This window comes from Brienomyrus brachyistius, chromosome 1 (genome assembly GCF_023856365.1).
Source record: "Brienomyrus brachyistius isolate T26 chromosome 1, BBRACH_0.4, whole genome shotgun sequence".
Lineage (NCBI taxonomy): Eukaryota > Metazoa > Chordata > Actinopteri > Osteoglossiformes > Mormyridae > Brienomyrus > Brienomyrus brachyistius.
The window spans coordinates 18417217-18489305 of record NC_064533.1 but is presented as its reverse complement, the minus strand read 5'-3'; the positions used below and the strand labels follow the sequence as shown (position 1 = coordinate 18489305).

At 42.0% G+C, this 72089-nt stretch overlaps 1 protein-coding gene and 1 long non-coding RNA gene across 5 annotated transcripts; one reads left to right on the top strand and one right to left on the bottom strand.

The window, feature by feature from the left end:
• The first annotated feature begins 25776 nt into the window (after positions 1–25776).
• Positions 25777–47979, top strand: LOC125704326 (uncharacterized). Of its 3 annotated transcripts, XR_007381099.1 has the most exons (5): positions 26013–26267; positions 31896–32311; positions 34057–34193; positions 43761–47175; positions 47617–47979. It is a non-coding gene; the product is annotated as an uncharacterized LOC125704326 (long non-coding RNA). The 3 variants fall into 3 exon arrangements; XR_007381098.1 differs by lacking the exon at positions 26013–26267 and adding an exon at positions 25777–25901 and having other exon boundaries at positions 43761–47979; XR_007381097.1 differs by having other exon boundaries at positions 43761–47979.
• A 9887-nt stretch (positions 47980–57866) lies between these two features.
• dsc2l (desmocollin 2 like) lies at positions 57867–71868 on the bottom strand. 2 transcript variants are annotated; one of them, XM_048976790.1, is made up of 17 exons: positions 71719–71868; positions 70585–70675; positions 69615–69814; positions 69401–69505; positions 68815–68970; positions 68580–68724; positions 67784–67941; positions 67548–67682; positions 66800–66985; positions 66181–66428; positions 65617–65759; positions 65016–65234; positions 64312–64533; positions 62437–62546; positions 61684–61905; positions 60627–60835; positions 57867–58217 (listed from the first exon to the last, which is right to left on the bottom strand). In XM_048976790.1, exons 1-16 carry the CDS (start codon positions 71749–71751, stop codon positions 60638–60640), a joined length of 2571 nt encoding a protein of 856 aa, XP_048832747.1. In that variant the 5' UTR covers positions 71752–71868; the 3' UTR covers positions 57867–58217; positions 60627–60637. The 2 variants fall into 2 exon arrangements, with proteins under 2 accessions (XP_048832747.1, XP_048832662.1); XM_048976705.1 differs by lacking the exon at positions 57867–58217 and adding an exon at positions 58843–60313.
• Between the last annotated feature and the right edge of the window lie 221 nt (positions 71869–72089).

The window sequence follows — 72089 nt, the reverse complement described above, 5'->3', positions numbered from 1 at the left end:
GTTTCAGGCAGTAACGGGAATGATGAGAGCAACTCGAGACTAAAATTTGATTTTATAATGGTGAGAATAATGCATTTAGATGCAGCCCAGTTCTGGGTGCGATGGGGACAGAATCACATCTTCAAATTAATTAAATCGAAAAGAAAAAGTTTGTATCACCCCAGGAAAAGGCTGCCTTCTATCTGATATTCCAGCCTGCACATGAAGTGCCTTAAAGAGATGCAGGATGCATGATATTCCTGTAGGGCAGAGTCGTCAGCCTTGGCAGGAGAGCTTTCACGGCCTACATGAAATCATGTACAGTCATGGCCGAAATTAGCGGCACCCCTGGAATTTTTCCAGAAAACGCACCATTTCTCCCAGAAAATCGTTGCAATTAGAGATGTTTTGGTATACACATGTTTATTTCCTTTATGTGCACTGGATCAACACACAAAAACAGAGAAAAAAAAGCCAAATTTGACATAATTTTATACAGAACTCAAAAAATGTGCCGGACAAAATTATTGGCACCTTTTCAAAATTGTGGGTAAATCGTTTTATTTCAAGCATATGATGCTCGTCTGAACTCGCCTATGGCAAGAAACAGGTGCTGGCAATATAGCAATCACACCTGAAGCCAGTTAAAATTGAGAAAAGTTGACTCAACCTTTTTGTTGTGTGTCTGTGTGCCACACTAAGCATGGAGAACAGAAAGAAGAGCAGAGAATTGTCTGAGGACTTGAGAACAAAAATTCTGGAAAAATATCAGCAATTTCAAGGCCACACGTCCATCTCCAGAGATTGCCATGGTCCTTTGTCCACTGTGCGCTACATAATCAAGAAGTTCCAAACACATGGCACCTTAGCTAATCTCCCTGGACGTCGACGGAAGAGAAAAATTAATAAAAGACTGCAACGAAGGATAGTCCGAATGGTGGATAAACAGCCCCAATCAGCTTCTAAACAAATTCAAGCTGTTCTGCAGACTCAGGGTGCAACAGTGTCAGCTCAAACTATCTGTCCACATCTGAAGGAAATGAAACGCTATGGCAGGAGACCCAGGGGGACCCCACTGCTGACACAGAAACATAAAAAAGCCAGACTGGATTTTGCCAAAATGTACTTGAGGAAGCCAAAATCCTTCTTGGAGAACGTCTTGTGGACAGATGAGACCAAGGTAGAGCTCTGTGGTAAAGCTCATCATTCTCCGGTTTACAGGAAACGGAATGAGGCCTCTGAAGAAAAGAACACGGTACTTACAGTCAAACAGGACGGAGGTTCTAAGATGTTTTGGGGATGTTTTGCTGCTTCTGGCACTGGATGCCTTGACTGTGTGCAAGTCGTCATGAGAACCAAAGACTATCAAAAGATTTTGGGGTGCAATTTAGGACCCAGTGTCAGAAACCTGGGTCTGCGTCAGAGGTGATGGGTGTTCCAGCAGGACAATAATAATAGATACTTCATTGATCCCCATGGGGAAATTGTCTTTATGTCTCCCTGAACTTACTCTATGTGGTGTAAGCTGTCTGTGAAGGGCAGCCACCCACAGCAGCACCCAGGGAGTGGGGGGTTAAGGGCCTTGTTCGAGGACCCACAGACTGCTGAGGCTGGGTTTGAACCAGTGACCTGCTGATTATAGGCACACAGGCTTACCCCACCAAGCCACATGCTGCCCCTGAATGACCCCAAACATACCTCTAAAAGCACCCAGAAATGGTTGAAGACAAAGTGCTGGAGAGTTCTGAAGTGGCCAGCAATGAGTCCGGATCTAAATCGGATTGAACACTTATGGAGAGATCTCAGAATTGCTGTTGGGAGAAGGCACCCTTCAAATCTGAGAGACCTTGAGCAGTTTGCAAAAGAAGAGTGGTCGAAAATTCCAGTTGAGAGGTGTAACAAGTTTGCTGATGGTTATAGGAAGTGATTGATTTCAGTTATGTTTCCAAAGGGCGTGCAACCAAATGTTAAGTTGAGGGTGCCAATAAATTTGTCCGGCCAAGTTTTTGAGTTTTGTGTGAAATTATGTCAAATTAGACTTTTTTTCTCTGTTTTGTTGTGTTGCTCCAATGCACATAAATGAAATAAATGTGGAGTATAACAAAACATCTGTAATTGTAACAATTCTCTGGGAGAAATGGTGCATTTTCTGGAAAAATTCCAGGGGTGCCGATAATTTTGGCCATGACTGTATTCATTAATGGGCTCAACAAACCACAAGCCCAAACAAAAATAAGTAAAAGTCTGACATATTTTCCTCGGAAGTAATAGAAGTTACACGATAGAACTTAATTTTTTTACAGGCAGCTCTTGACTTACGTAAAACCCAAACTTGCGCAAAAAAATCCCCGAGATACATAGTTTACAGAAGCACTACTGGAAAGAGGAACATATGCTTGTAAAAAAGTATCTTTTTATTGCTTGTTCTGTAGTAAATATTACTAGTATGTTTTTGGCTTATATAAAGATATGAATACAAACGTGTGTGTGTGTGTGTGTGTGGGTTTTGCATGCTCTCCCTGTGTCCTCTGGGTACCCCGCTTTCATCCCACTTCCCGCAGCCCAAACATATGCAGTTAGGCTAACTGGCATCTCTAAGATACCTATAAATTATAATTGTGGGTATTTGCATGTATGTGCCTCACTAGTGCTGATCAATCCTATAAGTGACATAGGCATCTGCCTAGGGTGCCATCTTCTGAGGGGGTGCCAACTTAGCAAGCTGATTTCACTTTGTCTCAGACAGGGGGTGCCAGAGGTGAGATTTTCCTTGGGTGCCACTTGGGCTTGAACTGGTTCTGTGCCCCACAACCATCTCGTCGAGCATGTATCCCAGCCAAATGTACTAATGTAGTAATTCACTCTCAAATGCAAAACCGTGGTGCAAGCAACCATTTTGACGAAGCCTTTAAGGTAGGAGTCTCAACCTCACATTACATGGGAGCCTCTAGTTGGGAGGTCTTCTCTCAAGGGGGGCAAAAAGGAAACAAGAGGAATGATCAATGTAATGTCTATACAACAGATTTGGTAATGAATCGAAAATATGTAATGGGCCATCTGGACTGCAGGCCAGTAGACCTCTGCATTAAGGCCTGAACACAAGCCAGAAGGCAATTCGACTCACGCAGAGCACAGTGACACATGCTCAGGGCTGAGAGCTGTGCTACTTGCATGTTTATTTACTTCCTGTTACACCGGGAGTGCCAGCAAACAATAACTGCGAAGCTGATTATTAGAGCCGTGAATCTGTCGGTGCGACCGCCTTTTCGTTACTGGAGGTTTACTGTGCAGCTTATGGTCTGAGCCGCTCCAGATTTGCCCCAGGATCAAGATTCCGGGACACTTCCACTGGAATTCCTTATGGGGGACTGAATTCTCATGAGCATGGAGGCGGATAATGGATTCCACACGAAAACAGAAACGGAGGGTCCAGAAGATGCTTCACATGGCTATATGAGCCCATGTACTGCCATGGTGGCCCACATGGCACCCCGGACCTCTGGTAGCCCATCACGCACGGTACACCCATAGACGTCCCTAAAGCTTGCGCCATTTGGACAAGGGTCATGACAAACGATGAGGTCCCTCTGGAAACAGCAAAGCACATGGCACATGGTTAAAGCTGGAATAAGCGAGTGCCAGGTCAGCGCGGGCGGCTTTCAGTGGGAACTTATCCAGATGAGCACACCTTGGCCAGAAGACCTAAAGCTCAACGAGGATGGGCTGACAGGAGGGCGTGAGCCCGGTGTGGCTCCTGCGGCGACGGCCGAAGCAGAACATTTGGTGTAGCTGAGTCTGCAGCCTGGGCGCCGAGCCCTGTACTGTCCACACTGGCGCATGCTAACGTCAAGGACACCCAAGGTCTGCCAGCCCTTGCTGTCCTGCCCTTGAGAGGAACAACAAAAAAGTAGAGCATGCAGGCTAGCAGCACCAGGATCTGCAGTTTGTTAACCCACTTAGAAGATCTGGCCATAAAATACAAAGACATGCACGGATGCTCTGATGCACCATGTGATCGAATGGGCTGCGTGCAAGTCATTGCATTGAGCGCAGCCAAGGCTGGCTGGAACTGCGATGCACCCGGACCAACTCCGTCGTGACGACACTGTCAGTTAATAAGAATGCGTTCATTCATTACATTTCATTTTGACTTTCCAGGTCTGTGGTCCTGATCCATTTCAGTGGGGACCAGGACCTCTAGAGACCAAGATGAGAACTGTTTGGCCTAACGTAGGCCTAGTTCATACTTCACTTTTCTGCATGCAATTCAGTGTGCTTTTGGGCTGAGGGCAGTTGTCCACATGGTACATTTGGCAGTGGATGCGGATGATTGCAGTCAGTGCATGGATATAGCAGTGATATTCCACCACACCAGGAGAGGGCAGATGAATTACAACAAACACAAATACGAGCAGTGTGGTGAACCGGGTAAACTTCTATGAACAGTTTTAAAGTTGTTAATCACGGTTCAGGCGGAATTATAGTAATAAGGCATATCACAGTATTTTGAAATCTTTACAACAATATTAGCCAGGGCCCCAACACCCTGCTTGGCGAATTTTATTGCCAAGATTCCAAAATGGCAGAATAGTGCTGTGTTTTACAACACAGTACATCTTAGTAAAATGTCTGGACAGTATGAAGATTTATACATGCGGATTTCCAACCCTCCTCATACATCTGACCATCATAACTACTACAACACCAGCTATTCTTCCTCTACTCTTTCGTCATTGACCTCTGATCTATGACCATCCACGCTGCCACCTACTACAAATACCTAATGAATTATCTTGCACATGCACCGTCGATGTGCACAGATATGCCAGGTTTATGTAAATCTGGGATACACGCGCACCGACCGCAGCCGTCTGCAGCCGTCTGCAGCCGTCTGCAGCCAAACCCTGACCGTGAAATTTACGTCACTTCCCCTCATCCACAACCAAAAGCGCATGTGGGAAAATGAAATATGAATTGACTTTAACGCCAGCTACATACAGTAATAACGGTATCCTTTATGATGATAGCATTAGGCCACCTGCCGGGACCATATGAAATAACTTCTTCTTTTTATCTAATCAGTCTCCCAGCATGGGAGTTGGAAACAAGTTTTTTTTTTTCTGATAACAATTGGACAGCTTTGTTTCATGTACTGTAGCTGTCTTCTGTGTGCTTATAGATATGTGGAGGCGGACTGCTGCCCTCAGTGTGTCCTTAATGAATGTGTGTGCGCTTAGGGACAGACGGGCATCCCATCATGCCTTGTGCCTCCTTTGATAGGATCCATGATGCGAATCCTGCACTACAAGGGTTTCTGGGTAAAAAGCATTCATGGTATTAATAGTAACAAAAAATTACTGTGAACACGAAGTTATTTATTTCTGTCTTGTGTTGGGGATGACAGGGAGCTCTGCGGAGAGTTAGTCATTCATAATATTTGGTCAGGAGGGGCTGGGTTACCAAGGCAAGACTGATTAATTCCTTCTAAACTGAGAGTTATTATTAAAATCAGCCATAATAGCTGTGGACCCAGACGGTACACAGGACGAAATGAAACAGCATAGATACCATGGTTTGTTGCCTCCAGGTGACACAGATTTAAACATGCAAATTAATTCAACCTCAGTATTGCCAAGCAGCTTGGTATAATGTGCCCTAATACTATTTTAAGGGTAGTAATTATTGAGCCTGACGTTTTGACAGACCTCCTTGATTTATAGATTATGTTTACATTGTACTGCACCGTGAACATATGTCCATTAGGCACATGTTAGGTACAGGGGTGATTCTAGGATTTTTTTAAGATGGGGGGGGCATAAAAGGGGCCTTAATTCATACAGAGCGGCCAACTTTATCATTAGCCAATGTTATGTTTTGAACTCACGAGTAGGGCTGGACTGGCATTAAAAAAAAAAATCAGCCCTAGACTTTGAGGTTTACCGTGGCCAAGCAGGGGGGTTCCCCACAATTTATTTTGCCAACTGGAGTGGGCCAGCAGGAGGCAGTGTAGTGACACAGGTTTGGGCTGGGGTGAATTCCTGTGTCACCATAATGACTGATTACCTGCTCTGTGTCCACACGTACCTGACATAATGAAGCCCAGCTGACCTCAGACTGATTAACTTGTTAGAGATAAATTGTGTCAGACGGGCAGATGCAGGGGGGTGTCTGTGAGGTGTAAAGCCATGTGCAATAGAGCTGGTGTGTGTGTGGTGCAGGGCCTTTTAGTCAGGCTTTCATGTCTTCGGTAACACTTTACCTGATGAGGCATAAATGCTCAGTAATAACTCAGTTACTACTGAAGCACAAATTATGAACAATCATGAACAAATATAGTTGCTACTTGAGATGAAGGATGCATCATAATTCAGTAATAATTAACAAACATGAAATCAGTATTTCACTTGCATTATTCATTAGATGTAATTTTAAGTAGTTCCTTCAGTAGTTCACAGAGGTTTACAGTAGGCTATTCAAGTCGCGGTCCTCAAGGGCCAAGCCCTGCTGATTTTCCAGCCTTCCCTTACTTGGGAACCAGTTATGAAACCACTGTGGCCAGTCAGAATTAATAATTGTTGAACCTACTGGCTGGGAGAACAGAAAACACTGCCTGGATTTGGGATAGAGGGTCAGATTAGACAAGCACTGGTTTAAAGAATTAACAGATTTAGTAACAAATATAATCACTGCTTGAGATAAAATGTGCATTATTATTCATTGATGATAAATTAACATGAGATCAGTATGTACCTAACACTTAGTGTGTTATTACATAAGTAATAACAAAACACTATATTTATTCGTGCCTCATCAAGTAAAGTATAATCATGTTTTTATGTCTGTTTTTGTACAGCCCTGAAAATTAAAGGACAATAGCAGCAGCTGCCCCAGGAGGTGTCAGAGAACGCTTTTGATTAGTTTTAATTACTCTGGTCATTACTGGTGGGAGAACAGTTCCTTCAGATATATCTGTGGGTGCATAAAAAACAGTTATAAAAACACAATTTTCAGTGGGGGGTCCCCGGAGGATTTTCATGTCTCCATAAAGAGTCGTTTATTGTCAACCTATGACAGCAGTGGCACTCCAGCTGTAAAAACAGGAAGTGGCGTGAGCCTTGAATACCATGTGACTCAGAGTACCATGTGACCCAGAGTACCATGTGACCCAGGCAAAGTCTCAAAGGTGTCAAAGTGCACTGATAATCTGGCCAGTTTTGGGTCCTCCTTTATAAAAGGGTCTTAATAAGTGCTTTGGGATTCTTATCAAACTTTCTCATTTTCCAGATCCACGTCATCACACTCCATTGGTTTCTCCAAGCTGTCTCCATTTCTACCAGCTGTCAATTAGGCTCCCAGTTAAAAAACTTTAAAATGTACCTTATTTTCTCTAGCACCATATTGCAAAGAGGGTTTTTTTTCCGGAGGTAATGAATAAAACAGGATCCATCACCAAAGGAGTTGAATGATTCCCACCCTGTGCCACTTACTTCATTAGTTATGAAAGGTTTCGAATGCATCATGAAGAGGAGTTTACCAGCCACGACACAGGGAGTAACTGACCCACAGCAAATTTACGTATCAAGGGGTAGAGGATGCCACAGCTAAATCCCTGCGTTTTTTTTTTTGTTAGGAACCTGGAGGGCAAGAATATGCATGTAGGCTTATGCTTTCTTGATTTTTCAACAGCTTATAACGCTATGCAGTGCCATATTCTTGCTCATAGGCTTTCTGGAATACTAGCTATTGACACTTGGCACTATATGTTGACAGGGAACCTGCCTTAATGATATTTTGTCTTAGACACTAATGTGTTCTACAGGATCACCCCCAGGAATGTATTTTGTTGTCTGGTATTCATGCTCTACACCAATTACCGTCAGAGCACGGTTGAGTCAAGATGTATAATCAAGTTTACTGACGATTCGGTGATTGTTAGTCTCCAGCAGGAACATGGGTGGTCCATGGTACAGTACTGGACCAATCGGTGTGATGATTCATATTTGCAACTCAGTTTCTTCATTCTAAATCCTCCTGTCACAAGACCAACGTTTATCAGTGGCATAGCTATAGACACAGTTAGCCAGAATAGGTATTTGATCACCATCCTGGATGACAAAAAGCCCTGAGCAAAAAGGCCACAGGGGAAGATGGTGGCGCAAGAGGTAGTGCTCTCATTCGGCAACTGGAGGGTTGCAGGTTCGAGCCCTAGTTCCTCCTGACCCCGTCAAAGTGTCCTTGAGCAAGACTTTGAACCCCAAATTGCTCCTGGTGAGCAGGTTGGCACCTTGCATGGCAGCTTCTTCCACCAGTGTGTGGATGTGAGGCATAAAATGTAAAGTGCTATGAGTACTCGTAGGAGTAGAAAAGCACTATATAAATGCAGTCCATTTACCATTTGTGGGCTTTTAATGTTGATGAGTTGCTCTTGAAAATAATGTACTCATCTTTCATTGAGTCAGTTCTAACTTTTGTGATTTGTTGGTTTGGCAACCTCAGTATAGTTAAGAAAAATTGGCTAGGGAAGATTGTTAAACTTTGCCAGAAGACCATTGGCACTAACTTAAATAATCGTGGCCATGTTTATCACGCTAGTGCCATGCCGAGGGCATCGGCCATTTTGGCGGATTCTCAACACCCTCTTCACGCAGAGATTGGCACCTGCAATCAGACAGGAGGTACACTTTTTCTGGGAGGGCCAAACCAAATAGATACCTGAGATTATTTGTTTTGGTAGTCGTTGTGCTATTAAACAAGCTGTAGGCTGTCTTGCTATCACATACACATTTTGACATGGACTAATCGATTTTAGTTTTGTATATCTTATTGTAACTGTAATATTCTGTTGTATGCTACGTGCTTTTATCTACTGATTGATTGATTGATTGATTGATTGATTGATTGATTTCTTGATTTCTTGATTGATTGATTGATTTTTATTTTATTTATGTATGTTGGTTCTGTTGACTATTGTCTGCAAACCTCATTGCCCCTTTAGGTCAATAAAATTAATCCAGTCCAAAAAAATATGCATATTGATATACTCTGATCCTGTACTGGAGGAAATTCAGTGGTCACACAATATTTCTTGGATATAATGATAAAATAAATTAACAGCGATCACAAATATAACTGAAAAGGGAAACAGGAACCTTTGTTATTGACAGTGATTGTTCAGATAATGCTGAGATTCAGTAGAAAAAGTCTTCTTTCGATTACGTAAGAGCCTCAAGCGAATTCAGCCATGTGCCATCCGTAAATGCTTCAATTTTGCTGGCACATTTTCAGATAATGTGAAACACATGATGGTACTTATTTTAGAGTGACAGTCTATTAGGTAGTACTAGGCATGTTTTCCCTATTCTGCGAAACGGTACCCAAAGTGCATGGCATTACAAACATGGACAGTGTCAGCAAAGCTCTCGATTATGTGATGTTTTTAAAAGAATCTATATTGTTCTATCGTGTGAAATATAATACCCACAAAACAAAAAAAATAATTACTGAATATGTAATGATGCATAAAACAGCAGTTTGAAACAATCCTGGGCAAGGTTCACACGTAGTTTCGTTCAGATACTAATGATGCTGTGTTTTTAAGTCTTCCATCAAGTTCCACTTTCTGGCAGCAATATAAATTTCATTTAGGACCGTAAAAGTCAACGACTTGCAGATCTTACAGCTCATCTGCCCTTTTTATTTGTGAGGGGCCTCTTGGATTAATTCGACACGCTGTCTGGCAAGGGCACAAATTAGTAACCCCCCACGCCCCCACCCCTTTATCTACCACAGAAGGACACCACTCATCACAGGCATGACAGTTAATGGAAACATCCATAGCCTTGTTTTATTTCCTGCTCTTTTGTCCGCCTGTGTGTACGCCAGTCTGCCTCGTTATGATTTATTGATACAACTTCTCCTTTCTTCTTTTCCTTTAGAAATGGACATTTTCTATAATTAAGATCCCTGGGGTCTGTGGAGCGTGGACGAGATGGATCTCTGGTGGCACGTCTCCATCTGTAGTGGACCTGACAGAATCCCTCTTATATCCCAGCTGTGAAAGTGGTCAGTCCCACAGAAGTACTAGGAGCTCTGCAGGATTTGAAGGAGCCTGTGTGTGAGACATGGGGAGAGTGTACTTATATACACTCTGAGTGTCGTAATCGTACTAAGGAGCTGACATAAATTTTGTGGAAGATCATTGTTATTGTGCTAAAGGATCTGGGTTGAAGCCCGTATCACATTCTGTTGGAGGTGGCTTGGAGCGTTAGGATGCCAGGCTTATGATAGGAACATTTCCTCTTCAACGCCCAGGTTTGGTAGAGTGATGTCACCATTGGGCCCCTGAGGAAGACCCTTAACCCACAGTTGCAGGCTGCACTGTACATCACTTCAGATAAAAGTGTTTGCTAAAAAAATAAAAATGTAACTAATCATACTTTAATATCGACCCACTACAGGACATCCATGCTTGTTTGGGGATGTCACTGGGTGGGTTTTCTAAGATGATCCTAATACACTTAAAGTCTTAATCACATCCATCTACCGACACCCAGGATTTTAATGCATTTCTTTTATGGGTAAACAAAGTTGTTGCAGTGAGCAGTAACACGCTATTCGTTTAATAATAGAGTGTTAAAAACAAGTAGCTTAATTTCTTTAATTTTTTTTTGGTGTTTCTCCCCGGTGTTTCTCTTGATGTTCATATAAATTGCTTCCTCTCACTGAATTTTTTTACCCTCTGTGTGGAGAGCTATAAAAGAATAAATTGGTCTTTTTTCAAATTGTAAGAACGTACTCTTTCTCACCAACTGTTTTCTTGTTTTATGCATAACCGCTTGGCGTGTCTTTAAAATTCAAAGCCCACACAGATAATCGTGCCATATTGCTCCTCTGTCTAACAGTTTGCTTTTTATGTTTTTTTCTTACTGTTTTCTTGTGAAATTCTGAAGTTTTTATTTGCATGAAACTACCAGTTGAATATACTATCTATGTGCTCTTCCTGGGTCAATTGAACAGTTAAATGTTTTATTTCTGAATTTTAACTCTTTGAGTGATAGTACTTCTCTATGTCGTGTCTACCAGTAATCCAGTGTGCAGTTTCTCAGAGCCAGTCAACATCTACAAAAAGGGTCATTTACATTTTACTGATTTAGCAGAGGGTAGCACAATGGTTATCAGTGTCACCTCCCACCTCTGGGTCCCGGGTGTGGAGTTTGCATGTTCTCCCCGTGTCATCGTGGGGTTTTGTCTGGGCTTTCTGGGTTTCCATTCCGCAGTCCAAAAACATACTGAGACTGATTGCAGTTACCAAATTGTCCATAAGTGTGTTTGTGTGAGTGTGCCCTGTGACGGGCTGGCGCCCCCTCCTGGGTTGTTCCCTGCCTTGCACCCATAGCCTCTGGGATAGGCTCTGTACCCCGCTGTGACCCTGAATAGGACAAACAGTTATATAAAATGGATGGATGATTTAGCACATGCTCTCATCCAAAGCAACATACATTTTTAAGAAGGCAAGGTCAGTCAGTCCCTGGAACAATTTGGGGTTAAGGGTCTTGCACAGGAACCCAGTAATGAAGTCATGCAGCCGCCTGGGGAATTTGAACCATTGACCTTCTGCTGTCAGAGCATAGCAACCTAACCCAATGAGCCACACATTAGCCCCTTCTGATGCTTTGATAGCTTTGTGACATGACCAGGTAGACATAAACGTAATGTCATTTTGTGAGAATATCAAACATCACCTTCATTTCCTTACTTGGCATTAACTGCCCCACTGTGTGACATGATTATTTCATGCCTTATTGTGTTGGATTATGTCATGGAATTGCATCACACTGAATGTGGGATCGGTGTTTTCGCTTCCGATCGATTTGCGGCTGGTGCTGTACCACCTGACCTCGGTCTCCTTAGGAAGATCAAACTACGGAAGAGCAAATGAGCCATTGAGAGAGACACTTTTCCTGCCCGCCCAATACACAAGAACGGATCGTACGACAAACCACATTTAAATGTGATGACCGTGCTCCATTTTTACCTTCTGACTAAACAGCACCTCGATTTAACACTCAGAAAGGTAATGATCCACAGGATGAACCATAGGTTTCACACTCTGCCATGAATCACGGGCAGTGTTTCCTAATCCACATTGTTAAGGTTACAGCGCAGTGATGCCTGCCCCCCACTTTGAGACACTAATGTTAAAATTGTGACAGTGTGAACTGGGACTTCGTCATCTTGCTCATTTGACGTCCTCTGCCGGCCCCTGGAGGATGGGCTCCCCCTTTGAGTCTGGTTCCTCCCAAGGTTGCTTCCTTCTGGGGAGTTTTTCCTTGCCAATGTCACCGCTGACTTGCTCATTGGGGGCTTTGGGCAGGGAAGCTGTAAAGCACTTTGGGACAATGTAATGTTGTGAAAACACGCTATACAAATTGAATTGAATTGAATTGAACTGAATTGAATTTAATGGAATTGAAGTTAAAAATCATCGCACCCGAATCTAACATGGAAAAGTTTAGACAGTAACTTCCAAAAGATAACACTATGGTATGCAGTAATAGTCTATACTTAGCCGGAGATTGATCAGTGAACTATGTTCACATCTCCTCCTGGGCTGGTTTGCTGTAGGCTTCATACTGTATGATAATATTTTAAGTTTCAGAGAATTCAGTAAGAAAAGAAAAAAAAAAAACTGTGTCGTTTACCATTTTCATGCGAAGGTAGAAAAAGGCTAATCCAATGCTTCACGCTTCTTAAGAATCACTGAAATGATTATGCAGATTTCTGAGTCTTGGAACCTCTGTCTTCCCCACATGCAAATCATAGGTAACTATGGCGACAGATAACTAAAGGGGTAGGTTCCCTTACTGCTCATACTAGTCCCTGGTTGATATGTTTCAGTATAACATCATTTGCACCTATTCCTTCAGCTGTGACAGGTGACGCTGAAAGGGTCCCACCACCCAGCCGCTGACTGCTGGGAATTTTCTGAGCCAAAAGTATTTTGGGTGAAGGTGTTTTTCTCCAGACTTTAGTCTCTTTCCCGAGCAATTATTTATAGGGGAGTGAGGATACGTTTAAGAAAGCTGGAGTGACAGCGTTGTATCCTGGGCAATCATAGCAAAGCCGGGCACCTGGTGACATAGGAGGCTGCCCAGGGTGCCCGCTTCTGAGGGGGCGTCGACTTAGCCATCTTATCTGTGGCATGGGTCAGAGCCCAGTGCTTTGGCATGAAAATATCACTCCGCTGAATTGCCAGCATATGCCAGATACGTAGCACACAAACAATTTCATCCCATCCATCCATTCATTTTCCAAATCGCTTATCCTACTGCGTCGTGGGGGGGCCGGAGCCTATCCCGGAAGCGATGGGGATGAGGCAGGGAACAACCCAGAATGGGGGGCCAGCCCATCGCAGAGCATGCCACTAGTGCTAACCACTGCACCACCATGCCGGCCATCCCATTAATAATAAATTATTAATAGCATTTCATGGGGGGGGGGGGGGGCGAATAATACCCAGTGCCTTCATATCTGGATTTAGCTTTAGTGACAAAGAAAATATCAGTCAATCAAACCGGATCATGATTGGGGCAGATGACCTTATCTGAGGGTCCTATTCTATCATCTGGATGGGCACTCAAATTCAACTAACAGACTTTTTTCCGAGGTGGGGCTATAGCCCTAAGCTGCACCTTATGCATTAGTCTGCCCCTGAGCATGATATTACCATGGCATTTGTTTTACAGACTGAGGTGTACCTTCCATTAAGTGCCAAGACGCCTGCACCCTAAGTGCTGCGTTAGTTAGAACAAAACCGGGTATGTACTGTATAAAGGAAGACGATTCAGTAGCTGGACAGCAGCCTACAGTTACTCAGGGAGATAAGAGTACAGTCAGGTTCCTTTGATCTGCGATTCGGTGTCAGTCAGAGGGGCTCCATTCATCAATGGCAGTATTTGTTAGTCACTCTGTGAACTTTACTCCTGACTTTACAGCTGTAGGCCACACATTTCAGCCTGAAATGATACATATAATGTATGGCTTTATTGTGGGATGTTTTGCCGTTTTACACTCAAAATTACAGTTACGACACTATTATGTTAGAATCATGTGACACGTGAATGTAATTTAAATTTCCTTTTATGAGAAGTGAATGACATAAAACGCTATCTTTTTAAAGATTTTTTGAAGTCATGATTTAACTTATTACTTTTGGTTTGGTTTGTAGTTATCAATTTGCGATAACTCCAAATTAGAATGGGCACAAACAGTGAATTAAGACTGGACTTATAAGACTAGAATATACAGTACGTTTGATGTTCAGTTGGTTGTATTTATTAAGATGTTTTTTGGAAACAGCAACATTCTTTTTTCAAATACTTTAATCTTTGTCTTGTAAGCAAGAATATTTTGCATAAATTCATTATTGAATAGCAGAGAAGGACAAAGAATGGCAGGTAAATCATCATGATTTGTTGTCAAAATTTCTCCAAGTTAGGTTTCACTAAGAAAGGAAACTTAGGATACGTATTTTTATTTAATTCCTTTGTCTCGGTCCAGTGTGCAGTGGCAGATCCATCCATCCATCCATCCATTTTCCAAACCGCTTATCCTATTGGGTCGCGGGGGATCTGGAGCCTATCCCGGAAGCAATGGGCACGAGGCAGGGAACAACCCAGGATGGGGGGCCAGCCCATCACAGGGCACACTCACACACCATCCACTCACACATGCACACCTATGGGCAATTTTAGCAACTCCAATTAGCCTCAGCATGTCTTTGGACCGTGGGGGGAAACCGGAGTACCCGGAGGAAACCCCACGACGACATGGGGAGAACATGCAAACTCCACACACATGTGACCCAGGCGGAGACTTGAACCCGGGTCCCAGAGGTGTGAGGCGACAGTGCTAACCACTGCACCACCATGCCGCCCCCCAGTGGCAGATCATTTTGCATAATTTCCCAAAAGGCACTTCACATTCTCTTTGTCAAAAGTTTTAAAGATATTGTTTTAAATCAGATGAAATCATATGAATATGGAGCAACTCAGTGGCCAACATTAAAATAAAAAACAACAAAAAAACGTAAAAGGCATAAATCATGTGCTCAGTATTTTTTATGGCCAACAGTCATTCAGGCACCTTCACTTACTTGACACTTATGCTATGCTACCTTACTAGAGACTGTGTGTGTCTACGGAACAGGACTCCTAGTTTGCCACATTAAGGTGCAGTATAGTGTAAGACAGGTAAAGGACCCCTGCGTCCTCTTCTGAACAAGCTATCTGATTGGTCGATTGGGCACAGGTGCGTGTGGTCTGATTGGTTTATTAAGCACAGGTGTGTTTGTTGTGCATATTGATGACACTGATTGGTGGCCGATTGTTTAAAAAGTGTGATTTTGCATTTAGTTTATTTTCTTTTCGAAGCAGTTATGGGTGGGGATAGAGAGTGTTGAGGGTTAGCAATATATTTTTTATATCAAATGTATTTGTTACGTATTCAATATACGTGCTTTATATAGCTTTTGAGGCGTTCCTCATATTGTGCCGGAATGAGCTTCGAGTTTTCAGTCCTTTGTTTCAAAAATATGGAGACACTAGTGGATTTCGGCAATACTTTGAGCAATTAGAGAATGACGTCTCTGTATTTGCATTGAATAAATAATGTTGCTGGTATGACTGCAGAGTGTGATCACAGTATGCTAAATATAATCTTTAAAAAAATTGTTTCAGTTTATTTAAATGCATTTTCAGTTATTATGTATTTGCTATAAAATATTCTGATGGATCTGGAATGGACTTTTTGTTCGATGGTTGCCAGTTAGGTGCTGTAATATGTTTTCACTTGTTGGGGTTTAGAGGGGAGTGTTTGCTGGGGAGATAAGAATGAGGTAATGACACCTTGGGGTGTAGCTTGACAGTTTTCTCAGGGCCAATGAAAATATTTAGCACATTGAGGATGTGTTATTGCTGCATGACTTGTTTAGAGCAATGCAAACCCGGCCAGTACAATAATAAATAATATGAATATAATTTGCATTTATTCATTTGGAAGATGCTTTTATTCAATGCGATTTACAAGAAGGGGAAAGAAAACCAGCCTTATGTGTGGCAGGTGAGAATTGGCCCAATGATACATTTTAATACATTTTGCCTTATCAATATTTATTCACTTTATTGGGAGAGATCAACTCAAACAATTTCCAAACATCTGAGGATCACTTTTCTAGAGCCACTTTTCATAAGGAATCAAAAGGTGTTGTATGTAATACAAACTGTATGGCAATCAGTCTCTCGAGCCGCAAAAAACAAACCCACAATGCCCAAAGGTTTTCATGAAAGGTTTTCGAAAAGCCAGACGTGATATTGCTTAAAGGAAGCAAGCGCCGACTCTCAGCTTCTAGTCGCTGGACAAGAGGAGCCTCAAAGTGTCTGTATCACCTGCTTCCATCAATAATTCATTGTATGTTATCATATTATTCTTATTTTAGGAATTTATAGATATTGTAGAACTCAAATTTATTTATCGGGAGCTAGTAAATCTCCTGAAACCAAGGCCTGCTGTAGTCCATACCTTTCCCTGGGCAGTGGGATTAGCAGCATTGGAACGGCTGCAGTTCCAGCAGCTCCTTTAGCTCTAGTTCGGCACTTAACTGGAATTTCTCCAGGGCAACTTTCACACTGTGAACATGGTTAAAAACCAGAGTAATGGCCTCTGGTTGCCATAGCAAATCATTGCCAGCCTTGGGACTGTGTTGACCAGTTGGCCCATGTTAGCTATCTCGTTAGTGAAGGTTAGCTAGGCAGCCTTGGAGGAAGGATGGGGAGGAAATCCAGAACAGTGAGTGCTGGCTTTGCAGGTTTGCTTTTCTTAAAGGGGCCCTTTCCCCATTCACTGTTGATTTTTTATTTAATTAATCCTCTCTCTCCCGTTCTGTGGCAGCCCATGATGACCTAACCTGTCACAGTGTCTACAATCTCTCTCTCTCTCTCTTTGGAGAATGCTAACAAGCACCATCCCACTCCTTGCCCGTCCAAATTTCAAGTGCGCCCTTCCCTCCAAAACACATTTTAATGGTTAATTATTGTGCAAAGAAATGTTAGGAGGACTATCTCCCTTTTTAGGACACATCTGTGAAAATTAAATGCCTTTAATCTTCATTATGATATGAATTTGCCAGTCATCTTTCGTTGATTAAATCAGGACGGCTTTGAAATATTAACAGAATTTTCAGAGATGGTGTTAAGTGTCCAGAAATAGAATTCTTCACCTAATGTCTTTCCTTTTAAACATTACCCGGGAGACCCAAGGGCTCAGGCTTATAGATTAAAGGTATTTTTCTAAATAGAACACAAGTCCATCGTTAAAAACAAGAAGATTTATGTTGTGGCAGCATTGATTAAAAGAATAAATGCTTCTTAAAGTGTTCCCCTTAAATATTAATGAACCTGTGTGAAATATCAAGTAATATACTTTTTTGTTCTGTTTTCTACTTAGTAGCTTAAGTTAAAAAATACATATATATATATATATATATATATATATATATATATATATATATATATATATATATATATATTCTCATACAGTCTTCAGTCATGATAACATTTGATTAAAAAAATATTTAATCTGACAAAATACTTTTTCCTGGGTCCACCACTATAGGTGAGGGTATGTAGTTGAACAAATGTGTGCATTTCATTTAGTTATTTGCTTATTTAATTCTTCTCACACCATAAAGTTTTCTAAACCGGCTGTGTTGAGCAACTCTCTCTGTATCCCTGTTGTCCATCCTTTCATTTATTTAAATCCATTTGACTAAACACAGTTACCAGGCAGCATAATAAATACACGAGTGATAGAACAAATTCCCTATATGTCAATTCGTTTGTGTGCTCCGAAACGAATGTGTGTTGTTTTGATCCCAAACTCTTCATTTCGACCCTTCCGGGATGTCAAACTAAAGACTGAGCTTAGTGCTGCTTGGGTCATTGATCACAGCATGTGTGAAGTGGAATATTGACACCAAACAGTAGATATGTTTGTTTGGCAAACACAATTCTTTAGGTAACCGTCTAGGAGATAGAATAACTGTCGTTCGGCATATTGAGGAGCTCGCCTCATTTCCTAGCCTTTGAAGTACCTGTGCTGAAGCCGTCGCCATTGGTGTTTGCTCAGCGAATACCAGCGATGCGAGTTGATATGTCAGGTGGGGGCTTTGAAACCAACATCAGTATCGAGCTCATGTAGCCATCTATATTCATTTTCATTTTCATCCCAGTCTTTTTTTTATTCTGTAGCTGTTTCTTAATATAATATATTGAAGAACTGCTAGCGAAGAAAATGAACAGTGTGTTATGTTTGCTTATTAAAATGTGTATAGAATTTTTAAATGAGCAAAACTTATTGTTGGCTGCGACTTCAATTTGTGTTGAGTGGGGGCCTGATTTCCGTGAGAATTTAGTGATATATATATATATATATATATATATATATATATATATATATATATATATATATATATATATATACAGTATAGTATAGTATATATACATATATAGCAGCTAGTGAAGAGCTGCTTTTAACAAGGTTTTGCAAATCCTGTGCATTAGTAACAGCTGAGTTGCTGCCAGTTTCAAGCCCAAACAACACCTTTTCTCACACATATGGTGATGAGCTGGAAGAGGCTACTGTGAGCAGGCTTAGACTCTGCTTAGAACTTCGAAGGTACCACCAAAGACATACAGACAGCCATGTTTAATTTGCTGTGGGGCTATTAGATTTATGTCAAGGTTTTGGGTTAGTTATGTAAGTTGACATGCCCGATTTGCATGAAACAGATGGTGATACTGCGAGAGAGTCTACTAACAGTCAGCTGTCATGCAAAGCTTCCAGACACAGCCCAGAGCAGCCTCACGTTCAACAAAAATGGCATTTTTACGCCAAGAAGGCATTTTTAGCAAAAACCAGAATGATTTGACTTAACGATGAATGATTCCTGCATTCAAATCCAGTGATTACAAAAGTGTGTGTGTGTGTGTGGGGGGGGGGGGGGGCAGACCAGCAGATGTAATTATAATGCAATGTGCCTTGCAGGGAAACTTTGAAAGATTATCATATTTAAAAAGCCAGCATAATGAAGGGAAATCTTTTACTGCGTGACTACATTCCCATTTCTGTGGCATTACAGCAGGGAGAATTTTCCAGAATTGTGTGGATTTTTATCATATTTAATTTGATCACATTGTATTGTGCTACAAAATTCAGGTTATGAAACTGGCCCAATATGGCACCAAAAGACAGCCGTGTTGATTAAAACTGATGAAATGGTTTTCTATTTTCACTTTACCTGTTTCTGTTCCTCCAGATAATGTTTCAGCAGAACGTTGCAAATTAGCATAATAACATTTTTCATTCTGAGAGATTCAGAATAAAAGAATTAACCTTCTCCTAGCACAGAAAGCATGCTTTGAAATACTTTTAAAAGCCTTCAAACGTTTAACCACAGCTCCTTATATGAATCTTACTCCTGAGCATACATGAATACAGAATACATGAATATTTCAGAAATAACAGTGTATATTGACCTTTTAATTCTTAAAGTGTAAGGCTCTCATGAAACTGAAATCTGGAAAAAAAACTGATATTAGCAACTGAAATTTCTCTATTATATTAATCATATCGAGGTCTGAAGTTAACTTCGGAGATATTTCAATGGCCATACCATGTCTTTCACACTTCGGTCCCTTAGTCCCAAACATTTAAGCCCACGACTCCCAGATTAACACTGCCAGTGATTCGCGACCCTCATTTTGCCGACTGGAGGGGGAGGTCCCGCATAGTAGATTTTGACGAACGGCATATCCCCCTTGGTAAATTATTTTGACTTCACCCCTCGGTAAATTTTGCCGATCAAGGGGGTATGATTTATCGTAGTAGAGAAATATAATCTGGACGGGGAAAGTCATTGGCGGCAGAGAAGGTAATTAGACGGATTCGTAATTGCAGCCCATAAAGATGATTCTGAACTCTTGGCTACTTCAGGTAGCGGGTGATGATGGCGTTTTATTGTCATTGAGTATATAAATTCCACCCAGTGTCCATAGACAGTTTACATAATTTACATATACACTTCAGTTCCTGATGGGACCTATGACTGCTTAATATGGCTTACTCCTAATTATACCACACTCTCAACGAGACGGGTGCCTTTTCGAGACAAGGGAGAAACAGCGAGCTCCAGGCTTAAAGAGTTCCTCTGGTGGACTCTGAAGAGTTTGACTCTGCCTGATCAGGTGTGATATTTGGGGTAATGTGCACAGTTTACGACCCTAGAGCAATTTTATTTCTTATGCAGGAGGCAAGTGATAGCTCCACAGAAGGCCAAGAGTCCAGAGGTGTTCGGAATAAAGAATTCACGGTACTAGCAGGAAGGGGCATTTTCAGGAAAATGTTTAATGTAACCACAGTGACACGCCAAATGAAAGGCTCTGGTTTGTGCTTAATAAAACCAATAAAAGCTGAGAATCAAGACTAATATCAAGTAAACAATTTTATTAACATATATTAAATATGTATAATTTAAAGTATTTCATAATAAATTCAAATTGCAATCAACACAAAGCACATGACTCATTATTATACAATTACTGACTAATTTTAGGGTTGTGAAAATGTTTAGCCAGGCTGTGTGCGTGTGTGTGTGTGTGTGTGTGTGTGTGTGTGTGTGTGTGTGTGTGTGTGTAACAGTAACAGTGCAAAGAACAACAAGCTGACAGACTCAGTTTAACAGATCCACATAAAACTTAATTAAATTATTTATTCGTCCTTGCAAATATTTCCCATGGAAGGTATAATCATAAGTTGTTATAAGTATTACAAGTAGTGCTGGGCGGTATACCGGTTCATACCGAAAAAGGTTTTTTTTATTATTGTCACGATAGTAATTTTTATACCGCAATACTGGTTTAAATAGCCTACACAACGTTCAGAAAGTGGCGCAGCTGGAAACTGTTTAATTAAGGGGGGACTGTGGAGTTAATTTTGTGCCAAAAGTATCAATCAAAATTTTGAAAACTGCAAGCAAATCATTAATTTGTTTTGCTTCTGGAATGTTTTTCTTTGATTTTGAATTTCAACAAACACGTTAACCGTCTGTTATCATTAAGGTAGGGCATAGGTGCAATACTGTAGCTAATAATAAAATATAGTTCATGTGGGAACAATGCAAAAACGTAAAAGAAAAATGTGTCCTCTAAAATGTGGTAAATGCCCAGGCATACTTCAAGAAAAAATATACAGGCATATACCGTGAAACCGATATAACTTGGAAAAATACCGTGATATAAATCTTTGGTCATACCACCCAGCTCTAATTGCAAGATTTTATGTAGGGTAATCTATTTGGTTTTGGGGGAATATATATGCAGTATATGTGATTATGGGTGATTTATTTGTAAGAATTCAGCTGCACCCATGCTATGCTAACTAATTATGTCCTTGTGCGATAGAGTGGATCTTGTCAAACAGGTTGAGCTAGCTGACCAGTCCGAATGGTGGCATCGTTACCAGCCTGTCTGCTGGCGCCATGCATTTAACTAGCAGTGCCTACCTTGTACACCCAAGTGTGAACAAGTAGCTTTCCTGAGACATATTTGTTGACTTCCAGCTATTTTGTCTTACCATTATTCCTTTCTGCTAACATCAAATTTTAATCTTTCCCCCACAAATGATTTAATGATGATTCACCTGCGATTACCTCAGTAACATAATCATTAAAGATGCGCTTTGAAATAGAGGCCTTGTTATTGGTAAACAGCCAAAATATAAGAAATCATTCTGCGTGTATTTTCAAGGCTCTCCATTTGGACAGGACAGCCTTTCTGAGGATGTATCCATCCAAGCACGTTTACATGCATTAACCTGCATTTTAGTGGCAATTTCAGTCATTTTCCTTCCTATCCACTGAGACTCAGAGGCCTGTATAGCACAGGATATGCACTGAAGTTTATCATGAATAAACCACACTTACACAACCCTTGATAATAAACCATCATATTCTCCTCCCCCAAACCTATCCAGAGTCCATGTGTACATTTAGCCATCCCATTAATTATAGACAGAATATTATTATAAACCACTCTGAATAAAAAGTCTTGAACCTTACAGATTAACTTCTGCTACATTATAATATATTAATTTAAATGTCTATTTTACAAAACATTGGTCGGATTATTTAAGCTCTTCCCTTGCAGCACTGGGCCATTAAACTTAGGAGTTGTCACCTTTTCTGGAAGGAAATCCCTGACCCACTTATTCACCCATAAACACAGAAAATATTTACCGGTCAGCCATAACATTAAAACCACCTGCCTAATATTGTGTAGGTCCCCCTTTTTAACTAAAACAGCTCTGCCCCGTCAAGGCATGGACTTCAAAAGACCGCTAAACGTGTCCTGTGGTATCTGGACCCAGGATGTTAGTAGTAGATCCTTACAGTACTGTACTTTTGGTACTTTTCCACTGATTTCTGCTTGAGTACCAGTACAAGTGTCAATCCAGCTGAGGTACTTCTTTGGTACTTTGAGGTGGGACTTGAAATGCTTTCTTTGTCGATTGGTTATGCAAATAGCCGGCTGCTGGAACACAGTGCAAACACTGCCTTGAAAAGTTAGAAATTCAGAAAACCATGATAAATGAAGTATTAAAAAAAATTCAATCTGGTCGGAAGAACAGATATAACAAAAAGATCAGAACTGCACGAGAAGAAATTAAAAAAGTATTTTGTATAATATACTAAACATTAATAAAGTTCCAAAAGTACAGTACCCAGTGCTGTGGAAAATGACCCCAAGTTGCAAGGAGGGGCCTCCATGGATCAGACTTGTTCGTCCAACACATCCCAAAGATGCTCAATCAGATTGAGATGTGGGGAATTTGGAGGCCAAGTCAACATCTTGAACTGTTTTTCATGTTCTACAAACCATTTCTGAACAATGCTTGCAGTGTGGCAGGGTGCATTATCCTGCTGAAAGATGCCACTGCCATCCGGAAATACTGTTGCCATGAAGGGGTGTACTTGGGCTGCAACAATGTTTAGGGAAGTAACGTCCATAAGAATGCCTGGACCCAAGGTTTCCCAGCAGAGCATTGCCCAGAGCATCACACTGTCTCTGCTGACTTGCCTTCCCCTAGTGCACCCTGGTACCATCTCTTCCCCAGACAAATGACACACACAGCCCCAGCCGTCCACATTATGTAACAGTAAACATGACTCATCAGACCAGGCCATCTTCTTCAATTGCTCCATGGCCCAGTTGTGACGCTCACATGCCCATTGTGGGCAATTTCAGTGGTGGTCAGTGGTCAGCATGAGCACTCTGACCTGTCAGCAGCTATGTAGCCCCATACGCAGGAAGCTGCAGTGCACTGTGAGTTCCGACACCTGTCTATCACAGCCAGCAGTAACCTTTTCAGCAATTTGTGCTACAGTCGTTCTCCTGTGGAATCGGACCAGATGGGCTAACCTTTGCTCCCCACACACATTAATGAGCTTTGCGCACTCATGAGTCATAATGTCGCTGGTTCACCGGTTGACTTTCCTTGGACCACGTTTGGTAGGTACTGACCACTACATACTGGGAACACCTCACAAGACCTGCCGTTTTGGAGAGGCTCTCACCCAGTCGTCTAGCCATCACAATTTCACCCTTGTTTACGTCACTCAGATCCTTACGCTTGGCCATTTTTCCTGCTTCCAACACATGAAAATCAAACTAACTGCTCACTTGCCTAATAAATAATGACACCTGAGAAATCAGTGTTATTTACTTCACCTGTGTGTGGCTTCATGTTATGGCTGATTTGTGTGCATGTGTGTGTGTGTGTGTGTGTGTGTGTGTGCGCGTGTGTTTGCGGGTATACCTTACCTTATGGGGACACAATGTCCCCACAACGTGATGTTGTTTCCTGGTCTCCATAAGGGAAAACTCAATTTAATAAAAATCTGTGACTGCAATGAAAAAACTAAAAATGAAAAATGCAACAACTCTTGTAATTTGCTTGGCTACTTATGGTTATGGTTAGGGCTGGTTAGGTGTTAAGGTTGTCATAGTGAGCATTAGCATTTTTCCCATAGAAATGAATGAATATCCCCATAAAGATATGTTTGTCCGACATGTGTGTGTGTAAGATTATTTTTCATTTGCCTTTCCTTATGTCCATAAGGTCACATTCCAGTCCAATTTGGCTGATATCCTGACTTCTTCCATTTGACACGTAATCTATTGTCTCTTATGACCGCATTTGATTGGTTTTGATTATAAAAGCAATAACGAGAGCCAATAAGATGCAGCTGTCACCAAGAGCTAGGCAGGCACGACAGGTGGACATTCGTCATCCATCAAACTAATGTGTTTTAAAATAACCAGGTTTGGATGTGAAGTTTATACTCCAGTTACATGTTAAGGCAAATCAGGGGGATTGCTTATTCATAAATGCCTCCCCGTCCTCTCACCGTTTCAGACGTGTTCTTATAAAGCTGGCTGGCTGATTCTGAAAAGCTACGGTTCGCAAGCCACAGTATAGCTTACAGCGCTAAGCGGGAGCATGCCGCAGTCGCTCCTTCTATCGATCCTCCTTCTGAGACTGTATTTACACTTCAGTTAATCTCTATCAGGGGAGAACAAGCCACAATCGCCTTCGCGATCAAAACACGGACCGCTAGCGAAACTGTGAAAGGACTCCATCTTGAAACTGTGGTTTTAAAGTTGAGCACTGTTAAGAAAGTCATACTTTCAATCGAGAGAAGGTATTCATTTTCATTAGCGTAACTGTGTAGCGATGTGTGTGAAAGGGATGTGTAAACCATTGCTTAGATTTAATCATCGTGTTATTTCCTAGAACAAGCTACAGTACATCGTCTGCATATGATGTTATAATTACTTAGGGTTCCAAGTACTATAAGAGTTATTTTTAATCCTGATTTTTCATTATTCTGTTCAATCCCATGAGAAAGTCAACCTGAGATTGGTGCTATGGAAAAATAATCTTAATTCCGAAAAGGTAATAACTCTTAAACCTTGTCCTTTTCTTTCTGGGAAAAAAATGAATTTTCCCCCAGCGCCCATAAATCCCAACATAACATTTTCGAGAGAAAAAATACTCATCCAAAAAGATGTCTCCAAGATCGATGGCTCTGAATGACATTCATCCTGTGGGTTTCATGTCTTTAAAATATCTGTAAGGAAAGTCAGTTGGCTGAGTAGTCTGGCTGAAGGGAGCAGTAAAATCACAGTAAACACTCACTGGGGAAAACAGTGCTGCTGACATTAAGGAACTGCTCAGCTGCCAGATTTTGCAAACTTTTGTTTACTTTTTAAAATTTGATATGTCAAATATGTACATCTCTACTAACAAACCATTTGCATTCTGTGAGGGTCTTTGTGTTTATTTTTACATCAAAGAGACTTGAAAGTCTGCAACCGCTATGCTATCACCCATACTGGAACAAGCTTTCCGGAATAAAAAAAAATTACTGAAGACTTATCGACAAACTCCGAACTCTGAGGCAGCCGCAGAGATACAGCTGGGGTTTTGTGTGAAAGCAGTTGGGAAACATTGCAATACACGGCGTCAGGTTAGTTTGAAACTTAGACTGGCAGAGGGATATGAGCACAGCCATAAATTATGAGGTAGGAATTCTAATCGAGCCCAGAACTGGATATTGGCCCGATTTGGCCTTCCTCACACCGAACGGCCAGAAATGCTATTTTGAACTGCAGAATCAATGAGGTCCATTCCTGTGTTGCTTGCTTAGTTTGACTGACACGAAGACCACAGATAGTGATGTGGATGGTTGTTTCGGCCTGGGGGAAAAAATGATGATAGTCAAATTCAAATGTTAAAAAAGCAAACAGGTAAGTTGTACATAAACTATGGATATGAACTTTGAGCGTGACGCAAGAAGTGTGCAACCTGCTACCTCTCGGAAAATTCCCCCCGAATGCTAATCCCAGGCCTCCCCCACTGCCAGGGCTTCTCCTCTCCGCTCTCCACTTCACTCTGACATCTTGTTCTACAGTTTTTTTTCCTTGCGTTGCTCGGGAGACGATGCCTTTAAGCACTTTCGGATAAAAACACGCACAAACGAGGTCATTAGCCTTGGCCGGAGCCCCTGACAGGCTTACGGCTTAAAGCGTACACTCGCGGTAACAGCAATCACCCTGACATTTTACTTAATCTGGATTTATGGGGACAAAGTGCTCCTTTCAGCTACAATGCAGGTAAGTCTGCCCCCCTCCCCCCACCTGCTCAGTATGTTGTTTTTTAATCTTTGTGGTTTTTTCTTTCTTACTTTGGAGAACACTTTGCTAATGGGTCTCTGATTGTCAGTTTCACAAAGAAATAGCTGCATATGAGTGCTGTGTTCCCCTCCTTATACAGTGTTACTCCCATGGTTTATGGGTTCATACATGGATCATTGTCCACATATTTTAGTGTAAGAACATAACTGACTATTTCAACCTTAGTTAAACCCATTGTATTTTACACTGAGGGCCTGCTGAGTGATATTGCTGCCTCTCGCCCCCGGGGGGTTCGAATCGCACCCCTGTTTTTTGGTGAGGGGAGTTTGCATGTTCATGTTGCATGTTGTATGGGTTTCCCCAGGCTCACCTGTAGTGCAAAAACACGCAGTTATTTGAACTGGTGTCACTAAATGACCCATAGTGTGTGAGTGTGTGTGTCTGTGTGTGTGTGTGTGTGTGTGTGTGTGTGTGTGTGTGTACTCAGCATTGACTGGGATCCAGTCCATGGTGGTCTTAACTTGTGCCTTATGCTGCCTGGGATAGGCTCCAGGCCCCACTTGATGCTGTACTGATTAAGCATTTGGAAGATGGATGGATGGATGGATGGATATTTCACCAATATTTCTTAAAATGAGAATGAAACGCCACAGTATTAGTAAATCTTAAAGCCATCTGTAAAATCTTAGAGACAAACGCCCAACTGAAGTCACAGAGCACTCATAGATACTGTCCAAAGGGTTCACACATAAAGACATGACTGAATCATTGGTACATGACTAAGAAATATTCCCATTTCCTTAAAACATAGAAATATCGGAAAGTAATAGAAAGTACATAGTGTAGAGTGTTGGCTCCATGATGACCCCACTTGTGGGTATCTGTAGAATGGATAGGGAATGAAACAAGCTGTAGTTTAGGTGGTTTGAATCAGTATTGGGTTGTAATTTATGCAGAGGTAAAAATTCACAAATGTGAAAGCAAAGGTAGGTGAGGAACAATAGGGAGTTTGGCAGGAGGCTGCACTCTAAGAGGTCACATGGGTCTGGGAAAACCACACCACGTTCAGGACCTTGAAGCTCAAAGCTTCTCTGACTCCCAGTCCAGAGGGTCAAGCTTTGAGGCAGAGTTAAAGAACATCTTAATGCCAGTTAGACCATCAAGGCCACAGAGTTCACCTGAAATAAAATGTCAGAGAATTTCAAAAACCCTTTCACATTCTTGCTTCCTTGGCTATTCCGAGTTGCAATCCACAGAACAGGAAATGCATGCATCTACAGGAACATAACACTGTTTGGTACCCTGCCATTCCTCCTGGTAATTAGCTGTGACTTGATGTATTTTCCCATCAGTTATTGAGTGACCTGGTGAAGACCTGAACTGACTCAAGATCTCTGCTGTCCAGAGTGTGGAAAATGTGATATATTTTATAGTATTATAAACCGCAGGCTTTGATAAGGGAACCACATTAGGCATGCTCATTTTACTACATTTCCGTATTTTAAAACATTTATTAATGCATGCATTAAAGGTGAAAGTAGAAAAGGCGGATGATGATAATTACCAGTAAAATGTGTTTTTACATGTTATTCATCTGGGAATGTTCTGGATTGAGGAGAGCTGCAGAATTCTTTATCCTGAGGACAAACCATTTGTATATTTCTAATGACAGTCTTACAAATTACATACGTGACACTGGAAGCATTTACAGTACCAGTCAAGTTCTGGACACACCTAATGAAAATAACTTGTTTTTCAACTAAAAAACAACCCTAAGCAAACCTTGAGGTTGTGTAAGTTCTATACTGAACAAGGAATGCGACGGTGCTAGAACACGTTACCTGGCCCCCATAATCACCCAACTTAAACCCTATAGAGCTGCTTTGGGATGACGATTAAGAGCACAAGGTAGACAACCTGTGCTCAGGACTTGTGGAAACTCCTTCAGGACTGTTAGAGAAGCATCCCAGGTGGCTGCAAATGGAAGCTGATGGAAAGAACAACAGTCTGCAATGCTGTCATCGAAGCCCAAGGAGGCTGTTTTAAACAATCTAAAATTTGAGAAAATTCTGAGATGTTGAACACTTTTCTAGTTCGTAGCCATATTTGATACGTATTACTTCAATCTCTTGAGACCTTTTACTGTCAGGTGAATAATGTAGCTAAAATATAGACAAATGCGTTAAAAGCAGGTGCGTGCAGATGTCTGACTGGTAATGTACGTTTATTTTCTTACCTGACTCTCAGTCATAGTTAACACGAAAAAGGTAACTTATCTACGCCTGATTAGCCGTTTTCTGTTTCTTGGCAGCGTTTGCGTTGGGATGCCTGTGCCGCGGCCGAGGCCATGGCAAGTTCACCCTGGTTCACCGCCTGCGTCTGACAGCCATCGTGGGTTTTCTGAGTGCAGATAGAAGGCCAGTCTTGGCCTGTTAGCCCCAAGTGAGAGCAGCTAAATCAGATGGACACCTGGGCTAAAAACTAAAGAAATATCTGGGTCACATCTCTGGCTGGGCTGCGGCAGCCTATATAGTCAGGAGGGAGAACCTGAAGAGCATAAAGGAATTACAGAGCCAGGAGAGGACCACCCGGCTTCATTACCTCACATTCCACTGAGCCGGTTTACACAGGGGCCCCCAACCCCCAGACATCCAATCAGATATCTGACCTTTGTTCAGAAGTCATGCATATATATCACACTATTTGTGATGTTAAATCCCAAGTACAGACATGGAAGGACATGACAGAAGCTCGACGGTGCATCACGATGATTGATATCCACAGATGTCATAATTTACATCATATTACAGGGAGGAAAATGTCACTAAAAAATCATTTTCCAGTTGCCCTCCATGACATTTCAGTACGATCAGGGCACATCGGAAAAATAAGATACGATGACAAACCAGGCATGTAGCCATGTAGTAATAATGGGTTTCATGGCAGTTACTAAAATTACAAGACCCCCCTTAAAATTTGCTTGGTTGTCAAAATCAGCTGAGGGGGACTCATCCCCCCCCAGCCCTGAAACTTATTTCTGGTTATGGGACTACAGGCCTGTGTCACACATCAAGGCTGCCGTCTAACCGACAGTCAGTAATTATAAAATGTAATAGCACTGAGCACACGGAGAGGTGAAGAATCGCGATTGTGCTGCTTGACACCATCAGCTCCTCCAAAGGTACCATTTGGTGGGTGGAGCTGGGTGCCACGGTAACGGATCCGAAATTGCCTTGGCTCTCTGTCCACTCACATAGCCCAGACGGTCTGTCTCAGGGGCAGCCTTGCCTTCTGCTTCTCGCCGCGGCACAGTCAACTGATCTGTAAAGACCGTCAGATCAGAATCGGCAAAGATCCCACTGCCGGCAAGACAAGGCCCGCGGTTCTGACATGCCTGTGACACATGGGCCGAGGGACCCCCAGGGTGAAAGTCTTCTCCTGAAGACTGGATGCTGCGGAGGAGGGCATGTATTGATTCTCTGGGCAGGAAGTCCTTGTTCTAATCAACTCGACATTAATATCGTCTTGTGACCTTTTCTCTTAATAGCAAATTTATGCACTGCTTAATTCCTCTTCTCTCTGCACAGACTCTGTAATCCTGGGCTGCTGATTGCATTAATTATCACAGAATTTCTAGACTTAATTTGGAGCAATTAAATTTGGTATCAGAAGTACTCCCATTATACAGGAACTGTATTACATCTTGGTCAAAATGTGGCTGCGAAAAGCAGACAAAGGAAATTGTTGTTTGTTTTGCTGGGATTTATTGTACATCCCTCCCCCCACCAAAAAAAAAAAAAAAAAAAAAACATTGATCGGCCAAATAGATGAAGGATGTTTTAATATCTGTTTGTCTGGGGAGCTAATTAAAGAATGTTATTTTTCCACATGTTTAAAATCTGTACCTGGAGGTTGACTGAAAAAATCTTTAATAAGTACTAATATTATAACATGGCCTAATTAGCAAGTTGTACTCTAACAGAATACAATTATTTCCAGGCTTGTATTCAGTTGCAGTCACATGATGATTTATTGTACATAAGAAAAAGGGAATACTTATGTTATGTTATGTTATGTTATGTTATGTTATGTTATGTTATATGTTATTTTATGTTATGTTATGTTTTGTTATGTTATATGTTATTTTATGTTATATTATATGTTATTTTATGTTATGTTACATTGTGTTATGTGTTATGTTATATGTTATATTATATGTTATATTATATGTTATGTTATGTGTTATGTTATATGTTATGTTATATTATATGTTATGTTATATGTTATATTATATGTTATGTTATATGTTATGTGTTATGTGTTATGTTATATTATATGTTATGTTATGTGTTGTTATATGTTATATTTTATGTTATGTTATGTTATATGTTGTATTATATGTTATTTTATGTTATGTTATATGTTATATGTTATGTTATGTTATATGTTATATGTTATATGTTATGTTATGTTATATGTTATATTATGTTATATGTTATGTTATGTTATGTTATGTGTTATGTTATGTTATATGTTATATGTTATGTGTTATATGTTATATGTTATGTTATGTTATGTTATGTTATGTTATGTTATGTTTATATAATTTAAGCCAGTGTACATATTGGAATCAGATATATAACTGATATTTAATTTTTGAATATTTAATTAAATAGTGTTATACTTTTATGCCGTGCTAATTATGAAAACAACCATTAGTGAGTTTTCCCACCTTTTTCGTCATGCCTTATTTCAGTGAGTTTATTGGTATTTTGTACTTTTGTTTCTGAGAAATATATTTGTATTTGTTACCATGGTTACCAAACTCTTTTCACGTAATGGTCTGTTGCGAATGGGAGAGGACACATCTTTGGGGTTATACTTATTTTATAGCTTTTTTCTCTCTTTGTTGAGTCCAGTAGAATTTTGAGTGTAGAAAAAATGCTGTCATTCCTTGCATGTAAATCTACCATTTGCACAATCCTCATGCCAAAAATGAAGAGTAACGTGGGATTAAAATGTCGATTTACATGCAGAGATGTGCCTCCTTCCAGTGAAATGCAATTCAGTAAATTCTCCCAGCCTTTGCTATTATGAAAGCTTCCATGTGCTTAGTCTCTTCAAGATGAATAAAATATCAATATAAACACATAGAGAGTAATAAGATGCTTTTATATAGTGCAGCTTGTGATGGAATTCAGACGTTTAGATGAGGCCCTTAGAAATCTGCTTGAAGGTCAAGTAACGGCTTTGAATGTGCAAGTTTGAATTAGGCAAATCAGGCCGTTCAGGCTGATTAAAGGTTGTTAGGGCCAGTAGCTGCTACTGTCCTGAAAGGAAAGCAGAGTTAAGGTGATATTTACAGTAGATAAGGAAGCCAAAATCATGGACTGAAATAGCATAGAAACAAATTTTAAATCAGTGCGGAGCGGTTCGGTCGTCCGTTTGTTCTTAATAAATTTTGGGGTGCTTGAGATGTCTCCGTGCTTGTAATGAATCGTGGGTTATGGTAATGGAGACCGATGGGCCTCCTGGGATGTTTAAACACCGATTAATTTGAAGCAGACTCGCTTTGCCACTTTCTTCCTTTTTATCCCTGATTTTTAGCCACTCCAAATTTGACAAGCTCTTCGTCACCTGACCTCCTGAGGCTGAAGGCAGAGAGCCTAGAATGCTGCTGGCCCTTTTCTCCCTGGATCAATCAGCTAATGCCGTCCATGATGTCTGGATGCCGATTGGTGGAGTGATGTCACCCTGGAAGAAAATCGGAGGCATGACGTCATCCCAGATGCTGAATAGAGAAATGATGTTTGGGTTATGAATGTGTGGCTTAGCAGGCTAAGCCTCTGTGCTTGTGATCAGAGGGTTGCTGGTATGAACCCATCTTCAGCAGAATAGTCACATGTCTCTGGACCCCTGAACAAAGCCCTTAACGCCCAACTCCATGGGTGTCTCCGCAGGAGGCTGCCCTTCATTGCTAAGCTTGCTCTCACCTGCATGTGCGTCATGGAGAGCTAGATGGGGTAGGTAAAAAGAGAATTTCCCCACAGGGATCAAGAAAATGTCATAATTATTATTATTATAAACCCACAGCCTTGATCAAAGCATCCCCTGCTGCTTCCGATGCAATAAAGCCTGACCTTAAGGGGACACCAGTCCATGCTGAGCTTTTGGACTGTATGGATTATGTCATACATTTTACCGTTGATAGGCAAATTGAGATTTGTTTCCTCATGAGGCAGATGATGAGGACATTGTGGCAGGAGAGAGGGATGTTGTCTTCGGCTTTAGCGTGGCAGCCAGCAGGCAGGCACACATCCTCAATTCAGCGGTGTGAAATGCGTTTGGGTTTCTTTTTTTGCCTTAAATGCCATGTTCGCATCCCTTCCAATCAGCTGACATTATCCTCACCGCCAAAGGTCACGTTGGTTTTCATTTTCCTCCTTACTGTGTGTTACTTCTACTCTGTTCCCCGATCCCCTGCGTTATCTTCTTCCCCCTGCTGATTTTTGTCTTGTGATGCATCTATTGTTCTACTTGAAGTAGAATTACACCCACAAAAATCTGATCTTGTTTATCATGCATTGCTACTTTTAGTACATTTTTAATACGTCAGAATTGTTCCAGAATTTGTTGCCAGCTACACTCCCCCAATACATTCAGTAAATCTGTCTTGTTGCAGCTTCCTGAATGTCATATTGATCTCTTTACATGTATATGCAATGTCTCTCAGTCTCACACATGCCTCATTGCCTCACGGTTAGAAGGAAGGTTAACTTATTAGAACCTCACAGATATTGATTTGTTGATAATTCTGTGTGCATGCTGCTTGGCGTCACCCTGATGATCATATGTCCTCCTCATATGTCCAACTGTGAGGAGGGTACATACCTCTACCTGTAGGGGGTGCTGGAGCTTCCAGTAAGAGTCATAAGCTGTAGTTAACACCCCTCCCCCCCCCCCCCCCAATCAGAACAACAAGCCATCTGCAGTGGACAGTTGGGAGTAGGTGGCTGCAGGAATTGAAAAGACAAGCATGTCATGAAAGTATGAGAGTATATAAGCATTTCACAGAATGACGATTGGCTGAGCTAAATCTGCCCCTTGAAAACAGACTATAGCTGATGTCATGTATGTTTATCTGTAGCTTGAGAAGCTACACAGAATGCCAGGAAATTCATTCAAGATGGAGTTGTGCATCATAACAACTAAGGCAATCGGAAAACTCATCCAGTATCAACACACACATGCAAATACGGCAAGTCTGCAAGACTGATTAGAGCGACTTAAGAAGACGTCCTTCAGGGAGCCCAATTTGGGACCCCCACTGACAGGTAGCAATTAGGCATCTAATTGGACAGAATAGTTCAGCAATTTGAAAAAAATGCACTTCAGAATTTAACAGCCTCACAAAGACTTAATTTAGATCAGGCTGAAATCAGGCCTGGTTTGAGCCATGTCCTTCCAAGCGCCCCATTCTTTGAGTTAACATTTCACGATGTCTTTTTGAGATTTAAAAATGCAGTGTGAATAAAATTGTAAGTCATAAAATGCTCTCACTGAACCCTTATACCTTTTTTCATGACCTCCTACTCACCGTTCCTGAAACCCCCCTCATCACCCCCGAAAGCATACAAATACGGTGCAGTGGGTAATCACTGCCCCCCTGAGGCCAGGGCGCAGTAAATCCAGAGGAGCAAATCTGGAGGTTGGCTCCCTCACTGTGACGACACTAAAACAGCCTCACACCCGTTCGTTTGCTCTGCAGGTGGCTCTTACGGCTTGACCCCGTGACTCACTCACCAGCTTCACCAGTTCTGCCTTCGCCTGCTACAGACGAGTGGCGGCTCGGATCCACAGGAAGCCCCCGGCTTTGCTCCCAAAGCTCACCGTTGCCCTCTACAGGTAACTCAGCCTCAATGAGTCTCTCCAACAGTCTTCTATCCTTTTTGTCATCTTCCTGGTATTTCACATAGCTTACATATTTCTTTGCACATATATATATATATATATATATATATATATATATATGTGTGTGTGTGTGTGTGTGTGTGTGTGTGTGTGTGTGTGTGTGTGCGTGTGTGTGTGTGTGTGTGTGTGTGTTTTACAGATATTTACCTGACATTTCCATCAGAAATGTTTAGTGATCTTAGCGGAATCAAGTTATATGCCTCGGCTCATGGTCCTTCAAATGGGCTCTTCAGGGGACTCGAACCCTGGGCCCTGAGTTTTCATCCACATCCTTAGCCACTCACCACCGTATGCCTTTCGGAGAGAGATACCTACTGCTGTGCAGTGGATTGGAGGCCCGCCTACCTTGGATGATGGCCATGCTAGCCAGGAAACCTCCTGTTTAGAAACGAGGCCACATCATGAGCTTTAGGTTGTCACGGCTGTCACAGAGTATCACAGACAAAGCAGCTGACAATTGGGAACAATAAGATGTGAATGTGAAAATAATACCCAGGAAAGTGAATTTAGCTGAATTGTTTTGCATTCAATTTACATCTGGGATGAGGGTTGATGGTATTGGCCCATAAGTAAGGGAGTATCCTACAATGAGGAGCGGGTAGCTATCTAGCAAGAAGCTAAACTAAAGAGGCCGTGGCAGCTGCAGGTCCTTGGGTTGGCCACCAGGGGGAAGTTGTTATGATGGCCCTTCTTCACTGACCACAGAGAGGCCAGTGCAAGGACAGATCAAATGGGGGGCAAGAGGGAGCAGCTGCTCTCTCTACTGTATGTGTTTCCCACCCCCCCCCCCCACCCAGCTGCCCCACCCAAACTTTTCAGTTGCTAAAACTGTAATCATAACAATGCAATCGCCCCTACTTCCATAAGCTGCTCAAATCACTGAAATAGGACATGGAAAGAAATCTAACTGTAATTGCAAACTTAGCTACAGCACTGCGCTAAAAGGCGCACTGCGCAGACAGCTGACTGCGCGAGCCTGTGGTGCGGAGGAGAGGAGCCACGGAGCTGCGTTGCGTCATAAAAGGAAGGAAAGTAAAAGGAAGTCCGAGTTTCACCTCTTTAAGTTTAAGCAAACACACGAAATTAAGTCAAAGTTATGTTAAATTAGCAATGTATGGCTTGTATGCTAATGGATTCCACGATTACAGTCAGTTACTGTAATGTTAGCCAAAGTTAGGTTAAAGTCGCTCGCTAAACAAAAACACGATTTCTGGGAGCATTTTAGATTTAATGAGCTTGCTTTCGTTTTAGTAAACACAAAAAGAGCTGCAAAACCCTGGTATTTTGAATCCATAATGTTTAAGCAGTGGGTTGCCAGTGGGGACTGTAGGGTGTGAGTGCAGTTTTTCAGCTTGGAAACTTGTATGACATCACCTGCACCATACAACCATGGCATTGAGAACCGGCGTGCAAAAGCACTTAGCACAGATATGTTTGTGAAAGGTTCTGCTGCGCAGCCCAACAACCATCTCCGTAAGCTTTCTTTAGAAAAAATGTGGTCAGACATGACCAGATGGGTCGGGCAGAGCCAGTGAGAGCTGCAGTTTTTTGCACGAACACTGATCTGTTGTTCCTGTTGTCGTTTAGTAAATACAGTTTTTCTTGACTGCTTTGGCACATTTCATGAAGCATACGTAACGTTCACAAGACTGTGAGAGCATTTCTCAAAACAATTCATGGATAGAGCAAAGCACTATGGTTTAGCTGCAGGAGCCTTACCCAGCTTACCCACAACAATTAACTCATGTCTGAAAAGCAAATAATTCCACCAATGAATTAGTCAGCAGCACCAAAACGAAAAACACAATAAGTACTCTATCATTTTAACCATGAGAGTCAAAATGCTTAGATATATTGTCATTTCGTCAGTGTAGGTCTGCTCCTCAGCTCCACAATACTGAATGTGTCGGTTCCCCCTTTCTCATTGTCACTGACCAGTCGTTTTTCTTTAGTGAACAAACACTATAGATTTTCTTGATTGCTTTGGAGCAATTCTCAAATAACATTTAACATTTGCAAAATCAGTGTAATCCCAACTCGATAATGTCATCATTTCTCATTGCTTCACACAAATTTCCAAATGTTTTAGTTCATAAATAATGCAAATAGTTTTACAATTGTCATCATTCGGCATAATTTTCATTTGCTTTCATTTACTTGGTTCATATAGATTAGATAGTAGTTGTGATAATTTTACACCCAAAACTATAAACGTGTGTGATCATCATGTGAGCTGCCACATGCAAAACAGTTAACCAAGAAAATGTTTTCATTTTGTTGTTCTTGTGTTACACAGTGCTGTATAAATTTTTTGTTTACTATTGTACTGTGTCTTGAGATTTGAAGAAGTTACATATGCATACAGTGAACATGTTGAAACTGGTCTCTTTGATTTAAATCAGTAACACTTTGCTAAAGAAACATGATCAGTCAGTGACAATGAGAAAATGATAACTAACTATCATTCAGAATTGTGGAGCTCAGGAGCATGATTACACTGACATACTGACCACATGTGTATGTAACTTCCTCAGATCTCAAAACACAGTACAATACAAACCAAAACATCACATAGTAAAAAACAATAAAATCTAAGCATTTTGACTCCTATTGTTAAAACAATGCTGATTGCACATTTTGGTGGCACTACCTAATTAACTGGTGGAATTATTTGCTTTTCAGACACGAGTTAATTGTTTTGGGTAAAGTTACAGGCTTTTGCAGCTAAACCATGGTGTTGTGCTATATGCATGAACCATTTTGGGAAATGCTTTTATAGTCTTGAGAATGTTAAGTATGTTTTATGAAGAAAGCAACCAAGAAAATCTTTATTCATGTCAAAAACAGGAGTTTCATTGCAAGGTTCCTCACTACAGTATGTAAAGCTCACTGGCAAGAGAAAGCTCTCACATGTGTGTGTAACTTCTTCAGATCTCAAAACACGGTGCGATAGCAAACCAAAACATCACATGTAAAAAAACAATAAAATGGCAATGCAGGAACAACAAAATTACAACAAAACATGTACTGTGGGAACCATACATACAACAAGGGTGATCACTGCAATTTATAGAATACATTTTTAAATCATTTTGAAAGCTTGGTTAACTGTTTTGAGTGGCTAACACGATGATTATATGCTGATATTGTTTTGGGTGTAAAATTATTACAATGGGAAACTACATAATCTATATTGACCAAGTAGACTACAGCAACTGAGAATTGTACCAAATGATGAAAATTGTACCAAACCATTGGCATGTACGTACTAAAATATTTGGATATTTCTGTAAAGCAATGAGAAATGATGTTCTGCTGTGCAGGTGTGGGGATTACACTTACACATTTTTGCAAATACTACTGTAATTGCCATGTGAGAAATGCTCCAAAGCAATCGAGAAAAACTGTAACATTATGTCAATATAAGTATTGAAAAAATGTATTTGTGGATCATTTTTCGAGTACATTTGCCTATAGAAGTACATTTGTATTTCTGTATGTGTTTTCCCACATGCTGCCCTCCATGCCACCCTGCCAACACCTCTTGCCACCTTTTTGCTTTCCAATGTAAAGTTTTATAGATCTGCCATTGGGCCAGTGACTAGATTATGGTGCCGTCTGCATTACAGTAGTTATGTTGGAGTTGGGGGGGGGGGGCAGCTTTGGCTATACTCCACCCCACCTGTGGCTAGGTGCCACCCATTACTGTGTGTCAGTGGTGTTACTGAGGATCCAATTATTAGAAGAATCTTAAGAGCAAAACATAGAAACCCACAAAAATAACAAATTCACTTTTCAGCATTTAGCGAAACATCATGAGCCAAAACACACTTTTCCCCCAACCTGTCATAGACACGAGACAACTCATCCCTAGTGTCACGATGCATTAAAGCCCCTTATTGGGAACGCCCCCGCCATGTGCCCAGATCATCTCTCGGTCTGCCCCTCGTTCTCCAAGAGCAGTGCATTCTGGGAGCGGGGTGTTTGTTAATGAAGGCTCAGTTACAGACAGCTAATCTGCTCCCAGGGAAGAAGAGGTAACCTTGTGTGAAACAGACATGGTAACGATGGGAGGGAAGTGCTTTCCTTATCGTCATCTTAAATTTTAAACGAGCGGCCTTGCCTCACTCATCTCCTTATCATAACATTTCACTTCAGATGTTCCTCTTGCCATAAATTAGACTTCAAATACATGGCTAATCCCCTGCCTTATCTCGCCCGCCATTTATCGGGGTCTGTCTAATAATATGCCCGCAGTATAGCCAGGTCTGCGATATATATATACGCACACATGTGAGATATATTTAGAGCTCAGCCCCGTCCGCCCGCTGACTTGCGGCACGGGGGCAAATTAGCGAGCGGTTCTGCAGGTGACATGCGCGCGGGTGACAGGTAGCTAAGTGATTGGACGCCACGGTACAGCAGGCACTAGGCTAATGAAAAACCCGTAGGCGCTTTGGCTAAACCCCAGAGGTGGAAGGATCGCCTATTAATTCGGCATAATGTCACGGCATAATGAACGAACCCCATACGCCCCATGACACCTGAGAAATGTGGGTGTGCCTTACACCCCCCCCCCTCCCCCCCGAATACCTTCCTTTCCTCACTGGTGTTTCTCCCTTCTCTGCTCATTAAATGGCCCGTGCCTCTCCATGTCTCCGGAATCCGAAAAAACAACAAAAGTTTGTACCCCCCCCCAGCACCCCAATCCCATGACAGGACACATATGGACACGGTGCATTAACTGGCGAAAGGCAGGCCAGGATCGAGGAATCCTATGGGATGCCTCACTATGTAATTTTGAAATAAGATCTGTAAGAGTGGCACGCTTTTACACTCAAGGGCTGGAAGCCATGATGCCAGATTTATATCTAAACCCATGAAATGCTTCCTTGTTAGTTTTTTTTTTTTTTCCAAAACCCCCACACTAATACTGTGCCCTGATGCATCATGGGTAGTTGTGGGAGCTGCGATATGGACACAGGTTTTCACTAGTGGCAGATTTTGTGGTGGAGATCTGCCACATGGGCAGAACAGAGGAGCGCGACAGGACAGACTCCGTTAAGAAAAACGGGAAAAGAGCAAATGGGGTGATGATCCCCTTGAAAGTCAAGCTAGTTTACAGCCTCAGCTAGCAAAAAAAAAACACCCTAAACATAAAGCAATGCAGAGAACTAAAATAGAAACAACAACAAGATGAAGTGCACTGCATCCTACTAGCAGAGATACATCTTAGATGCCTCAGAATCCACCCAGCTGGTCCTCTTTACTCTTAACAGGTTTATAACTCTCATTAGAGCCAGCTGGTGATCATTAACCAAGGTGTCCCTGGACAGGGACTGGTGACACATTGCCATGGAGACATGCCATCTCCCTACCTCTAGTCGACTCATACGGTGTAATAACCTGGAATAGAAATTGAGGAATTGAGCCAAGGAGGAAGAGCAGATTACTTGGAGGCTGCCATGTTTTTGTTGAAGGGGCCCATCAAATTCCTTATTGCTGCGAGGGTAGGATGTACGATTCGGAGAAGCGTTGCGGAGAGAGCTGCCCATGTGATGAATTCACCTTTACCAGAGCCGGTTTACCAGGACAAAATGGTTTTGGAGTGGAAAAAAAAAAACGTGGGCCATGCAGAATGTGACACGGATCATTTTCTGTGAGGTGTGTATAGCATCTGATTAGCGATAGCGACGCTCCGTATCTGCGTTTTTCAGACCTGAGTATGGGTACGGGAACATCCACAGAAACAGGTCCAAAAACGATGAAGCCCAATAAGCCTCACCCATCACAATCCATTTGGATGCTTCCTTTTATAACTCATGTAAACATGAACAAATTTACAGATTTTTAACCCTCTGCTGAAAACCAAAGAATATAAACACATGGGGGAAAAAATGAGGCAGGAATGTTTCTTAAGAAAAAGCAGATTAGCATTAGCATATGTCTGGAGTGCAAAGAGAGGTTTTATCAAGGAGTCAGATTGGCTTTCAGAAGCGCTCTTTAGACGCTCAGCTGCAAAGTGCCATGTTGAGGAAGAGCATGAATATGCACTTATCGAACTGGATACGGGATTCAGATCAAAACCCATCCATATTCATGTTCTATTGATAGTCCTGGGCTCCTGATTCTGAACCAGAGCTAGGGAGGCATATTTATGAGGCTGGAAAATGAGTACAGACACACAACAGTTGCTGAAATGACAGATGTTGCGTTCTTGAGTGTAGTGACCCCTGTGTTTGAAATAGGTACTGCAACTGTACTTTCATTTAGATTTGGAGAAATATTGGCATGGTTTGTTAATATGTTTATTTCCTGGGCCTTGCTCATTGACTTGTCTAAGCATTTTCATGGATACAGTTGCTGAGGTAGCTGGATCTGTGTTTATTATCCATCCGTTGTGATTACACCAGTTTGAGGGTCGCTCTCCTTCATTGTGTGCAATTCTGAGACAAGTCTGGCTCAGTCTCTGGAGGGACCATGTGGTGACAGGAGCTGTTTGCATCCACTCACTCCATCCATCCCTTGTTAAGCTGTAAACGCCAGCACAACCTGACACCTGTCCTGAGCGTTTATCTCTTCTCCCAACACACATCTTCACACTGTTTCTCTGTCTCTCTGCTTCTTGTCCCAATGTGCTGGTCCAGCCATGTAAATTCCAAAATGGATTCCCAGATCCTGCTACACTGTGCTCCATCCCTGTGTCACATGATCCTGTTTGATTCTTTACTCTCACAGGACATTTGAAAAGGCTTTGATGGTCGATAGCTCGGATTGTTGTGCCCCACAGACGTCCACCACTCGAGCCATACATTTGCATGAGGACCCTGAAGGGACCACGTCACTGCACTGGGGGAGTGGAGGGCCCCAAAGTGACGTTTGGAGGGTTCACAATGCCACCCCTGCCCTGGGGAACCTCAAACCATCGGAGGTTCCCATTCCACCGCAAAACTCCATATTGCAAAGGTGTCGGAATGTGAGATGTCGTTTCATTGGTTCAGTGGGACAAACCTGGAGCAGAAACCCATCCGGTACAGTCAGGGTGTGTTAACACCATACCTATCAGTAATTAACACATGCAAGAGGTGTGTTTCATTAAAAGGAAAGTTTTCTTTCAAATATCTACAGCACCATATTGATTACTGGCCTGCCTTGCTTACCCATCCACCCACCTACTCAGAATTTCTGACACTACATTCATCACCCAGGCTATTTTTAGATTTTTAATTATCCCAATGCTAAAACCACCATAATTGGGTTTTATTTTCAGCAAACAGAATGTGCAGCCAGTGCTGGCAATCAGTGAGAGGAAACGAAGGGCAGGGTAAGGCAAATGTCACGTTTTTTTTATTATTATTATTCGGGGGGACACTGAGGTTTGGATTTTCTTCCCCTCGTGGTGTCTGACAACCCCCACCAAACAACCCACCCTCTGCTTCAATGGCCAGTGGACAGACTATTTAAAATAGCAGCACTTATGTACATTGCATATTGCTGTGAACAGAAGTTATAACGTGTTTACTGTAGTGTTACTCAGGGTCACCAGGGGAATCTAGACCTGAAAAATGCCTACCAGGCTGCTTTATATTAGACATCAAATGAGCAGACGAAACTGCAATGTAAACTGAATTAAATATCTGTTTTTAAGTTGTTGTGTTGTTTTGGGGATGATATGCGTTTGGCTTTATTTGCAAAAGCCAAAAGTGTATCAAGACCGGAGCCTATATGGGTCTTAGGGGGCAACAGTCCTTCAGGGTGACATATGAGACTGTTAGCTCCTCCCCACACTGACATTCAAAGGCTCATCAGCGATGTAGATCTCCTGGAGTCTGCCTACCTGCCGTATGTGGGATAACCTTTATTTGCACCCGTTAAAATTACACCTGAAATACATTGCTGCTATTTTCCATCTAATGAGGACCAGCAAATCACGGCTCTCTCCACATTCGCCGACAGAGATCAGAGAGAAACATCAAGGATTCGTGAGATCTGTGCAAGGACAAATCCGGCAATGACTTCCACAGCGAGCTCCAAGACTGTCTTCCAGTTTTTGTTGTTGCTGTTGACAGAATTCATTTCAATAACTTGCTATATAGTTCTGATGCCTTTCACGTGAGGCAGTCCCCTTGAATGTATGGTGGATTGTCAGTAAACATTTGGGGCAAATTTGTCCAGTAGTCACCATCCACCAGGTCCTGGCTGGCCTCCAGTAACCTGTCTGCACAATGTTTTAAACTGCTGTGGCCACAAAGAGTGCAAAAAATTTTCACGCTTGAAAATTATCTGAGCCGGGGCATTCATTATTATTTTTAGATTTCCTGCTGGCTTGGTTTTGTTGCATGGTTGGATAATTCAGTGCACATTCAAAAATACATGCCATTTAAAACTGTCGGTCAGGTACTCATATCGTTGCTTTTATCATTGGTACTGTAAGATTTGTGGGTGTGGCCATCCTGGGGCGGGGCTAATTCATGTGACTCTTCTCCTCACCCTCCTCTTCCCTTCTCCATGATCATTTAAAATGTGTAGTGATGTTATTTTGCTATTTTCTTGTGTTCTGCCCAACAAATGCAAAAAGTGTACATATCTATGCAAGTTATTTTCTGTTTCTCTACCTCCTCAAATGACCGATTTCACATAGTTTTTAATTGTGCCTTTTTATATCTGCTGGCTGGGCTTTAATAATGCAAAATGTGTTAACAGATACTAGACACCTTCAACAGTTAAAATATGGAGAAGGAGAACTGTTAATTACTCTTAACATTTGATCTGTAGCATTCGCTCTTTAAATGAGAATAATCTAATTGTGCTGAAGTAATGAAGTAACAGTTCAAAAAGCCTGATTCACTAATGTGACGGACGATATTACTTTGTGCTCTGCTGTTGTTGGCAGTTTTGGGCAGTTAGCATTGAACCCTTCTGGTATCAAAATCCTGCCTACCTGGAATTTATATAATGTCAGCTATCTGGCATTGCGTAAATAATTGCGGAGCAGGATGATTCTAGCATCACAAAATATCCCAAAACATAATTCATTTGTTGTCGGAGCCACTCCCCCTTTCAGAATGGAATGTGGTGCTTGTTATGGCCACACTGTGCCCAAGAAACTTATGTAACCGCCTGTAACACATTTCATGTGCCTGGAGAACAAGAACAAGAGGAGAACAATTCACAAACTCTGAGAACAACCAAACATCACTTTCAAGTCATCCAGTGGCAGGTTGTGTATAATTCTGTTTGTTTTTATGGCTGTTTAAATATTTACAAAAGGCCGGTCGGGATGGAACTTTCCAGAACAGTTCCTTTCCGTTGACCACAACTCTTTGGGGACTGCTCAGTTTAAATGCCTATGTATATAACACTTATCTTTGGCGGTAATTTATTTTGATATATATAATATTTCTCGACTCGGTTGACACCGGAAGGAAATGGGTGAAATACGTTTTTCGTTTTTCCTTTTATTTTCCAGTCAGTATTAAATGTAGCTGTGTTCCAATTCAGGAGCTGCATCCTTCGAAGGGCAAACCGGGACACACCTACTTCACCTCAGCGCAATGAATCCTGGGATAGATTCAGCCATGAAGGATCCATCGGGTGCATCCTTCACGGGGCAGGAAAGGATTTCAAGACGTCTTCAAAATGGGATATTCTGGTTGTGCCACTGTGGTGTATTTGGCCTTCGATGTGTATGTTTGGTTAATGACAGGTTTCCGTCTCTGTCCTGTCTCTGTCTAGGGTAGAATAGGTCACAGGAAGTTAATAACAATATATATCAGTCAGCTGTCATTATAGAATATTAATAATTTGTGTTGCTGTCAATATGCCTCAAGTCCAGCCCCCAAACACCTGCAACGTGTCCTGATGTTAAATCATTCTGCATCTCTGTTCTGCTTCTCTGTTTCACACATTTAACTCACCTTCAGAGAGGAGGAAGCTGGAAAGAAGATAGATGGAGGAAACAAAAAAAATCCGGTGGTTGGTTCACCTAGAAATGTCCGAGATGGAGAATACCGGAGGAATGGGTTTTCAGCTGACGTGAAAAGAAACTTATTTTGTTCGAAGTTGCTGTCGATGATACGCATAACGCGTAAAGGCAATCATTAGATTTTCCCGTGATCAGAGGCATCCAAGCGGTGTCCTGCTTTCGCAGATCGCCGCATGACTTTAAGGGTTTACAGCCTGTGATGCGCGCAGCGGCGCCGGGCGGCATTAAGGGAATCCTTTGAAGGGCATTACATTAGCGCTGAACCCGAGAAACGCGCTTCTCTGATTAATACCTATGTAACCGTAGCCGTTTCGTTAATTGGCAGGGTAAGGATCTCCGATAGACTAAGTAGAAAGCCTGGACATCTCCATAAAAAAGTTTCAGGCTTAATTAAGAAAGCTGAAGGTATCCATTTAATAGACTTAATTAACCGTTGTCTCCAGCTATATCTGCAAGGAGAGAAAAAAAGGCACGGCTAAAAGGGAAGATCAAATGAGTTATTAAAATGATATAACGGCTGAGTAAATTAGGGAAGTAATATGAGGGCAGGATAACGAGATAATTTCATTTGAGGTGGAAATGAAGAGGTAGTTTAAGAGCTTATAGATGATACGGAGATATTGAGCAATATTCATAATAATAAACAAAATCAATATTTCCAAAGTAAGCCATATTATGTGACTGGTGCAACGTCGAGTAATTGTGGTAATTTTGTTCATTATAATGAACAAATGTATGTTTTTGATCTGATACGTGATCCTATTAAGATTAAGGTTGTATAAAGAATGTTACAGTATAGCTACGGACGGATAACAGATTTCTTGATAAGAAAATATTCTAGACGGCATGTCAGACTTCACTGGAACTGGAGGCTGAAAAGGCAAAAAATGTGTTGGGGTTAAGTGGGAAAAGGCTCCTGGATGTATGAGACACAATGAAACTGTGAGATTTATTTTACAGTATATAGATACTTCTGATCCTTATTCTGCTGCATGCCTATAGGCTTACTTCCTGTTCAGAGAGCTTTACCGTAGAAGCGGATCGTTCTCTGCATCGCGTCCAACTCTTTGTTTTGAAGTTCCCAGTCTTACTGGAGCCACTGGACGTAAAACCAGCAAGGGACTTACAGCCAATAGCGGGGCGACAGGAAAGCAATAATCAATAAAATTCATTACCCTCCCATCAGCGCCGGGGGGTTTAAAATGTCATTTTGAGTACAAAGAACATGTGGATCGAGAATGAGAATTATAAGTGTTTAATAATTCATATGCGTAAGTAAGACTCACTAGCTGAGCTTTGAAAGCTCTCTTTGTCTTCTCTATTGATTTTTTTCTTTTTTAACTAACTTGGGGATTTATTTGTTTCGCTATGACTGTGTGCAGAAAAGGGGACATTCACAGCACACGCCTTTATGTTTGGTTTGTGTTGTGCCGTTTTTGCACCTGTGTATGACTACATATGTGCATGTATACAGTACATGCATGTGAGTGTGTGTGCGTGTATGTTTAGTGGCGGAGCTAGAAATTATAGGTCCCCCGACAAATTATTACCTAGGAATCCCCACTTGGAGGGGAAGGGGGTCCCCCTTCATAGGGGGCAGGTTTGTTATTGTGTGCTGTGCCAGGATCTTCTCAATAGAAAAAACATTTATTTAATATATAGTGCAGTAACTGTTTGTTGCCAGCAGGGGGCATGCAAATGTGTAGCTTACATGGCGGTACACGGCAGTTTTGTGTGTTTATATGTGGCCGTCTATCCTCACCCCCCCCCCCCCCCCCCATCCATGTTTCCTTAGGGAAGCTCCCGACACACGTACACCAGGTCAAACAACTGTCCACTTCACGATAAGTCCAGGCCCACTGTGTGAAACGAGTCAGCTCTTTCAAACAGGAAAACTGAGCCCAGGACTTTGCAGTCTCTCTGCATCTGTGCTCAGAGGGGTTCAGACTGTAAACAATCCAGCGTAAATAATTCACACCTGTCTCTCCATCCCTGACAAATCATCACAAATACTTTAAAGAAGGGAGCGCCATTTAATTTGTATTTATATGGTACGTTCATGCTGACACAAGGTAAGGTTTCCCCTGAATATTAATCCCTGAGATTTTATAACCAGTGATTATTTTATCCTTTTAGTTTTACAAAGACATCTGCGGTGAAATGATGTGCAAGTGAGCATTGGACATGTTTCCCGCTTTGTTAAAACATAACTGTTATTAAGACCGTAGCCCTTTTCTTGTGATATAGGTTGCACATTGTATTGATTTTCAGGCACTTGAAAGCCACTGTGCTGTGGGGTGCATATAAAGGCATATTCCTCTTAAAGACATGCAGCCGCTCCTACAGCCAATTGATCATACTGAAGACGATATAAGATATTTTTATGTAGTAAGGAATATAACACATAGATCTTCTGCTGGATCTTTCATTACTGTTGTGACTATCACCCTAAAAGTAAGTGTGCACTCCTTCACTTCCCTTAAGTGCACACTTCGTGTAGTGCATTCTTTACGTTTCTTCAGAGCGTGAAACCTCTTGCTTCTATTATCTGCTTCAGGTCAGTGATAACAGATTTCTGCAGTATGCTAGTATATACCTCCTCCTGTGTGTATACCTGTGTAAATTTCATGTTGCAAGCTCACCATGCAGTTCACTTCCTTCTCAAGAGTGCATTGCCATGTGCCTTCATGTAGTGAGCCTTTACTACTGCTAGGGCACTCCTACTGTATTACACCTTACTGTATTTATTTAGTGTGCATTCAGTTCAGATAACATTTCGTTGCAGTTGTGTGCCCTGCAAACAGCATAAGCTTAAAAAATGTCTCTATACACAGGATGGAACTCTTCATTATCCATCCATCCATTTTCCAAACCGCTTATCCTACTGGGTCACGGAGGTCTGGAGCCTATCCTGGAAGCAATGGGCACGAGGTAGGGAACAACCCAGGATGGGGGGCCAGCCCATCGCAGGGCACACTCACACACCATTCACTCACACATGCACATCTATGGGCAAATTAGCAACTCCAATTAGCCTCAGCATGTTTTTGGACTGAGGGGGGAAACCGGAGTACCCGGAGGAAACCCCACGACGACATGGGGAGAACATGCAAACTCCACACACATGTGACCCACGCGGAGACTCGAACCTGGGTCCCAAAGGTGTGAGGTAACAGTGCTAACCACTGCACCACCATGCCACCCCCCTCTTCATTATTAAATATTAAATAATTCACTATTATGACTCTTGAAAATTGCAGGGTTCGGTTGCTATATAAATAAAGCAATGTCTTTCCTGTCTCTCAACAACAAACAAAACATATAACTTCATTTGTTTTCTAAAGAATATGATCTCTCCTCTCTATTTTTTAGGCCTCTCCTCTGTGAATCAAAACAATAATGCTGTGGACAGAACACCTAATTATCATCAAGTAATACAGGCTTTTCGGAGCTCCAATTGAGCTGCAGGTGCAGGGGGCAGAATATTCAAGAACATCTGTGCACATTCATCACATAAAATGACATAGGGAGGTAAAGCTGCTCCGTAATCCTGACACTGCCCGTAACTCCTTTCATTATTGATAGAGTCTTCGCAGAAACACCAGCAATTCTCCGTGATCCTACATTTAAAAGGTTCCATGAGAGTAGGAGCCGGAGATGTAACTTTCAAACAGACAACTTTAATTAGTTTCCACTGAGCACAGAGGACCGGGCGGATTGTGATGAAACAGTGTAGGGGGACGGGGGGGGGGTGGGGGGAGCACTTAGTTCAGGCACCATGAGCGACTTGAAAGACGCCATTAAAAGGGCTTTGTTGAGAATCCGCGTAATGCCACGGGGCCGCCTGATCGGTTCGAGGGCTCCTGGAGGCCACCGAACCTAAAGCTGCAGTGTGATCTCCTTGCACTCTCAGCCTGGGGCTGCCGTGCCTCTCTGCTCCATTTTCTGTCTGTTGACAAAAATATAAAGAAGCCATCTGAAGAGGCAGACAAAACCGCCAGCTAATGGCCCCAAGCCGGCTGGCGCCCCCCGAGACAGTCTCTGAGGCCACCATGTCGGGCGCAAGCGAAGAGTGGAATCTGCTTTTCACTCCACCAGCTTAACCTTGCGACTCTGCTGCCTTTTCAGTGTGGAGAGTGCCTTGGTTTTCACACAGGTTTTTCAAACCAGTTCTCTACACTCTGGATATCTCACATTATTACCTTTTATTAGGGACTCTGCAGGCTTATTAAAAGCCATCTACGTTCTTTTCAGCTTGTGTACCAATAAGAGCACGGAGAACACCATGCTGTCAGGCTTCTCTACTTCTGGATTCTTTGTAGCAGTTTTTTTTACTATTATTATTTTTAAAGCTCTATAGAGTTTGTGCTGGATTATCGCTTTCCCTGCCTTGTGCTCTGTGTTCCCTGACTTGAGGCTAAGCATGACCTTGTACTGGATAAACATTTTATCCATTTGTTTTAAGTATATTATCTTAAATCTGGATATTATCTACTGTTAGACCTCAGGTCAGTTATATTTCATCTAAAAAACGCTGCAGTGAAGCAAAGGATCCCGACCTCCAGAACCCCCCAGAACCCCCAGGCCCGAGATGAACACATCCAGCACCTGCTCACTTCCGATCCTGGTGGCCACCAACGCTTCTGCTTCGATTCGAACCCCCTTCAGAGCCCGTGGTCCTTCTCCTCCTCTGTGTTCCAGGAGTAGATTTTTTTGAACGTGCCTCAAATAGTTTGACAACCCATACTCTTGCCTGTAATAACATGAGAATCCAAGAAGGAGAAAAAGGAAGAATGTGCTTCTCTCCCTCTCATCTCTCTCTCATTAGCGTTTTGTGGGTTTGTTCCAGGACACGCCTTGCTTTTTAGTACAACTAATGACAGGTGCAGGTTAAACAGGGACAGCAAAAAGTCAGACAACTTCAGAAAGAGAGAAGAACTTGAAATGAAGGAATGTCCAGGCAGCGTCAGCCTGTTTTTACCGTCATGTTCATCGCCACCTTAGGCCTCTAACTTGAAATCTTGCATTTAAATATTTTGCATGTAGTAGGTTCAGAGTAGAGAAATTAATTTTCTCCTAAATTGCTCAGTGTAAGTTTAATGTTCCTTGTATAGATGGACATCACAAGGCATTTTAAAAGCCCTCTACACTTAAAATTCAAGCAGCACAAATTCAGTAATCTCCAAAAGAAAGACGGATCATTTAAAATCCACATACTGTGTACGGACAGCGATTGAATTAATAGAATGGTTTATATGAGGTCGGGGTAATAACTCACCAGAACATGTGGTGTCAGTTGCCATGTCCATGTTGATCCCCGTTCACCCAGTGTAGTAAATAATTTAATCAGGGAGACACATATCAATGGTAGTAGATCCTTATTGTGTATAATGGGCCCACCCAATGACTCCAGGTCATATATTTTCAACCACCTAGTGACCTTCTGACTCAAAGGCACCAGCTATGGTAATGAACTGCAAGTGTGCTTTATAATATATATTTTATATAATGTCCTCCACAAAGAAGCTCATTACTCCATGACAAGAACTGATTGATTTGGAGGCGTGTAGAAGGTCTTAATATACTGCGGCATATATTAGAAAACCTGTGATATATGTATAACTCAAAGTTCAAGGCACAGATTGCAAACAAAAAGGTTTTCAGAAAGAGTGGAAAATTCTAGAAAAGGAAATTCATCTCATCCCAGAGTCAGCCATTGATGAAAGGAATCCAAAGCTGTGTACAGGGGATATCCTTATCATATATACCAAAATGACACGTTGAGAAGTTTGATGAGCATCTGTAAGTTAGACAGCTCTAGTCCCTTGGTAGCTGGCTACGGAGGCAGAAATGTCCGGAACCTCCAGTTGCCTAAGCTGGTAGCCGGTCGAGGAAGATCCCCCCCCCCCCCCCCCCCCCCCCATCTGCCATGTGTGAACAATTCAGCAGGTCGAGGACAAGATTCACAGCGGCATTCTGGTTGAGTTGAAGTGGCATTGATATCTGAAATAGATGAACCAGTAGGGAATGGGAAGCGGCACTGAGGCAGAAAGCTGATGATGGTCTCGATGTGTGAGGTAGGGGCATCGCCTCTGGACTGTAGGATCTGTTGTCATGCAGTTGTCATGGTTTGATGCCAGGGTGCTTTTTGATGACATTGCAGCTGTGCTGTCCAGAGATGTGATGTGTTCTTTGAGCACTGGGGCACATGCAGAGATGAGGACCATCTCTTATCCAGACATGCTGATAGACAAAAAATTCACTTCTGCTTTCTTGCCACGTTGGCTGCATGTTTTTTTGTCCACAGAAGAAGATAACATGGAGAATGAATCTCCTAATTTATTGACTGTCAGCTGGTAAAATTGCAGGATTCATAACCGCCATTACACATGTAATATTTTAACGCTAGGACTGTTACAACATGCTCTAAAAAATTATTTCCTTACTTTCAAGCTATTAATACAATTTTTAACAAAGATCAATTAAATATTGATGCCATTTGATTCTCCCCTGTGATTCATAAGAAGACTGAAGTTGTAACTTCTCTCTTTTATATGCATAGATGGCAGTGAATTTAAAGTTTTTACTTGTAAGTGTCACCTTCTGGCTAAAGCTCACCCTTGTCGCCCATTTTGCCTCATCAAAACTCAAATGCAAAGAGGCTGTTAAGCCACTGCAGACAAACAGCAAGGCGAAGCAATGGCTGCCTGCTTTAAATTTCACTTTAAATTTCATCCAGTAGCTTTCAGTTTAAATGATTCATCCGGGATGAGCTATGGAAAGTGTGTTATGCACGGTACTGTACATGTGCCATTCTTTCAATAAAGGTAATAATATCATCCACTTAAAGCTAATGGCCTTTATTTTCTTGTGGAAATGTGAATTTTTGCTTTCCAATGTGTCTGAATTCAGCTCCAAACAGAGGTACAGAGGTGCAATTTTTTTGCCTGTTTTTCAAGGCTGTGTAATTCAAAAGACACTTTCGCCTCAACAGTCGCTCTTAATGGGTGATGGCATGTTGAACATTTATGGGTTCAATCAAGCACAGCAAATTGGTTTTTTTTTAAAGAGCAGTATGATGCATAAAGATGAAGATGTATTTGTTTAGTCTGTCACCACTGGAGTTTAAATGAATCCTGGGAAGGTTCCTGAGCTGCTTCGTACAAAGTTCTGTCTCCATTTAATACTGACCATGAAACTGGGAGGAGTTTCGTTCAGTCAGCACGGGTTTGACTTTGACTTTATCCCCGCGCTCCTTCATCCTGGCCGAGATGCGTGTTTCACATTTTCATGCTCCTCTGGGTTTTTTCCCCCCTTCAGCCTTGCATCTGAAGATTGGCCCGGGGGGGGGGGGCTTCTCAAAGCCATGGCCGTGATTGATCATGAATCGCGGACAGTGCAAGTGTTAATTAAACTAACCCTGCAAAGAGATCTTGTAAGCATCTTGTAAGCGTTCAAACTGCTTCTTTTAGTTTTTCTTGCACGTTATCCTTGATGCGTCGACGCCAAGTTGGAATGCTCATGTGGATCAGTGCTGATATATGTATCCTGCGGTGATAACTACAGGTATATCTGTACGAAAGGTGGGGGCGTCACGGAGTCAGGTTGGCCCAGTCAGCACATTCAGACCTTGCCTTCCAATCCCAGTCGATTCCCTTCCCAAGACCCAACACCTGCCTGATCTCCCTCTGTTTATCTTTGCCATGCACCCAAAATGTCTGTCTTGTGTTTCCGTTTCTCTCTATCATTTTTGCTGAACCTTCACCCAAATAATCTCCCCATCCTGTCCTTCCATTCCCTCGTCCCGGAATCTTGTTTGCTTCCCGACTGGGGCGTGTCTTACACGGTTGGTTATCCCAAAAAGGCACGTGTGGCACTCTAGATAAGAAGTCACACCTCCACCCAGAGCAGGATGCCGCCCGTTGCACTATTGTCGCCACCTACTGGACCGCGTCGACACACGCACACAGGAGTCGATCTCCCAGGGCCTTTTTTGCAAATTGATTTTGCTAATTTACCCTCCATTATATGTCAAATAAAAAAAAAAAAGATTAGGGTGGATGAGGCACATTAGGGCCTATAACAAGGAACGAAATGCCATTTGCATCAGCGTTATCGTGGCTACATAATGGCTTAAGCAAAACATTAAGGGGGGGAGAAATATTGCCTTGCTTAATTCATTTGCGAACTGAATTGCTATATTAAGGGAATGGCTTTGCTATCCCTAATGCCAACTGCGGCATCGCAGATAAGACATTTTCATTCTGGTTTCTTGTTTACCACACATCTAATTTCGGAGGCCATTGTTATACATGCGGCAGCATAGGGTAAAACAGGGACAAAGTCACTGCCATGAAAACATATATTTTAAATACAGTCAAGCTCAACTGAGCATTTTACTGATGGTGCACTATTTCTTAAGTAGTATATTGCAGTGCTGGCTAAGCAGACGATCACTGCCGTGTTGAGTCATGCAGCTATAACCTGTATGCTGCATCTCCACGATGAACCACCACATTCCACCTCACATACCATCTTCTTCCCAATTCCCAGCAGTGATTCCGCAATTTTTTTTTAAGTTGGGGGAATCCATCCATCCATCTTCTGAAACCGCTGAATCCTAAACTAGGGTCGCAGGGAGGGCCTGGAGCCTATCCCAGGTACCATGGGCACAGGCGGGAACCAACCCTGGGCAGTCACCAACACACCACAGGGCGCACACACACACTCACTCACACGCACACAATTACAGGGTCAATTTAGACTCACCAATCAACCTATTCTGCACGCTTTTGGACCGTGGGAGGAAACCGGAGCCCCCAGCGAAAACGGGGAGAGCATGCAAACTCCACATAGAAAGGACTCAGGACCAGACCCAGGACCAAACCCAGGACCTTCTTGTTAGCGCTGTTGCCACTGTGCCACTGCGCCACCCAGGTGGGGGGATAAGAGGGGCCATGATTCATATAGAGGGGCCAACCCTATCATTAGCCAGTGATATGTTCTGAATCAATGAGTGACAGGGGAGGGGCACTCGGGGGGGGGGGGGGGCAATCAGCTTTCAGTTGGGGCTAGCGACCCTGCCGTCCCACCCCTTTGCTGAGGAGTCCGGTCCTCCTGTCAGAGCAAGGCATTTAAATTTACTTCCTGACCAGTGGGAATTCAATCTACTGTAGACTACGCATAATTTATGCTGCGAATAGGGTGAAATATATCAGCCATGCTTCTTTCGACACCAGTGGTAATACCAGGCTGTAAATTCCCAATCCCACCTAGGCTAATGGCTTTCACTTCCTTCAGGCAGTTCTGCATTTAATTACTCGGTACCCCCAGACGATGGGTTGTGTAGCAGGTGCCTCTCTGAACCTTCTTGAAGTTGCCAGCCGGAAAACCGAGCCTTAACCCCCAGCCCCAGTACTCCCAGAATATTGTTCAGTCCCCGGCTGATGTTCACCAGAGCTGCTGCAGTTAAATAACCTGAAGAGAGATAAATGCGTCTGTGATATTTTTTGGTAATTACGGCTAAGGAGTAAGGAGGCTCTTCCACAAACGCCACACATCTGGCTGACACAAAACCCGAACCCAGCCCAGCGTTCTAGATGGTGCTGGAGTTCGGAAGCCAGGTGTCTCCCTGCTGGGCAACATTCCCAAGCCAATTTCTGGAGAAAACACCGACAGCTCAGGCAACGAGTCGGCAATAGTGGGGGAGTTGTGCTTCTTCGGATATTATATAACTCCTCCCCCCCTCCATGTGTTTTCTCTTCATAAGACAGGTGAATTCATCATCTCAAGCCCAGAATCATGATCCGTTTCAGGCAGTCTGACATCTGGCTGTGTCTGCTGTTTTAACAAAGCCTTGGTTATGTGCCTTCAATGCAACAGTGTGGTCTATTCTTGTCATCACCTCAGACAGGTTTGTTTATGTGTACATAAAAGTCGGCAAAAGACTGACAGTTCAACGAGACCATCCTTTATTTGCCTTCTTCAACATACACAAACCTCCCCATCTCTTATAAAAATCTCTACTGTTTGCCTTCAAAATGATTTTAATTCTTTCCACCCAACGCCTTCCTCCGTGAAATCAGCTCTGAAGTGGCTGCGCGGGCTGCCGGTCAGAAGTGAAAAGAGTGACATCCAGTGGACTGGAGGGGTTTGTGCACAAATAAATGAACAGATAGGAAAGTTATACTGAAGTTCAGTCTCATAAGGGCCACAGACTGGCCTTTAGTGGAGTTCTGGAAATTTAGTGGAAATCCTGGGGTGAATGTTTCAGGGAGCGTACATGTGGACAGCAGCACTGCAACATGTGGGAGGATATATTTTATATTCGGGGACCCAGGGTAAACCCTGTGTCCAGGGCCCCTCCTCTCTGAGAGTTCAAGTGGTGTTTTTTGAATAAACAGCACTGACAATATTATCATCAACTTAACATACATATAAAATGTACAGCCATGTTGATGTTCACTCATAACCAAAGCGTTAATGCCATTGAATATTAACAGGAGCAGCATTATATCTCCAAGTGAACTAGTCATTTAAAATGGACTTCTTCATAGTGGCAAACCTGACCATACATTATTGTAATTATAGAAGCAGACGTCAAAGCCAAAATTAGGCTAAAAGTAACAATGTGACGTGTTAAAAGAATTCTGCAGGTTATTGTTAATAACAGTCTGCCTATCATCATAGCCGATAGTCTCAAACATTTCGATTTAGTGTATGGAAAGAGAGGTTTCCGGTTAGAAACCGGAAAACGCAAGTTTTTTAGGTTGCGTAAATATGCCACATACTGGTCACATTTCAGTTCTAGTGTCACTGCTGTAGGGTTGCTGACAGAAGCGCACATGAATATATCGCTGGTATTATGCATGAAACACGGAGACATTCAGACTGTCTGATGGTGTTGCCTCTGGCCCCAGGTTCGAGTCACGGGTTAGCGACCCTGGCCAATAACAATAAATAACTAGGAATTAATTTATCCTGGTTGTTCTTTATATCCGTATGGAAATAATTGGCTCACAGCAACAGTGAAGTCGCACCATGATAAGACTCGCGGCCAGCGGTTTAATTTATATACCAATCACATCGTTGTGCTGGAGGTTACGATGTTCTTCAGCGCAGGAACTCAGTTAGCCTCTTTCATGACCCGCATAGTCATTTCCTACTATGGCGCCAGTTGGTCTACGTCCTACCCTCGCATCATTTTGTTCGGCACTCAGGGCGAAAAATTAAATGCTCGTTATTATCCTGTCAGAAATGCCCTCGGTCGCACCGGGCATCACGGGTTAATCCTCCCTGACATTTCTCCTCTCGCTTAAAAAGCTTCCTCAAATGGCTTCACCCCTGTCCTTCACATCGCGAACTCCTCTTACAAAACTCACCTTCGTCACTGATATTGCCGAAGGCAGCTCTCTGCGAGTTATATCGTCCCTGCAATCATTCATTTTCCTACACTGTTAGATGTTAAACAAAAAATTAAAGTCTCCCTCATCAAAACTTCGCAATGTCAGGCACCGTTTTACTTGTCTTTTTGCTTCACTGTCAACTTGCTAAAACTGTAATGAATTCTGCGATGACGTTCAGTCATTTGATTAAGGCGTATTTTCGGGTAGATCTGGAAAATGAAACTGGCACAAAGACTTGCAGCTTCCCTGTCAAAGACATGGCTAGCCCATCCATCACATTAAGAAGGATGCGCACCTAAATTTGTACAACTGCTGAGGGGCGGCGCACGAACCGATCGAGGTTTTCACGACTTAACCTGCGCATTTGCGTCGGGCCCTCGAGGTTTGAGGCTACCTGTTAACCACAAACGGTCACTTTACTAAATGTTACGTAAACGCCTTCTTTATTTACGAAATGCTAAAGCGGCATATTCTGCGAGAGGGATAACTATTACAATCTTGTGACTATACTCACTATCTATTTATTTAAGTTTGGGGGGGGGGGGGGAGATTGTTTGAGTGGACCCCTAAAATCAACCAACCTGTCCCTTCACACAAGCACCAAGGAAGAAAGTTTGTATATCTGTAGATTTGTTTTGTAATTATGATTTATCGTCATTGGGTAAATAGGTACACTGTGTGCGTGTGTGTCTGTGTGTGTCTGTGTTTGTCTGTGTGTCTGTGTGTCTGTGTTATAGGCAGAGCCAGCCCTGTGTGTTTTAGTGCCCTAGGCTAAATTCTGCTCAGTGCCCCCCCCACACACCCCACACCTCAGAGCAGCAGAAAACAGAATAATTTTTGTCAATTAACTCATATTAAAAAACATTTCAGTGACAAAGGGTATCTGGCTACTAACTATAGTCCCTGTTTCACAAGAAAAATAGTGAAATTTTAAATCTAGTGTAAATGACCGTAGTGTTCACTCGATCTTTTGCGCCTCTTAATCAAATGGCTGCATAGGCGATCCCCAATGTTGCCTATATGGTGGGCGTCCCTTATTATAGGCTTATATACTTAGAAACACGATTTTATCTATATAATAGCAATGTACGGGATTTATGTACAACTGTAGTGAAACTTATATTCAAGCCTGTGCCACTACAGAAACTTTAAAGTATATGTGACATAAATTGCAATTGGATAATGTGCAAACATGTGGTGGGAATAGACGTTTGAAATGAAACGTGATGACCAGAAAATATATTTTGTGTATTTTAAAAAGTACTTCAGAATCTTTAAGGATTGTAATTGGGCCCTATGGGAATTTAAATATAACTATCATTAAAGTGACTGCTCTCTGCCTTCTGTCTGGGAGTTTAGTGGCTGATATATACACATATCAAATTAATTAGTCTCTATAAAAATTACAAACTGATTGCAAAGTTCTTTTTTCAAATGCAATGTAAGGCTTTTTTCTGTTACATGATTTCTTTATACGTTCAAATCCCAGTTATCTGAAAATCAGATCGAAACTTTACTTTTGCTTGTTTTAATTGGGTGTCGAGCAAGACAGGTGGCCAGTATAAAGTGATTTACAATGCCAGTCCCGATCGTTTGTTCTTATTATATCTGAAATGCGCACAGTGTTATACTGAATCGTAGAATGCGGAACGTAAGAAGGAAAGGTTGTAGATGGGCTGCTGGCGCCCTCTTCTGGCTACACTAGGATACGACAAATGACCTAAAATGTGCAAGCGAAAAGCTAGCATGAGTGGAGCCCCTCACTCATAACAAATCTGACGGTCTAGCACCAAGGATTATGGGCTAATAATAGTTGGTCGAGCGGAATGGGAATTTTTCGGATGGGGTGGGGGGGGGCACATATTAATGGCTAAAACAGCCCGTTTCAAGGGCGTCGATTTCAATATGGACTGTAGTGACGTTTCCGTGCCAATATTACGGGAGTACTCTGTCTGTTTAGAGAGGCGGGAGTTCGCGGCCGATTTGATCCCAATTAATGTTAAAACCAAGCGTTTTTAATTCGACTGGTTCCAACAGAGAAATTTAAGAAATCTATCATTTTAAGACTGAGATAAACTTTATTGACTCCAACAGGGTAGCGCCCCGTCATGAGTTATCCCCTACCTTGCGCCCGTAGGCTTCAGACCCCTGCAACCCACCAAAGGTCAAGCACCGGCTATGGAAATGGATTGATTGATTGATTGATTGATTGATTAATTAATTAATTCCCCAGGGGGGATTCTTGTTCTTTATTTTATTGATTTCGAATTAACTGTTTTGTGTATGTTGTTGAAACTGACAACTGACGGTTACAATATTTTGCCATCTTCCAGAAAACTTGGCGCCCACCTCCAGGGCGGCGGTGGTGGTGGTACAGTGGTCAGCACCATTGCCTCGCATGCATGGAGCTGCATGTGGAGTTCGCATGTTTTCCTCGTGTCATCATGGGATTTCCTTCGCGTACTCCGGTTTCCTCGTAACAGTCCAAAAATATGCTAATATCAACTGGAGTGACCAAAATTCCCCGTGTGTAGTCAGCGATGGGTTGGCACCCCGTTCTGGCTTGGTCTGGGTGAAAATGATTAAAATCGAATTATAACTAGTTACAATTTAATTTATGTTAACAGAAATCGGCAATTTAACCAGTTCAAATTCTAGCTCTCATTAAAATGAATGCGAAAGAAATTTTGAATATCACCAACTAAAATAAAATTTCCAGTACCAAGAATTGGTCATTTTTAACTAGTTAAAATTCAATTTCTGAAATCAGCAATACACATTATAATTAGTTTCTAGGGCCTACTGAATTTCTGATATTAAGAATATGCATTCCAACTAGTTAAGACTGAATTTGTGACATCCCGTAGAAACGAATTAAAGACAAAACCACGTGCCACACAAACCTCCCAAGAGAAAGCTGGTTTTTCATCAGTGGTCACAAATTAAACATAGGTAAGTCATTTGCAAATAATTTCATTGTGTTTGTTACTTGAAATCTAAGCTTTTAATGAGCAACGTTTGAAAGAGTTTTGAAGAAACTGAACTGGAACCAAATGGGTGCAAGTTGTAATTCAGTGAAGCAACGGTTGGAACCCTTGAGCAATTTCACAGTGAAGCATCGATGGTGGTGTTAGCAGGCTGCTAGAACAGTATGTGGATGAATGGAGTAATGAAATGTTAGAAAAGAATAATATTAAACTCGAAAAGTGATGCCGGTTTATTTCATTGTTTTAAAAATACAGTTGGGGCTTATCTATAGTTACATGAAAGACAATCGTTCTCTTTTTTTTATTTAGTCAGATGTACATCTGTCATTTTTACATTTAAAGGAAGTATACATCTTTTAACATAAAATTATGAATTCCTTCATTTTCAGTGCACTAAACATTAACATGAAAATGTACAAACCAAACACAGAAACACCTTAATTGGCCATTTGGTTGCTTCTGAGTAAACTTTGCGTTTTGTAGCAATGGCACTCTTAGATCCCAATCAATGCATCGTGCACAGACAGGAGGGCGGAGCGCAGTCCTTTGTCGAGTAAAACTGTCCACGGGGACTGGGTCTCAAGCCTCTACAGTCACGCACATGCGGCATTCTCGCGCTGAGCCCTCGAGAACACCCAAGTAACTTACGTTGTCAGGATTCAGACCTATTTGTGTTTGAAATAACTTAATTGTTAGCGAAAATACATTTTAAGAACTTTTAAGATGTCGACTTGTTGCCTAACTTGACTTAGTATGTTTCTTCCCCGAATTGAGGCTAAATATAGATGGCACCTTATTTTAACTTTAACATGACCGAGTGACTAAAATGAAACGAAAGAAACATTTATACATTTATAAGCACTGAACCTACATTAAAATAAAAAAGAGGTTTACTTAATCTGAAAAATATTGACTGGCTGTGACTTCAGATGGTATATCAAATTTGAATATTTCTATTTCTAAACATTTCCGTTATCAGTTACACACATACAGCGGAGCCAGTTATTTAACAAGAGCTGCACAAGTAAAATGGTAATGAGCAGAGTTCGGAGAAAAAGTACAAGAGATTGAAACTTTTGTTTCTTGTTCATCATGCTCAGTTATTAGCCAGAGGAAGTATTAGACGTGTTCCCACAGATTCTGAGCAAAAGCACCTTGTAAAGAGCACATTCTATACAACGGCCAAGAAGGATAAAAGCAGACATTCCAAGTGCCAAAGCGTAAAAAATACGAACAATAACAACTTCTCACTATCTAAATCTGAAGTCAATAGCACAACTAAGAAAAATAAAAGAAAAGGCAAAGAAAATAAGTACATGCAAAAACGTTTAATAAAACACAAAACAACAAATAATAATTAAAAGCATAAAACGTGAAGAAAATGCAAAAGCATTAAAAACACAATTGTTCTCTCATTTCTTGTGTCTTTTTTTGCGTTACTGTTTCTTTACTTCCAGTTTGAAAAAAAGTCAAAGTGCCAAACATTAAAAAACAGAAACATTAGGAAAACGCAAAACAAAGAAAACGCAAAAAAAGAGAGAGTGGAAGCAATTGTGTTTCATGTTGTTACATTTTCTTAATGTGTTGTGTTTTGTATTTCCAGGCCACAGCAGTATCTCAGTATCCATTCTCTGGCATTGCTCTTGTCTTCATTGAGCCTCAAATCCAGTTAGGGCACTAGAAAGCCATTCAAAAGGTTTCAGGGGACTAACTCAACACATGTCTCCCGTAACGCAGGAGTTTGGGATGAGTCCCACTGAACTGCTGTTCTGACTTAAAGGTTCCACACGCAACACTGCACTGTACATTCAGAGGTCTTTTACCAATTGACTAGCTTAACAATCAGTAACCAATATATGCCACGGGGGGGGGGGGGGGGGGGGGATTATGAGCAGTGTGGTTGGGGTAATTGCATCAATGCCCCTCCCTCCCAGTTACAGCACCCATCCCCCCACCCCCCCCCGAACCCATGACAAGAGAGAACTATTACCCAGTTGATCCTCATTTCTTAGTGCAAACGTCCGCCAGCATTTTGAACTTAGGTCCCAGAGAGTCCAAGAAGCCCAGTCCTTGATCGTCTCCCATTTCACTACAGCAGCCCACTGATCCGGCCAGGGAGCCTTGGCCCTCGTAGCCGTACGTCCTGAGGAGGTCATTTGCATAACGGTCCTCATCCTCCGTCAAGAAGTAAGTCATTTTCTGTAATTCACAGGTGAAAAGCATTACTGACACGTCCAGGCAGGAGATAACTCATTGTTGACTGGGGGAGCGGGTGGGTGCGGCAATAGTGCCACCTGGAGAACACGCCCCCCTGGGAAATTGCCCATTTTGCCCTTTGCCAGATCCACCCCTGTTACTGCCCTTTCTGAAGATATTCTGTTGCTTCTCTTGAACCCGTTCTCAAGCCCGAGGCCCTGCCCTGTTCCAGCTCATTCCAGAAACGGCTGTATTACATCACCCCTTGTCTTGTTCAGTCCATCTTCCCTCCCATATCCCAATGTAGTGCCATGCTGATCTCGTTAGCAGCACAGTGAATTTCGTTAGTTATTATTCTCGTAAGAAACAAGGCAGTTGCGGTTATTGCATGCTGTCAACTAATAACAGCCTTAACCCGTGGTCAGCTGGTTATTTTGCTCTTGAGAATTTTACTTACACAAAAATGTTCTGGGCAGAACAAAAAATGATTGGTTGGTCCCGCTTCCTCTGGTTGCTTGGACCCACCCCCTTTACAATATGATTGGCTAAGAGAGAGAACCAATCATTTTTCCTTCTGCCTACAGAACATTTTTGTGCAAGTAAAAATCCCAGGAGTGGTTATTTTACTAGTTACTTCTAATCAGTAAACCAGGCAGTGACTGGTACCCTTCATGAACAGTTGGTCTTGCTCATCCAATCCAGGAAATACCCTTACTGATGGCATCCAATTTAACACCTGATTCACATAGTTAAATGCAGCACATTCCTATGAATATATTTCTCATCAGTAGCCTATGTTGGAAACCATAATGAGCGCCAGCATTCACATAACGTATGTATGAAAAACTTGCCTGGTCAAGAAAGCGCCCATTTGTCTTCCAGGTATGTAAGTTGAACTGGCCGGCATAATCAAGCTGGTCCATCTCTTCCTTCAGGACACCAGAGTTGGAGTAAATGCCGGTGCCAGTTGCTAAGCCTTGGTTCCACGTCTGCTGGATGGTTCCGTTCGTTTTACCCACATGGGAGCCTTTCAAAGACCCGTCCACAGCCGTGGATGGAACTATACCAGCAGACTAAAAAAAAAAATGAAGAGATGAGCTTAAAATGAGCTTGTCATACATTTGAATGAATTACTATGGTCTTGCACTGTACTCCCATATCAAGTCCAGTCAATTTTATTTATAAAGTACATTTAGAACAGCAGTTAATCAAAGTGGTGTTCCGTTCCCGTATAGACAAAAAAAATACAGAAAATAAAAAAAAAAAAGAAATGCAAGTAAATAAACAGGCAAATAATTAAATAAAACGAGCACACTTATGCTAGTCTAAAAAGCCAAGGAGAAAAGATGGGCTTTTAACCCGAATTTAAACGTGACCAAAGCTGGACCCAAGTAAGAAATTTAAGTTGCAGGGAAGGCATTTCAGTACCGAAATGCGGTACGAAGATCAAACACGTTTTGAGAAGAATGAAACATTTGTGAGCAAACGAAAACACATGCGTGGTGCACGTTCAGATTCGAACGAAATGGTAACATGGATTTCGCATACAAGCGGTGGGTGTATTCTGACAGACGGCGGAGCTCAGGGGTCGGGGGTGTCCCTACCACTTCATCGCCAGGCCCCTCTGTGTTGGATTTGAGCAGCATGCCACCACTTGCGTCGTCCATCAGTATTTTCTCTTTCTTTGTAGTGCATGTGAACATTAACAGGAGAGCTACAAAAGAAAAAACAACCAGATGAGCTATGAAACGGAGCCAGGTCCAGCCCACCCTTATTCGGGGCCCTAAGCAAAATTTGATGAACCTAATTGTCATTTGTCACCTTTCTTCCCTTTCTGGCAAGCTCATCGGATTGGGGCCTCCTGGTGGCCTCCGGGCCCCTTGCAGCCACGTGGTTCGCTTGTGCCTTGGGCCAACCGTGATTGGTGCTAATTATTAACTACTATTCAGATGTCAAACATATCTGCCCATATATTACATTATCAGTTGGATACCCAGCCCCAGAAAAATAACCTCACAAAATGGTGGAACGTTATTTAGCACTTCAGTCAACAGTGTCTGACAATCAGCCGAGTGTGACTATCGGTTCTTGCACAAACAGGGACAAGCCTGGGGACTGTAATCTCCAAAACAATCTCAGGATACTGAAATGCACCATTTTAGCATGAACACGGCAGTAAGAAAATATCTGCACCCTACCAAGCTTCTGGTGTAAATGTATGTGTATATATACATATATCTGTAGATGTAATTATTTATTTATGTGTGTATAAATAAGAAAAAGAACACAGAAGCAATAAAATGTGCAAACAGAACAATAAAAATGTGCATAGTACACTGTATAGGATACAAGAATATTTGTGCAGCATCAATAGACAATACATAGCACAACAGCCAATTAGTTTTGCATGTGTACATACATACTGTATGACCCTTGCATCATACTCAGGAAACTAATTATTCTACTATTTTTTTTATGTTGTTTTGCTTATTCTATTCCACTGTCTTTTTTAACACTATAATTACGTGTGATTCTTGCACCAAGAGAGCCTACTACCACATTTTGTTCTGCACGCACACAATGACAATAAAGTTGACTTTGTCAATGAGGCTGTGAGGTAGTGCAGGGTGCTTCCGAAATTGCATACTTATATAGTACATTCCGAAGTTCATCAGAAGCCTACCACTCTTAACCTGCTACCCCTCTGGGGTCTCGGGGTAGGGGACACATATTCACTGACTGGGGCATGATCACACATTTCTTTCAATATCATAAACTTAATTCATGGCAAATAAATTATTTCTTATATATTGGTTTTGGCATATAATTGCGTTGTTATCAGGGGGCGGCACTACACGCCCCCCGATGCAGGTGAAACAAAGGAAGGTGACATGGTTCACTAATTACTTAATGTAATTAAAAAAAAAAAAACTTTAATACTTCTGACAATGAACGTTTTGAAAAGAAGACAGATTACGGATATAGTCAGCGGTTTTTTTCCATGATTCTACATACAGATTTTAGCGAGATATAAACCGAAATAGACGCAACAAATGCACTGCATCGTCGACGATGCATTCGACCCCAGAGGGTTAATGCAGTATACACTATACAGTATGTATGCATGACTGCAGGATGAATGCATTTGGACACACTGCAGTCGCCATCTTGCATATTACCTGACCTGGGTGTTTACCAGTGATGTAACCTGACTCTCACAGGAGTTAAAAACTTTTTACTTTTTCGCTTAAATTTGAATAGAGATGGCACTTCCTCCGCCACCTTGAAAAAAACGTTTTTTTTCAAGCTCTAGAGGCCTTGAGGGATAATGTAGCATCCACTGCTTGCACACTTGGGAATGTCACAGAATATAGTAGGTCATCCTGGCACCATTCACCTACTGTCTTATCCATACTGAGTATTCAGATATACTGCTCATGTTCCATACTATATTTTGCATACTACACCCCCACACTCACCGAGCAGTGCTAGCAGAAGCAGCGGCAGCAGCAAGGCCAGGAAGCCCAAGTTCCCCAGGACTTTCGAAGAATCCTGCGATGAACACGCCCCCTTCACGCAATGGCAGATTTTAACATTGACAGTCTGCTCCTTGCCCTGGCCCTGCAGATCCTTGATAGTCAGGGGGACGTCATACTGCCCCTTGGGAAGGTCCTGGGCTGGCACAAGGACTGCGGACGTGTCTGGAGGGGGAACGAAGAGAGAGTTATGATGGTGCCGGTCAAGGACAGACTGTAGTAGGCAGTTGGGCAGAACAAATGATTCGAGAGAGTTCTCCCCAAACAGAAGACGTTCAGGTTAAGTGGACAACAGGAGAGTCCTAGGTGGCATCTACAATTCAACAAGTTCAGCTTCACCTGGACCTCCAGTCACCTCACTGCCCACGTACACTGTCAGAGAAAAGGGTACAGCCCTGGTACAGTTTTGTTCCCCAAGGTACAAACATCATTAATGTACCTTCAATAGTACAAAAATGTTTCTCAGATTCCATTTCTGTACCTTAAAAGGTACATTTACCCACAGCTAGTGTACAACTGGCTGACCCTTGAGGGTATAGCCCCATTGACAAGTAACTGTACCCTCAAAGGTACAAAGTGTTACTTTTTTTCTGACAGAACCAACAGTTATGTGCGGCACATGGACGTGTTCGTGATGAATCCCATACTTTTGATGTCGGTCAGCTGCCATTTGCCATCTGTGTTTCCGAGCTGGAAGGTGAAGGGTGCAGAGAAGGGGGGGCCGTCCTTGTCTTCGGCCTCGACAACGACCGTCCCCAGCTTTTCGTTTGCCTCACAAAGTGTCAGGTCCTTCTTGATTACCTCCGGCACGTTATCGTTCACGTCCTCTATCCTTAACGTGATGGTCCCAGTGGAAGATTTTTTAGCTACAAAAGTCACAATGAAGCATTTTTTGCAACATATAAAAGTTGTCATTAAGTCAACACTCACAAAGCACTCAATTACTAAATGTAATCCAATACAAAATTGAAATATGGAACCATCTAAGTTTTAAAATACTTTTTCTGAAAAGGATGTGGTTAAAAATATTTTTTTCAGCAAGATTTATTAGATTCTACATATTTCATTTTTATATGTTCAATTTACTACTAGTGCTTATATGTTATACTACTAGTACTCAATTTACTAGTTATAACTGAAGGAAATGTATGGGTCCTGAAGCTAAAATCAGTTAAGAATTACTAGTTTTAAAATATGAGTTTCTGTATATTTTCTTTAAAGTAACACCGTGATCATAGCCGATCTTACTCTCGTCAATCGCTTTCACGGTCACGTTGTATGTCCCATTCTTCACAAATGGGGCCTCTCTGTCCAAGGTACCCGTGGTCCTGATTTCTCCAGTAGCCTCCACAACTTCAGTCCATAGGGCGGGGTCAGACTGCTTGTAGTACCTGAAGAAATCACACAAAGTTTTGGGGGGGGGGGTCACAGTTATTCACATTACACAGCACGGGAATATGAACGCAGCGGTCCTTCCTTTACATAACAGCATGCTGAACAGACCCTCAGAACAAAGCCATGACTTAAGATGCCTTGCATCATGTCGCCACCATAATCCTAAATATAAAAATATAAATAATATAATATAAAAAATTTAAACCCATAAAAAAAACCTATGATCAATCCCAAATTTTTTATATCACTTCACAACCGAAGAACTAAGCGAGGAACAGCAGATATCGGAACTGTTTTGCAAGACAAAGTAAATTCCTCGTAAGTACAAGTACTTAAAAAGTACTTGACAGTAAATAAACGATTCTGAATCTAACCCTGAATCCCTGGTACACAGGTGGGATTCCTTAAGGTACGTACTTTATTCCCTTGCTAGTGTCCGTGTCTGGATCGATTGCCGTGTAAGTTCCAATGGAGGTTCCTTTGGGGACATCCTCCTTGACAGGGATGACCAAGTTCTGTGGCCTGAACTCAGGACCTTCATCCACGTCCGTCACAGTGACGTCCACTGGGACAGTGGCCCATTTGGCATTGGTCCCCTCCAGTTTGGCCTCGTTCTGCGCGGTCACCTCCAGCTTTGCGTTCCTCGTCTTCTCGTAGTCAAACGGCTGTGATACAAGGTGACAATGGCAATCAACTTCTTGTGATGGAACTTATGTGCAGCATTTATCATCAACATCTCGGAATCCCAAATCAGACCACGTGGTCTATGTCCACGTTCTGCAAGCAAAACTCCTCAGAGCCCAAAACTTTGGTTCAAAAGTTTGCAAATGTGCTAGAGGTAAACATGTAACTTCAAAACGATGCACCTGAGAGTTCTGTACTTGACATCTTTGCCAGAACCCCAAGTCACATTGTTCTCTCGTCCTAGATAATTACTACTACTCAGGATGTCAGGTGGTCATTAGGTGTCATTAGGTGATATCATACGCAACGTACCTAGTGTTTTGAAAGAGTGTAAATATTTTTCTCGTCTGACCTTAACAACCGTGAGGAGTCCCTCGTTAGTCCTTGGGTCTGTGTCAATCCTGAAATTTCCGGTCTCATTGCCCTTGGTGATGAAGTATTGCGCTCTCCAGTTTGGAGTATTCACCAAGTCCTTGTCATCCACAGGGAGTCGTAAAAGCAACACATCAGCTGCATTTTCAGCAATACTTGCTTTGTACTGCAATAAAATATGAAAAAATATAAAACAGTGAATATGCTGTTCCACCAACAGCTGAAGCTCATACATATATCCAATCAATCAAAAGAATGATGACGTCCACTTTGGATAAATTCTATTCTTAGGCCATTTTCCTCTCTGATTGTATCGACAGCAGCACTACGTTTGTTAATAAATAACTGTAACTGCTCCCCACCCAAAATAAATACAATGCAATGATTTTCTTTACATATAAATTATACAGCAATTATACAGGCAGGCAGATTACTGAGCTTATTACAAATCAGAGCTTGTCTGTGCATGCAGAAATCTTTATTTCAAAAGAAGTGATGACAAATCGGGGGTGGTGCGTGGCCCAGTGGGTCAGCACATCGGGTCAGCGATTGGAGGGTCACCGGGCCAAATCTTACGGTCGGCAAAATGATGTCACCACTGGGCTCCTGAGTAAGGCCCTTAACCCCTAGCTGATCCTGGGCATGTCTGATCCTGTTTTTTTCAATTGTACATCATTTTGGATAAAAGTGTTTGCTAAATAAACAAAAGGTAAAGAAAACAGCCATACTGATGTCGATCTGAAGATGGGTGGGTTATCGTTGATGTCTTGTAGCGTAACTGTAGCTGTTGCAGTTGAAAATAAGCCTCTGGGATCTCCATCCATGTCTCTGATTTCCAAAGGAACTAAATGAACGGCTTGAGCCTGAAGAATCCATGTAAATTATTAGTACTGCTTTGCATTTAAGCCTTTGCATAGTTAAGATGCACATAATAATAGGTAATTATTTAAGCTAAAACCCTTACCTCTCTGTCAAGCGTAGCAGTTGCAGTGGTAAGCACACCAGATCTCGGGTCAATCGAGAACATTGGGTTCATTTGGTTCAAGATTTTGTACCTGATCTTGGTATGAATTGTCGCAGGGTCATCTCGGTCTGTAGCGTTAATTACTCCCACCAGAGTTCCTGCATTGACATGAAAAGTTCATGTGGTTGTTCACATCCTCAGAAAATGTGTCAGAATGTCAACAGCACTGCTATGTGCAAACGAAAGAGATTTGCAAAGTCTCACATTTTATGATCTGTATATAAACCAACAATTTAGCTCTGGATTAAATCACCTTGTGTTTTCCAGTGCTTAACTACAAATGCCCATGACAACCGCAGCTACCCTGGGTTTGTAAGCTAAGTGCTCTTGAGGTTTCCGACAACTTCTACCGTCGCCATCTCCAAAGGACCGCCCCCCCAAGATCGCTGACACGATTCTAACACTGGTACCCACCCAACATACCCAAATGTCCATCCTATAGATAACACTATGAGTAGTGGCAGTGACTGTAAGTCATACCAGGCATACAACCATATCATAAAATTATGGGTTTGAACACCCCCCCACCCACCCTAAAATTCATTTACTCCTGACCAGGCATTTCGTCATGTCACCTCATAGATGGAACTCCCCCCCCCCCAGGTCACCAAATTCTACAGAGTGGGAACACCCTGATGACCTGCAGGAGGAACCTCTGATTTGGCGAAATTTATCTGAGGTGATCAAACTCCCCCCCCCCCATTTACTTGTGGGCACAGGCCTGAGTCATCCTCACCAGCATTGCTCTGCTCCAACACTGAAAAATCCATGGGGCCAGTGAACTGGGGCGCATTGTCATTCTCGTCCTGCACATTCACTGTGATGTACAAGGGTCTGTCTGTTTCCACTCGGTTTTGTTCGTTATATGCCCTCACCTGAAACTGAGGAGAGAGAAGCGTAGAAACTCGTACTTTTTTCTCCACCGTACTGCCCTAAAGAAGCAGGGAGATTAATGCCGAGTCAAGCCTTACGACAATCTGGGGATACTGCTCACGATCCACGGGCCTGTTCACTCGGACCATCCCCGTCTTGGGGTTGATGGAGAACAGATCTACGGGATCCTCTGTGACCCCTGGTCCGCTGATGACATAGTACACGGTGTGATTCACCGAAGAATCTGATCCAACCTGTTTGTGGGTAAAACATCCAGTCACTGCTAAATGGCAAACCCAAACCGAATCTTTAACGCTGAAGACCTCGCGTTAGCTTTCATAAATATATATTCAGTTGGTGAAAGACATAAATTCATTCCTGGGCATTGGTTGACTATAACACAACAATCAACATTATAAAATGGACCAGTCAAAGTTAATGCATTGTTAAAAACAGAAAACTAAGTATCCCTGAAGAAATTCTTGATTACAGGCTCTCTCGAAAAAACAGAAATAGACAATACAAAGTACCACATACATCAATTACTGTAAAATAATATAAGTATAAAATGTGAAGATAGTAATAAATAGGTGGAGAATATGGTGACAAGTACAGAAATGTTGCACTAGAAAGATTAATAAATACAAAGACGACAACCAGAAAAGGTCAATAAGAGCCATTTACAATTTCGACATCCTTTGGGAAAGGTGGTTTGTCGTTTTCTGTTATTTGGAAGGGTAAGGGACTCCATCGCCGCTTTGATCGCCTTAGAACTCCATTATTGGACACCTTCAAACAGAAAACACACATCTAAATGAAAGGAATTTTAAAAGCCAGTATAAAGTGTTTCAGTTCCCATCTGGATAAAGTGAAAGCAGAAGTGCGCTATTCCACCTGCCTTTTTAGCTCTGTGCATCAGGATGACCTGCACCTCCCTCTTTAGGCCGGATCCATCCACAACCAAAATGGAGAAGGTTCTCCCTCTGCGCGGCACCCCCGTAAAGCGCGAGGCTGTAACAGTCCCATCCACCTGCACCTCGAAGGCCGGATCGCTGGTTCCCACCAGCAAATTCTCCGTGCCACACTGCTCCAAATTAACTAAATAAAATAACATCAGATAACTACTAAGTTATTAATAGTTCATTTTTCTTCATTAAAACTAAAATGACATAGTTCATGATAAGCATTATACAATATCACATATTTGTCAATTCAATGGTGGGTCATTCATTTATTCGTTTTCTTTCACCGCTTGTTCTACGCAAGGTCGTGGGGGGGTCCGGAGACTATCCCGGAAGCTATGGGCACAACGCAGGGAATAACCCTGGATGGGGCGCCAATCCAACACAGGGCACAAAACATTCATATCTACGGACTGTTTGGCAATCCAGTTCACCTTAGATCATTTTTGGGCTGTGGGGGGAAACCAGAGTACCCAGAAGAAACCCCACGATGACACGGGGAGAACGGGCCAACTCCACACCTTCTACATACTAACGATCCAATTGGGACGTCTATACCCAGTGAATATTTCAATAAAGGTTCTTGACAACATATTTTAAACACAATGATAATGAATATTTTTTTCGTTTACCCAAAGCTTGCAGTGTCCCATACAAGCAAATTTAAAGGTTAAGAAATACCAATAATCAGTGCATACCATCAGCATGATGTCAGGAGCATGAAGATAACAAATCAAATCAAATCAAATCAAATGAGTAAGACATGAGCAAGACATGAGTAAATTTTTCCCACTTCACCCAGGCAACACCAACTGGTTTTGTGATAAATGACATTTATCAACATCCACCATCCTGAAAAAAATTTTACTTGCCAGTAAACACAGACAAATACTAACGGGTAACTACCTTTGCAGACTACATATCCAGGGGGGATTTCCTCAGGTACATCTACCGTAATGGGATGTGGAATACAAGACTCTGCATATCCACATAGCACCTTTGGAAAAGGAAGAATATGTAAAATTATATAGGCCTATACATGCATACACATCTTTCCCCAAATTGTGTACTATACTCCACTCACAGTGGAAATATTCTCATGTAAATGTTATATTTCCTTTGCGCCTACGTTTTAAAAACGCTTTCAGTAATTTTACACCTGAATAAAAGCTCACACAATGTTTCTTGAATCATTTATTAACTCATTTATAAAACGCCTGGAGTTTTTACCGCCTAAGAACCAGCAACTATAACTCAAAACTGCACAGAATCACCCACGACTCCACAATAGGCATACGACAGCGAAATCCACAACAAAAGCCACTTCATAAACTGTAATTCGGCTTTACCTTTGGAAAACAAAAAGTTGCAACACAGAACTTCCATGTGCGAATGTGATATGCATCATCCGTCAACTGAACAGTGTTGCTGTAATACAGAACAAGCTGAGCACTCACGCAGAACCCCATTTAGGGATGGAACTTCCGGGTAAAAATATATATATTTACCTTTATCACTAATGTTTTAAAGTGCTTTTTGATTATGTCTTTTTTAAATTATTTTAGAAAACTAGTATCGCCGAGAAATAGCCAGGTCATGAATCCGGTAATGAACAAGAGATAAATAATTTTCTTGTTTAAATTCTTTATTTCTTTTTGTTAAAATTACCGTACCGCAACTATTAAACAAGTATAAACAAATACAAAAAGTATCTGTTGAAATGAGGACGATCACACACAGATCGTGTTTCAATGTCGGTCGGGCAACTTTCCGGCGAATCCGAGGCAAAATTATCTCAAGGAATTTGGTTTAATCGTCAGCTTTATTTTTATTTTTACTTTATACCTTCACCTTACATAGCAGAAGTACACCAAAAATCGAAAGTCCATACTTCACTTTTAAATTTGTGCTACCATTAGTTACGAGTTAGGCTATTTAATGTAGGTGAATAGATGGATCTGTCGGATTTCTCTAAGGGTTTGTTGATCTTGGTGATTCGAAATGTTATATAGGCCTACAGAAGAAAAATATTGTACTTACAATGAAGCTGCAGAAGAAGCTGGCCTGGACCATCTTTCAATAAGGTCCTAGTATGTTGGGAATCGCGTTATAGAGATTGCCACACTGCGCTGAACTGCGAGATATGGTTGACATTTGAAAGCCGAGATGATGTGGGTGCGGCTCAGGGGAGGAGGCGCGTATTATAGGTGTGCGAGTGCGCATTACTTTTTTCGGTGCACACTCCTTTTCACCTGGAGAGGTGTCTCCACCCGAGGCACCCTCCCGTTTTAATCGTCTCACAGGAATGCTCCGAAAGACAACAAAGTAAGAAAGACTAGCGGGTGTAAAACTGTCATTGGGAAGTGCAAAATGGGTGCCAAAAATGATTTTAAAATCCGCAAAGGTGTCCC

Coding starts and splice junctions, on each gene's coding strand:
- dsc2l (XM_048976790.1), bottom strand. CDS start 71,751: ATGGTCCAGGCCAGCTTCTTCTGCAGCTTCATT. Junction 69,506..69,614: donor TGATGCACAGAGCTAAAAAG/GCAGGTGGAATA, acceptor TTCTGTTTGAAG/GTGTCCAATAATGGAGTTCT. Junction 64,534..65,015: donor GCAGCTGACCGACATCAAAA/GTATGGGATTCA, acceptor TTCCCCCTCCAG/ACACGTCCGCAGTCCTTGTG.